General features: G+C 35.6%; 2 non-coding genes across 2 annotated transcripts; one reads left to right on the top strand and one right to left on the bottom strand.

The window, feature by feature from the left end:
- The first annotated feature begins 33,567 nt into the window (after positions 1-33,567).
- Positions 33,568-33,674, top strand: LOC128039468 (small nucleolar RNA R71). Its single transcript, XR_008193972.1, has one exon. It is a non-coding gene; the product is annotated as a small nucleolar RNA R71 (small nucleolar RNA).
- Positions 33,675-59,963: 26,289 nt separating this feature from the next.
- LOC128039465 (small nucleolar RNA R71) lies at positions 59,964-60,067 on the bottom strand. The gene has a single exon (XR_008193969.1). It is a non-coding gene; the product is annotated as a small nucleolar RNA R71 (small nucleolar RNA).
- Positions 60,068-72,089: the final 12,022 nt, after the last annotated feature.

Raw genomic sequence — 72,089 nt, 5'->3', positions numbered from 1 at the left:
GATAGACTCAAGCTTCAACCCCGCCACCAAGACAATTCTCAAGATCTCGGACATCTTGTTCCCGCCGGATACATAGTATAGGGACTACCATGCGCCTCTCTCAGAATCGACTGCCTTAAATCCTTATCATTCAGCACACAAATTCCACCGTGGAAACAAAGTACCCCATTACTGTTTATCCCAAAATCAGTATTGTCACCATTCTTAACCTAACGAAAACGCAACCTGAGAGACTTATCCCCCAACTGTTTACCTCGAATCTGTTCAATCCATGTCGATTTGACCTGAAGTTCTGCAAACAGACTTCCATTGTCGAATAGCTAAGTCGAGAAAACATCACTCTTAGATCAGTTATAGCCCTACAACTCAACACATCGGCCACAATATTGGCCTTGTCGGGATGGCACTCAATGGTACAATCATAATCCTTAAGCAGCTCAACCCATCTATGTTGCCTAAGATTTAACTGCTTTTAAGTGAGGAGATACTTGAGGCTCTTATGATTAGTGTAGATAATACACTTCACCGCATGATAATGCCTCCAAATTTTAATGCAAAGACTAAAGCGACCAACTCCAAATCGTGCATCTGATAGTTTGCCTTGTGTGTATTAAGCTGACAAGACACATATGCAACCACCTTACCATCCTGCATCAACACACATCCCAAACCGACATGTGATACATCACTATAAACCGTAAACTCCTTTCCAGGTTCAGGCTGTACCAAAACAGGAGCCTTAGTTAGTACAGGCTTAAGCTTCGCAAAGATCTCTTACTGCGCATTAGTCCAGTCAAATGGTACACCTTTACGTAACAGCTTAGTCAATGGTGCTACGATCAGTGAAAATCCTTCCACAAACCGTCGGTAATAACCTGCTAGCCCTAAAAAACTGCGAATCTCAAACACATTCTTAGGTTGCTTCCAATCCAATACAACCTCAATTTTTTTGAGGATCGACTCGAATCCCCTCAGCAGACACCATATGACCCAGAAATGTTACTTCATGTAACCAGAACTCGCACTTGCTGAACATAGCATAGAGTTGCTTTTCCCTCAAAATTCGAAGAACAAACCTAAGGTGCTTGTCATGCTCATCCTCAGTCCTCGAATAAACCAATATGTCATCGATGAACACCACTACAAATCAATCTATGTAGGGCTGAAACACTCGATTCATTATATCCATGAAAGTTGCATTAGTCAGTCTAAATAGAATCTAGAAACTCGTAGTGACCATAACGAGTCCTAAATGTCGTCTTATGAACATTAACCTCCTTAACCCTTAATTGATGATATCCAGATTGGAGGTTAATTTTGGAGAAAATCGAAACTCTTGAAAATTGGTCAAACAGATCATCTATCCTCAGTAGGGGGTACTTTTTCTTAATGGTCATCTTGTTCAGTTGTCGGTAGTCGATGCACATACACATGGATCCATCCTTCTTCTTTACAAACAGTACCGGTGCTCCCCACAAAGACATACTAGGGCGGATGAACCCACGATACAATAACTCCTAAATCTAAGCCTTAGGCTCTATAAGCTCCTTCGGTGCCATTCGGTAGGGGGCGATAGACACCGAGTCTGCACTGAAAGGAGCTCTATCCCACACTCCACTTCACGATTCGGAGGTAAACTCTCAGATCTCTTTAGGAAAGATGTCCAAACATCCTTTACCATTCGATATCCTTAATCAGAGTCCTCGTAATCCAAACACTTACATAGGCCAAGAATGCCTCACATCCCTGACGAACCAACTTCTCTGCCACCAGTGCAGAGATCACATTAGGTAAGTAGTTCTGATGTTCTCCAATCATGACTACCTCTATATCCTCCTCAGCGATTTTCACCTTCTTAACTAGGGTAGAAGGATCTCACCTCTATGGGGCTATCGAACTCTCAAATTATCTCGAGGCTATTCTTAAACGGACTCATCACTTATACTCAGATGCCACCATACCTCACGATAGTGACTTAGTATTAGAAAGTCACCTCAAACTCGCCATCGATCGATCCCCTGTGTAAGATTCAAACTCCATCCCACGCTCATCCACATAACTAGCTCCGATATATTTCCCTAGAAGGTGGTCTTAAAGAACTCCTGTGTCGACGCTCAGCCGAAAGTGCCCTTCTTAACTGGCCACCACCACTTATAAGCCTCATCTCGCATCAATGACCGCACCTTTAATTTCGCTATGGTGCAATCTAAATCATCCATGATCCTCTCTGTGGCCTCAATCCAAGATTTCACCACATTAGGGGAGACCTTAGTGACACACCAAGAGCTCACTCCATTGGACCAAAGATGTTACGTAACCAACTCTCGACCCCAAATCTAGTATTGGGCATAGCGACCTCTCCAAAATCCTTAGCATAGCTCGTGACAATGCATCATCCCTACCATGTGATCTTAAGACCGGCCTCAAGATGGCACACACGGTGTCTCACTCAGATCCAAATTTGGCAAAGCTACGATGACGAGGACTCACTGAGCCTCTCTACTACCTTTACCTTGGCCTCTAGTATCCTATCATCGACACCTCGTGTGCTCATATCTAATTGAATTTATCCGGTATTATAATTTTTATGAATCGCATAGCTTCTAGTGTTTATTAACAAATGTTTTATGTAAAACAAGACGCTTATTTAGAGTTCGTTTTCATAAATCGCAGCCTTACTACAATTTCAGCTTTCTATAATTTTCAAGATACACTAACTAAAGTGTTTTAAGTACGCTTACTACCTATAGTAGTTTTAGAATATACTATCATAATAGCTTCATTTTAAAACAAATCACAGCTCGTATACATACAGATCGGGCAGAGACTCGGTCTACCACTTACTCAATAAAAACATTTCAAACCATTTGGAAATCAATCAATTTTTCAAAAGCCCAATTTTATAAAACACATAATCCATAAATGGGTTTTGCAACTTGACTCGATACCACTAAATGTAACACCCCAAACCCTACTTAGACATTATGGTTGAATCTGCGATGTCACATGGAAAGGGATTCAAGACAAGATTGTCGAGTTTAAAAACTGTTATAATAAGTGTAATGTACCGATTTTGGGCCTAATGGACAAAGGGTTTCGGACCACAACTGACGAGGAAAATTTATTTTTATTATATTTTATGGTCTAAAGTTTCACGGAATGATTTTGTGAAAATTTCATTCAAAAATTTTGACTTTTGAACACTCAATTTAGCCAAAAGGACTAAATTGTAAAAAGTGCAAAAGTTGAGTTCTACATGTTAGAAGTGTCCAATTGTTATGAAATTTTAAATTGGAGGTCCTTAAATGGTAATTAGACCATTGGTTACATTGTGGACAAAATGGACATGAGATAAGTGAAATAGAAAATTTTTAAGTTAGGGGTATTTTGGTAATTTGGTAATTAAAATGTATTAAAAGACAAAATAGGCCAAAATCATCATCTTCAAGCCTTGGCCGAATTTCACAAGGGGAAGTCATTGATAGGGTTTTCAAGCTTCCAAGCTCCATAGCAAGTGATTCCAAGCCCGCTTTTGAATATTCTTTACGCTTTTGAAGTCCCAGAACTTATTTTAGCTATTTCTAGTAATAATTTAACCTAGGGTTTATATTTGGAAAAATACCTGTAGGTGAAATGTGTTTATTTTGATGTTTTATTGTAGAATATGAAGCTTCAAATTATGTTAAACAACTTTTGCTAAGCGGTTTTAAGTGAAAACGAGTAAAACGATAATCCAGAAAAATACCTAATGTTCATAAGTGTTAGAGTGGGAATTGATGTTGCCATAGAAGGAAAAATGTTCAGCATGTCATAATACATAAGAATAAGGGATGAAGTTTAATTTACGAGCTTTGTGGAAAAATCATAATTTTGTGAATTTTTGGGGCAAAATTACATTTTGCCATAGTGTGATTTTAGGACTAGATTGAATAATGTGAGTGTTAAATAAGTTAAATGTGTTACTATAAACCAAGAAAGTTGAGGAATTGACCTTGAAAGCATGATGGTAAGTTTGTATGTGAGTAATACATTGTTTTAATTTTATTTAATATATTGTTGAGATATGATTGAATATAGAATAAATATTTGATGTAGATTACAAAATGTGAATAAATTGGAAAAGTTGGTAAAATGTTGTGAAGTAAGTTTCCCGATTGAACACTCGGATTTGACCGGGATACTTTAAATGTAAGGGGTTGCTAAGTGCAGATTCCCCGAATCATTGATCAAAAAGGGGTTGCTATGTGTTGATTCCCCGTATCATTGATTATAAGGGGGTTGCTAAGTGCTGATTCCACCGTATCCTTGATTGTGAAAGAGGTTGCTATGTGCTGATTCCCCGTATCATTGATTATAAGGTGGTTGCTAAGTGCTGATTCTACCGTATCCTTGATTGTGAAAGGGCTTGCTATGTGTTGATTCTCCGTATAATTGATTATAAGGTGGTTGGTAAGTGCTGATTCCACCATATGATTGATTGTGAAAGGGGTTGCTATGTGCTGATTCCCCGTATCATTGATTATAAGGTGGTTGCTAAGTGTTGATTCCACCGGGATCCTTTGAACATGAGGTGGTTGCTAAGTGTTGATTCCACCGTGTAACGGTTAATATTCCGAAGTGTTCATCTGGGAAATTAGATAAGTGAAAATATATGTGAATCAAATAAGGTTACGTGATTAATATTGGGTTCGATATTTAATTGACCCTTGAGTAAGATGAAAAGAAGTAATGAAATTATGAAAAGTAAAATGTGCAACAAAACAGCTTTTGGACAAAGGATGAGTGTAAATTTGAAAAATCACCAAATGGTGGAAATTGAATTAGAGAGTGAATGAGATATGAAATGAAATATTAAGGAGTCTATTTTACATAAAAGAAACAGAGAAAAAATAGTTATACATTTTGATATATTTGAATTTTAGAGAGGCAGGTTCGGATTGATTTAAGAATCCCCTATTCTGACTTTGGAAAATAATTAAAAATTGTAAAAAAATAATTTCAAGTTATAATTTATATGCCTAGAATTCCAAATGAGTCTACTTTCAAAGGAAATAAACAGAAATATCATCCGAATTCTGTAAAATGAGATAATTCATTTTTAGTGAAGAGAGGTTAGAGATGTTGAGTAGTGAAACAGGGGTGACTTTAAAGAATAAAATGTACTAATTGGATAAGCCAAAAATTCTGAAAATTTTATGGTAAGAAGAAATGTGAGTATAGTTTCTGAGAAAATTAACGGATCTTAATTTAGATCTTTGAAGATTTGGATAAAAATGATTAGTGACTCTGACTCAAATAGACAGCTTTGAATTTAAATATAAGTGAATAGTGAAATTATGTATAATGCTATTTAAGCATGTTTTATACATAAAGGATGTAAAATGGAGAGGAGGAGGAAAATTAATTATATATATGAATGATTTGTATATAATTGGTTATATGCTCGATTATAATCGATAAACGTTAAAATAGAAATGATGTTACATTTATGTATTATTGATCATGATTTAAGCTCATATGGGAAAATAAAGTTTCATAGTATGTGAGTGTGGTATATTTGGTATATGATTTGGTATGAAGTAAGGCCATGACTGGTTTATGGATTAACTCAAGTTGGTAAGTTTGATACATGAATAAATGTTGAACTCGCCATACTTATAATGCTTACGCTATATGTTTATTTGGCTAACATGTGTATTGTACACGCTAAGCTTTGGCCAAGTGGTCGCTGAATTATGCCACGTTAAATTTATAAGTTATGCATTGAAATGGTAAGTGCCTAGATGGGAATATGCTTGTGATCATGGAAAGGGTGGTACTGCTTAAATTATGTAAACTTACTTGAAATGGTTTATCATGTGGTTAATTCCAAAAGAATTATGTTTAAATGTACTAGCTTGTGACTATGGTTGAATGATATGTTATTATTTTGTGTGATATTCGAGGAAATGGGTGTGGAAAGGAAATGAAATACTAAGTTCATACTTGAAGAATAAAATGACGAAAAATGGGATGATGAGTTGATTTGATGTTGTTATTTAAGCTTAAGTGATGTTTTCATTGTAATACTAAGAATTTTATAAATGTGTTAATGAATGGTATAATCGATAAACGTTGAGTTAAATGGTGAATACGTATTAGTATTGAACATAACGATATTGAAGTGTACATGAATTAAATGGAAGTTTCTAGTGATATGATTTGAATTAAAAGAATTATTGTGGTATTGAAATATATATATTGGATTGAGAAATTGATTTGAATTGTGAATATGAAAGATTGTGAATTGAATAAAATAGAAATGAAGCATTGAATTACATAAGTAAGTATCGGTCTCAGAGGCCCTATTTCTTATGAATATAATATTTTGAGGATATGTTGTAAAGAATTATAAAAACATGTTAAAAATTTGAAGAGTTTAAATTTGAATGAAATTTTGTAACTCGGTTTAATACATTTACATGTGTAAGTGTTCTAGTAATGCCTCATACCCTATTCCGAGTTGACTACGGATAAGGGTGTTATAGTAAGTTAGCTTTTATTTAATTCAAAAAGAACTAGTTGATTTGCTTTAAAGCTTGTCTCTTAGCGAAGCTTTTGTAAACAAATTAATTTAGGAAAGTCATATCTATTTATGAAAACCTTAGTTTTTAGAAAAACCGTGTTTTGTGGAGTTGTAGTTTTTTAAAAAAATTCATAAAAATAGTATAAAGTCCCAAATTTAAAGCCAACCAGTATATAGTTCGGAACATACATTAAAAACCCCAAATAAGTAATAAATTCTAGGCATTAACGGAAAATAGTCTAAAATTTACGTGTGGCCACCGTCGAGTCCTCCACTACACCGACGTGTCAAGTTTGGGGATTACCTGCATGATTAAATAGAGAAAGGGTGAGTTTTGCAAACTTATTGTGTAATTCCCACGTAAAACATGAATATAGATAATCAATGAATTTAGTTAGATACATTCTGAGCCCGTGCCCATCACACAATCGGCTTTGGGCCTTAGCCCATTCAGACACAGCCTCAGAATAAATTAGGCCTTGGCCCATAATGATATGTAATCAGATATAGTAAATTAGAGTCCCACCGACCAGCCTCCACACACCATCTCCGTCCAACCCTACACACCATGTGGGATTAAATCAACCCACGATCCCTACACACCATGCAGCATCAAATACGGACATAATCGAAGGTTGAGTGAGTGCCAGATAACAAGCATAATAGTCTTTCGTGCACTTCCTCTAAATATCATCAACCCACCCCGATGCAATGCAACATACAAAATATGTCATGCCATTATACAATTAATAGTAAATACATTCAGATATCATAAGTCATGCTCAGATAGTAATCAAACGCATGATCACACATATAGGGTTTAAGTAAAGCTTACCGACCCTACAAAGAGGTCTACAATCGACTTGGGCGACCTGCAACCTTACAGAACTTTTAGAAAAATGGGCTCACACGCCCATGTGGCCCACTCTACCAAATTGGCCTTGGCCATGTGATCCATTTTGAATGTAACCCGTGCTCATATATGTTTTCACTATTTACTTATATGTTCCTTCAAAGTCGTCTACTTGAGTCACAATTACTAAATTATTTATATCTTGAGCTAAAGAATTTTGAATTAAGATCCGCTTGATGTCTTTGAAACTAGATTGAAATAAATTTCTACCATAAAATTTTCATAATTTTTGGTTCAGCAAATAAGTACAATAAAATCTTCAAACTTACCCCTGTTCTGTTGTCTGACATCTTCATCCCTTCTTTGCTAAGAATTAATTATCTCTTAGTACAAAATTTGTATGATTTTTCCATTTGTTCTATTGAAAATAGACTCGTTAATAATTTAAACATGTAAATTTTAAGCCCTAATTATTTTTCTCAAATTTTTGATGATTTTCCAAAGTTAAAACATGGGAATCCAAATTCAATCTGACTTTGTCTCACAAAGTTTATTTTACCTAATGATTTACAATTCCATTACTTACACCATTTCTTTTATGAGAAACTAGACTCAATAAGCTTTAATTCCATATTTTTTTAATTCTCTAATTCAATTTCCACAATTTATGGCGATTTTTCTAAATTAACCTACTGTTGTTGTCCAAACAACAAGCAATTTCTTTTGCCATTTAATCCTTTTTTATGCTTTGCACACACTTGGTTTTGTTTGATGCTAAAATAGTCCCTGAGCACCCCGAAGCCTATAATCAAGATACTCAACATCAATTTAACGGATTTACAAGCAAATTGACAACCAATAATGAACTTACCACCAACGATAACCCTCTGCTTAACTATTGTTAAGACGAGAACACCGAATTCACCACCGAGCCTCCCCTACACCCAAGTCGAGAGAAAAACATTACAACTTCAATCGTTAAGAGATTCATGATAGAAACGAAGAAAACACTTACCAAAACTAAGCGAGCACTAACCTCGTAAAAAAGGAAGGGAAATAAATGGATTAGGGAAACATCAAGAAGAAGAAAAGAAGAGAAAGATGGAAAACTCAAAGAATTTCTAAAGAGGAGAGGGAGAAGAATAGACAATAGACTTTTTTTTGGAAAAGAGAGTCAAAATTTGGTTATGGGAAAAAATAAAATAAAATCTTGATAACCCCAAAATTCCTTAATCTTCTCCCCTAATTCCCACTACACCTCAACTACTAAGAATCACCCTATTACACAACTCTATCCCAAATTTGAGCAAAAATAATACCCTTGCCTACATAGGGATTTGAACACAAGATCTCCATCATAATAACACACCATTTAACCACTGCATCAAGAGGGTCATTCTCGATATAATTTACCCAACAATCAAATAAAAGCCCACTAAATAAGAGTAAGGCCTAATTCATTCAAAATACCAAAATTTTCCCAAGTGGAGGCTTGACCTTGGGACCTCCCAAACACTCCCTGAACACATAACCACTAAAGATGACAAATATTTGTGTCATCACAATAATGAATTTAAAATTTTGGGCGAATAAAATTATTATTTGCTATTAATTTATTAAGATAAAACTTATCGAATAAAATATGATTAAATTAAAACTAATCCTAACTCTAAATAAAGTCGATAATAATTAATATTTATTATAATGGATGATACGAGTCACAAAGGCCTTAGATGCGTACAAAACAAAGAGAAAATCAAGATTCATTTTTTTGTTTTCAAGAAAATCAAGAAACCGAATCTTGGCCCAATTTTGCTGTTTGGAGCGATTTCAAGAATCAAGAAAATCAAGATTTCAAATCTTGGAAATCTTGGTCCAAGAAACCGAATCTTGCAGACCAAAGTGCATAGGATCTCCGCATTACGAGCATCAACGAGCCAATTTCGTAGGAGATGGACTACAAGCCCAAGTTCTTAAGGCAAGGCCCAATAAGAGGATTCCAAGCCCAACCAAGAAGTCAAACTATACTTAGTTGAAAATCAGGCCAAATTGTTAAAGTGACCCAATTTGTAAAAATTTTAATTTTTTTAATTTAATTTTTAGACTTTAGGAGTATTATATGTAAAAATTCGGCCCAAATAGCCCATTAAAATGACTTGGCCGAATTTCCCTCTTAAATTTGTTAATTAGGTTTTTTTTAAGTTTCCCTAATGAGATTAGGAAATAGTTATAAGGCCTATTTATAGGCATGGCCGGCCACCCTTGTTAGACACATTACAATACATTAAAATTTCAGATTTTTGCTGAGTAAAAATTCTCTTAGAGTTTTCTCCAAGAATTCTCTCTTGAGTTTCTTTAGAAGTAGTTTTAACAATCTTTCTGATTGTGGGAGCCATCTTCAGCCTTCTTCTTGCCATTGTTCTTCTTTGGAGGGGAGATTAGAGCCGTTTGAAGGGAGTTGGGAAATCTTTCTCATTTCAAGGCTTCTTAGGACTTTATCTTTATTTTCTTGTGTTCAATCTCTTTTAAATTTTCTCGCTTGTCTCGATTCTTATTAGCTAATTTGTTTGATGTTCTTGTTATGCTTTCACCTTTCTAAAACTCTAAGATCTGATTCGGCACTTCCTTGGACATAAAGAAACATTTTTGATTTCACAAAACCCTCTTTTCTTGTCATTCAATCCCTAGAATTAGTTTCAATTGATTTCGTAATCTGCTTTAATTTATTTGTTGTTTTCGTTCTTTGATAAATTGCCCCGATTGGAAGTTAATCTTGGGGCTTAATTTCGTGTTCTTGGCTTCCAAGAACATCTATTCATAAGTGTTTTTATTCTTGGTCGTTCTTTATTGATTTGGGGATTTTTTAGTTTCCAGATCTAATTGATTCTAATTAAGTTTTGCTTGTTTCGCTTCAGATCCAAACGCTTAGAGTTTTCGTTGGAGTCAAGAAACTACTAAGTCAATTCTAGAGACTTAAACTTTCATGCATGCCTACCTTTCTTAAGGAACTAAAAATTTTATGGTACGATTTGCATGCTTTATTAAAAATACACTTATATCATTATTCAGCTAACATAACAATTTATTGAAATAATAGAACTTTATTTATACTGAAGTTTAGCATACTTAACAAAATTTCAAATTGTTGAACAAAATATATCCTAATCATAATTAAAAGAACTATTTATTCTGAGTGGAAATAATTTCAATTTTCGATCCCCCTACTTAAAATTAACAATGTCCTCATTTTTTAAAGTGAATATACACCAGGTAGGATTCTAGAAAATATGAGGTGAGTCAATTTGATTGCTTAATTACCAAGCTCTTTCTAAATCCAATCCTAGACATGTATATATATTGTCACACTTTATACTTCGCGACTTGTTCAATTTTATTAATGATTTTCATCTCTTGTTTTATTATGCAAAAATTCCTAATTAACTTTATCCTAAAATAACCTAAGAACATAAATAAAATAAAGTCAAGATCCCCTATTTATTTATTTGCATATCCTTCCGAATTTGACTCATCTTTTGCTCCATCATTATTGTTTTTGCGTGAATCGCTTTGCTCCTTTTTCGATAATGGGCTCCATGGTTCAAATATGTAATCTGGAAACTCAGACACAAAAATAAATGGGTCACTGTAAATTTTCGTAAGAGCACTTCTCATCGAGTCATCCCTTAGTTTTGAGTATTTCCAGTAAGCTTGTTGCTACCACTACATATGTTGCATTATGTCCATTAACTTTGACAGCTCATCTCGAAGATCTTGGCGAGGCGGTTGAGCTCTGAACATTGAAGTCTCGATATCAGGTTCAGCTTTTGGTTCCATTGGTTCCACCTTACCAGGGACTTTAGCCGATTACACTGGCTCGATCTCTGTAGGATCTTCTTCTTCTTCTTTTTTGGGATCCTCACTTTCTTCAACTCGTCGCTGTAGAATAGAGTCTCCAGCTATTCGATAGAGGTCCCAATTTGTGATTGTGCCCTGGCTATAGCCTGTCTTCTTTACATTTGTAAGAATTTTAGCTTTCAAGCATAGAATTGTTATGGTAAAGGGAAAGTAAGCTAGGCCAGAACGTGAATGTGTAACGTCACAATTATGCATTTCCCTGAGGATAATTTTTCCCACATCAATGGTCTTCCCAGTTAAAATCGATTATAATAAGACCATTCCCTCTAATGAGATTGTAGTCCCCTGTGAGCTAAGCATAAGGCTGAATCAAATGAAGTAGAACCATACCTTTGCGAGTGGTGTCAAATATTCTCTTCGACAAGTGTGGGTTCCTTGCTTTGACACAGTCCACTTAGAACCTAAAACTATAAGTTCCTCGAGAATTTCTTGCAAATTTTTAGACTCTATATTGCTCATCAAGGAGGAATATTCGTCATTTTTGAAATCAGGCAATTCAAAGAACTCATTAATAGCGTTTGAAGTTATTGGTACCTTGATTTCGTGAACTGGAACTTCTGTCAACTCGCTTGAGGTTAAATTCGCATAGAATTCACGTACTAACTCCTCATCCACACTAGGTTTCTTCTCACAAAACAAATCCCAATTGAGAGTTTCAGCAACCTGATGAATACGTGCCATAAAACCAATATAGTTGCTTTCTTTCAATGTGAAACCTTTCTCTGGATGCATCTGTAGATTCTTGAAGATACTCTCGTATCTTGCTTTGGCTTCTTCACAGTGGAACTTGTTTTGTGATTCGTCAATTTGGGCAGATGCACGAGTTCTCTTGCGAGGCATGATTAACCTGATCATAAGATGGTAACAATTATTTTCTCAAAATTTTAATTAATATAAAATATTAATAATTTAATAAATATAAAAATTAGATAAGTAAATTAAAATGTAGGAGAAAAACCTTTTCTTGTAAAAATTAAGAGCTCTTAAGAAAAATAATTTTGAATCAAAAGATGACAAATTAAAAAAACTTGAGGGGTTTTTGGCTAAGGATGGGTGAAAGGGTGATGTGCCACTCGGGTATGCAAGGCAACAATGCACAGCAGGGGATGGATGTGAGCAGCGTGTGGATCATTTAGCAGGCCTGGTGTGGGCGCGCGTGGGGTGCTACTGACCGATCAGTTAGGCAATGCTATGGCTCGGGAATTGTTAGGAGGTTTCGGCACTTAAGGGTTTCGGTGTTTTTGGAGAGAATGGTGTATGAAAGAAAAAAAATAGAATAGATGGGCGGAATTTATAGTGAAAGGAGTATGAGTTAGAGTAGAATTCTTAAAAATTCTAAGTTCTAATTAAACTCGAAGTAAATAACAATTAATAATTAATATAATGCATATTAAATTTGTAACACCCCAAACCCGGCCTAGATGATATGGCTAAATTTGGCAATGTTATATGAAAAGGGATTTGAAGACAAGATTGTTGAGTTTAAAAATCGTTACAGTAAGTTAGCTTTTATTTAATTTGAAAAAAACTAGTTGATTTGCTTTAAAACTTGTCTCTTAGCGGAAGCTTTTGTAACCAATTAATTTAGGGAAAATCGTTTCTATTTATGAAAAACCTTAGTTTTTAGAAAAAATCGTGTTTTGTGGAGTTGTAGTTTTTAAAAAAAAATCCATATAAAACAATATAAAGTCTGAAATTTAAAGCCAACCAGTCCGTAGTCCAGAAGATACATCAAAAACCCTAAATAAGTAATAAATTCTAGGCATGAATGGAAAACAGTCTAAAATTTACGTGTGGCCACCGTCGAGTCCTCTGCTGCATCGACCCCTCAAGTCTGGGGATTACTTATACAGATTAAACAAAGAAAGGGTGAGTTTTCGCAAACTTAGTGTGTAATCCCCACAGAAAACATGCATATAGATAACCAACAGAATTCAGTTAGATACAGTCTGGGGCCCGTGCCCATCACAGAATCAGTTCGGGCCTTAGCCCATTCAGATACAGTCTCAAAAATACATTAGGGCCTTGGCCCATATCAGATACAGAATGCAAATACAGTAAATCAGAATCCTACCTACCAGCCTCTACACACCATCTCCGTCCAACCCTACACACCATGTGGGGATTAAATTAACCCACCCATCCCTACACACCATGTTGTACCAAAATGCGGCACATAATTAGAAGGTTACAGCTGAGCTGCCAGATAACAGGCTTAATAGCCTTTCAGACACTTTCTCTAAATATCATCAACCCACCCCGATGCAATGCAACATACAAAATATGTCGTGCTATTATGCAATTAATTGTACATACATTCAGATATCATAAGTCATGCTTAGTATAGAAATCAGACAAATAGATCACACATATAGGGGTCTAAGTAAAGCTTACCGACCCTACAGTAGGTCCACAGTCGACTTGGGCAACCCATGCAACCTTACAGAACTTTTCAAAAAAATGGGCTCACACGACCATGTGGCCCACTTGGCCCAACTTGGCCTTGGCCACGTGATCCATTTTTAATGTAACTCGTGCTAGTTAATTATTCATATATGTTTTCACTATTTACTTATATGTTCCTTCAAAGCTGTCTACTTGAGTCACTGTTACTAAATTATTTATATCTTGAGCTACAAAATTTTCATAATTTTTGGTTTAGCCAATAAGTACAGTAAAATATTCAAACTTACCCCTGTTCTGCTGTCTGACAGTTTCATCCCTTCTCTGCTAAAAATTAATTATCTCTTAGTACAAAATTTGGATGATGTTTCCATTTATTTCTATTGAAAATAGACTCATTAATAATTTAAACATGTAAATTTTAAGCCCTAATTATTTTTCTCCAATTTATGATGATTTTCCAAAGTCATAACAAGGGAACCCAAATTCAATCTGACCTTATCTCACAAAGTTTATTATACCTCATAATTTACAATTCCATTACTTACATCATTTCTTCTATGAGAAACTAGATTCAATAAGCTTTAATTACATATTTTTTCATCCTCTAATTCAATTTCCACAGTTTATTGTGATTTTTTAAAGTTAGCCTACTGCTACTGTCCAAATAGCAAGCAATTTAACGGATGCTAAAATACTCCCCGAGCACTCCAAAGCCTATAATCAAGATACTCAACATCAATTTAACGGATTTACAAGTGAATTGACAACCAAGAATGAATAGAAACCCAATGTACCACTAATGGCAACCATCCATTTAACTATTGTTAAGACGAGAACACTGAATTCACCAGTCCGAGCCTCCCCCTAAGCCCAAATCGTAGAGAAAAAACATTACCACTTCAGTCGTTAAGAGATTCATGACAAAAATGAAGAGAAACACTTACAAAAACTAAGTGAGCACTAACCGCGTGCGAAAACGAAAGAAAATAAATGGATTAAGGAAAAATCAAGAAGAAAAAAAAGAGAAAGATGGAAAAACTCAGAGAATTTCGGCAAAAGGAGAGGGAGAAGAATAGACGGTATAATTTTTTTTGGAAAAGAGAGTCAAAATTCGGTTATGGGAAAAAATAAAATAAAATCCCGATAACCCGCGAAATCCCTTAATCTTCTCCCCTAATTCCCACTACACCTCCACTACTCAGAATCCTCTTATTAAACAACTCTATCCCAAAATCTCAACAAAAAATAATACCCTTTCTTGCATAGGGATTCAAAGACAAGACCTTCACCATAATAACACATCATTTAACCACTAGACAAGTAGGCCCATTCTGATATAATTTACCCAACAATCAAATAAAAGCCTACTAAACAAGAGTAAGGCCTAATTCATTCAAAATACCAAAGTTTGCCCAAGCAAAGGCTTGAACTTGGGACCTCCCAAACACTCCCAGAACACATAACACTAAAGCTGACAAATATTTGTGTCATATTTTCACAATAATGAAATTATAAATTTTGGGGCGTTACAACTTTACCCCCTAAAAGGAAATTCCTCCCTCGAAATTTTACCTGATCAGAACAGATGAGGATATTGTTGATGCATCGCATCCTCAGGCTCCCACTTGGCCTCCTCAGTGCTATGATTACACCACAGAACATTCACTAAGGGAATAGAATTTTTCTGAAGCACCTTTACATCACGCTCCAGAATCTAAACCGGCTCCTCCTCGAAGATCAAGTCTGGCCTAACCTCAATCTCCTCAACAAAAACAACATGAGTGGGATCAGAGCGGTAGTGCCTCAACATCGAGACGTGAGAAACATCATGAATGCAGTCTAACTCTAGAGGTAACTCCAACTAATAAGCGATAGGTCCCATACGTTTTAGAATACGGTAAGGTCCAATAACCTGAGGGCTCAGCTTGCCCTTGCAACCGAACCTCAGAACCTTTTTCCATGATGAGACCCTGAGAAAAACTAAGTCCCCCACAGAATACTCGATCTCATACCTATTCAAATTTGTATATGATTTTTGTCTATCAGAAGCCGCTTTCAAACGATTCCGAATCAATCTAACCTCATCCTCTATCTCAGAGACCAACTCTGGACCCAGAACACGTCGCTCGCCCAACTTAGTCCAACGCGAAGGAGTGCGACACTTACAACCGTACAGTGCCTCGTAAGGTGCCATCTGGATGCTAGACTGGAAGCTATTATTCTAGGCAAACTCCGCTAATGACAAGTACTCCCAACTACCTCAGAAATCAATAACATAACTCCTCAACATGTCCTCCAGTATCTGAATCATCCTCTCTAACTGACCATCTGTTTGAGGATGAAAAGCAGTACTGAATTCTAATCTTGAACCCCGAGCCTCATGAAGCTTCTTCTAGAACCGAGACGTGAAACAAGGATCTTGATCACAAATGATCGAGATAGGTACCCCTTTTAGTCTCACTATTTTCGATATGTAGAGCTTAGCTAATTTTTGAAGAGAAAAGTCTGTCCTTACCAGAATGAAGTGAGCAGACTTGGTCAATCAATCCACGATGACCCAGACAAAATCCTTCTTACTGGGTGTTAGAGGCAACCCACTAACGAAGTCCATCGTTACTCGCTCCCATTTCCAGAACGATATCTTAATCGGCTGCAGCAAACTCGAAGGTAACTAATGCTCAGTCTTAACTTACTGACAAGTCAAACATCGAGCAACGAAGTCGATAGACTCAAGCTTCAACCCTGGCCACCAGTACAATTCTCGAAGATCTCGGTACATCTTGTTCCCGCCGGGATACATAGTATAGGGACTACCATGCGCCTCTCTCAGAATCGACTGCCTTAAATCCTTATCATTCAGCACACAAATTCCACCGTGGAAACAAAGTACCCCATTACTGTTTATCCCAAAATCAGTATTGTCACCATTCTTAACCTAACAAAAATGCAACCTGAGAGACTTATCCCCCAACTGTTTACCTCGAATCTGTTCAATCCATGTCGATTTGACCTGAAGTTCTGCAAACAGACTTCCATTGTTGAATAGCTAAGTCGAGAAAACATCGCTCTTAGATCAGTTATAGCCCTACGACTCAACACATCGGCCACAATATTGGCCTTGTCGGGATGGCACTCAATGGTACAATCATAATCCTTAAGCAGCTCAACCCATCTATGTTGCCTAAGATTTAACTCCTTTTAAGTGAGGAGATACTTGAGGCTCTTATGATTAGTGTAGATAATACACTTCTCACCATACAGATAATGCCTCCAAATTTTTAATGCAAAGACTAAAGCGACCAACTCCAAATCGTGCATCTGATAGTTTGCCTTGTGTGTATTAAGCTGACAAGACACATATGCAACCACCTTACCATCCTGCATCAACACACATCCCAAACCGACATGTGATACATCACTATAAACCGTAAACTCCTTTCCAGGTTCAGGCTGTACCAAAACAGGAGCCTTAGTTAGTACAGGCTTAAGCTTCGCAAAGATCTCTTACTGCGCATTAGTCCAGTCAAATGGTACACCTTTACGTAACAGCTTAGTCAATGGTGCTACGATCAGTGAAAATCCTTCCACAAACCGTCGGTAATAACCTGCTAGCCCTAAAAAACTGGGAATCTCAAACACATTCTTAGGTTGCTTCCAATCCAATACAACCTTAATTTTTTTGAGGATCGACTGGAATCCCCTCAGCAGACACCACATGACCCAGAAATGTTACTTCATGTAACCAGAACTCGCACTTGCTGAACATAGCATAGAGTTGCTTTTCCCTCAAAATTCGAAGAACAAACCTAAGGTGCTTGTCATGCTCATCCTCAGTCCTCGAATAAACCAATATGTCATCGATGAACACCACTACAAATCAATCTATGTAGGGCTGAAACACTCGATTCATTAGATCCATGAAAGTTGCATTAGTCAGTCTAAATGGAATCTAGAAACTCGTAGTGACCATAACGAGTCCTAAATATCGTCTTATGAACATTAACCTCCTTAACCCTTAATTGATGATATCCAGATTGGAGGTTAATTTTGGAGAAAATCGAAACTCTTGAAAATTGGTCAAACAGATCATCTATCCTCAGTAGGGGGTACTTTTTCTTAATGGTCATCTTGTTCAGTTGTCGGTAGTCGATGCACATCCACATGGATCCATCCTTCTTCTTTACAAACAGTACCGGTGCTCCCCACAAAGACATACTAGGGCGGATGAACCCATGATACAATAACTCCTAAATCTAAGCCTTAGGCTCATAAGCTCCTTCGGTGCCATTCGGTAGGGGGCGATAGACACCGGAGCTGTACCAGAAAGGAGCTCTATCCCAAACTCCACTTCACGATTCGGAGGTAAACTCGGTATCTCTTTAGGAAAGATGTCTGAAACATCCTTTACCATTCTGATATCCTTAACTGTAGAGTCCTCAGAATCCGAAACACTTACATAGGCCAAGAATGCCTCACATCCCTGACGAACCAACTTCTCTGCCACCAGTGCAGAGATCACATTAGGTAAGTAGTTCTGATGTTCTCCAATCATGACTACCTCTATATCCTCCTCAGCGATTTTCACCTTCTTAACTAGGGTAGAAGGATCTCACTCCCTCTATGGGGCTATCAGAACTCTCAAATTATCTCTGAGGCTATTCTTAAAACGGACTCATCACTTATACTCAGATGCCACCATACCTCACGCATAGTGAGTTAGTATTAGAAAGTCAGCCTCAAACTCTGCCACTGATCGATCCCCTTGTGTAAGATTCAGAAACTCCATCCTACGTTCATCCACATAACTAGCTCCGATATATTTCCCCTAGAAGGTGGTCTTAAAGAACTCCCAGGTCAGACGTTCAGGCTGAGTGCCCTTCTTAACGGTCAGCCACCACTTATAAGCCTCATCTCGCATCAGCGAGACTGCACCCTTTAATTTCTGCTTAAGGGTGCAATCTAAATCATCCATGATCCTCTCTGTGGCCTCAATCCAGTACTCGACCACATTAGGGGAGACCTTAGTGACACCCTGAAGAGCTCACTCCATTGGACCAAAGATGTTACGTAACCAACTCTCGACCCCCAAATCTAGTATTGGGCATAGCGACCCTCTCCAAAATCCTTAGCATAGCCTGTGACAATGCATCATCCCCGGCCATGTGATCTTAAGACCAGTCTCAGTAGCGGGCGACACTGGTGTCTCACTCGTATCCAAATTTGGCAGGCTACCTGATGACGAGGACTCAGCTCGAGCCTCTCTACGACCTTTACCTTGGCCTCTAGTATCCTATCATCAGATACCTCTTGTGCTCATATCTAATTGAATTTATCTGGTATTATAATTTTTATGAATCAGTTACAGTTCTAGTGTTTATTAACAAATGTTTTATGTAAAACAGTATCAGTTATTTAGAGTTCGTTTTCATAAATCGCAGTCTTACTACAATTTCCAGTTTCTCTATAATTTTCAGTATACACTAACTAAAGTGTTTTAAGTACAGTTTACTACCTATAGTAGTTTTAGAATATACTATCATAACAGTTTCATTTTAAAACAAATCACAGTTCAGAATACATACAGGATCGGTGCAGGAGACTCGGTCTACCACTTACTCAATAAAAACATTTCAAACCATTTGGAAATCAATCAATTTTTGAAAGCCCAATTTTTATAAAACACATAATCCACAGCTGGGTTTTGCAACTTGACTCTGATACCACTAAATGTAACACCCCAAACCCGGCCTAGACATTATGGTTGAATCTGGCGATGTCACATGGAAAGGGATTCGAAGACAAGATTGTCGAGTTTAAAAACTGTTACAATAAGTGTAACAGCCCGATTTTGGGCCTAGTCGGGACAGTGGTTTCGGGACCACAAATCTGACGAGGAAAAATTTATTTTTTATTATATTTTTATGGTCTAAAGTTTCACGGAATGATTTTGTGAAAATTTCATTCAAAAATTTTGACTTTTGAACACTCAATTTAGCCAAAAGGACTAAATTGTAAAAAGTGCAAAAGTTGAGTTCTACATGTTAGAAGTGTCCAATTGTTATGAAATTTTAAATTGGAGGTCCTTAAATGGTAATTAGACCATTGGTTACATTGTGGACAAAAATGGACATGAGATAAGTGAAATAGAAAATTTTTAAGTTAGGGGTATTTTGGTAATTTGGTAATTAAAATGTATTAAAAAGACAAAATAGGCCAAAAATCATCATCTTCAAGCCTTGGCCGAATTTCACAAGGGGGAAGTCATTGCTAGGGTTTTCAAGCTTCCAAGCTCCATAGCAAGTGATTCCAAGCCCAGTTTTGAATATTCTTTACGTTTTTGAAGTCCCGGTAACTTATTTTAGCTATTTCTAGTAATAATTTAACCTAGGGTTTATATTTGGAAAAATACCTGTAGGTGAAATGTGTTTATTTTGATGTTTTATTGTAGAATATGAAGCTTCAAATTATGTTAAACAACTTTTGCTAAGCGGTTTTAAGTGAAAACGAGTAAAACGACAATCGGTAAAAATACCTAATGTTCATAAGTGTTAGAGTGGGAATTCGATGTTGCCATAGAAGGGAAAAATGTTCAGCATGTCATAATACATAAGAATAAGGGATGAAGTTTAATTTACGAGCTTTGTGGAAAAATCATAATTTTGTGAAACTTTTGGGGCAAAAATTACATTTTTGCCATAGTGTGATTTTAGGACTAGATTGAATAATGTGAGTGTTAAATAAGTTAAATGTGTTACTATAAACCAAGAAAGTTGAGGAATTGACCTTGAAAGCATGATGGTAAGTTTGTATGTGAGTAATACATTGTTTTAATTTTATTTAATATATTGTTGAGATATGATTGAATATAGAATAAATATTTGATGTAGATTACAAAATGTGAATAAATTGGAAAAGTTGGTAAAATGTTGTGAAGTAAGTTTCCCGATTGAACACTCGGATTTGACCGGGATTCTTTAAATGTAAGGGGTTGCTAAGTGCAGATTCCCTGAATCATTGATCAAAAAGGGGTTGCTATGTGTTGATTCCCCGTATCATTGATTATAAGGGGGTTGCTAAGTGCTGATTCCACCGTATCCTTGATTGTGAAAGAGGTTGCTATGTGCTGATTCCACGTATCATTGATTATAAGGTGGTTGCTAAGTGCTGATTCTACCGTATCCTTGATTGTGAAAGGGCTTGCTATGTGTTGATTCTCCGTATAATTGATTATAAGGTGGTTGGTAAGTGCTGATTCCACCATATGATTGATTGTGAAAGGGGTTGCTATGTGCTGATTCCCCGTATCATTGATTATAAGGTGGTTGCTAAGTGTTGATTCCACCGGGATCCTTTGAACATGAGGTGGTTGCTAAGTGTTGATTCCACCGTGTAACGGTTAATATTCCGAAGTGTTCATCTGGGAAATTGGATAAGTGAAAATATATGTGAATCAAATAAGGTTACGTGATTAATATTGGGTTCGATATTTAATTGACCCTTGAGTAAGATGAAAAGAAGTAATGAAATTATGAAAAAGTAAAATGTGCAACAAAACAGTTTTGGACAGTGACAGTAGTGTAAATTTGAAAAATCACCCGAAATGGTGGAAATTGAATTAGAGAGTGAATGAGATATGAAATGAAATATTAAGGAGTCTATTTTTACATAAAAGAAACAGAGAAAAAAATAGTTATACATTTTGATATATTTGAATTTTAGAGAGGCAGGGTTGGATTGATTTAAGAATCCCCTATTCTGACTTTGGAAAATAATTAAAAATTGTAAAAAAATAATTTCAAGTTATAATTTATATGCCTAGAATTCCAAATGAGTCTACTTTCAAAGGAAATAAATGAAATATCATCCGATTACGTAAAATGAGATAATTCATTTTAGTGAAGAGAGGTTAGAGATGTTGAGTAGTGAAACAGGGTGACTTTAAAGAATAAAATGTACTAATTGGATAAGCCAAAAATTCTGAAAATTTTATGGTAAGAAGAAATGTGAGTATAGTTTCTGAGAAAATTAACGGATCTTAATTTAGATCTTTGAAGATTTGGATAAAAATGATTAGTGACTCGACTCAAATAGACGACTTTGAATTTAAATATAAGTGAATAGTGAAATTATGTATAATGCTATTTAAGCATGTTTTATACATAAAGGATGTAAAATGGAGAGGAGGAGGAAAATTAATTATATATATGAATGATTTGTATATAATTGGTTATATGCTCGATTATAATCGATAAACGTTAAAATAGAAATGATGTTACATTTGCGTATTATTGATCATGATTTAAGCTCATATGGGAAAATAAAGTTTCATAGTATGTGAGTGTGGTATATTTGGTATATGATTTGGTATGAAGTAAGGCCATGACTGGTTTATGGATTAACTCAAGTTGGTAAGTTTGATACATGAATAAATGTTGAACTCGGCCATACTTATAATGCTTAAGCTATATGTTTATTTGGCTAACATGTGTATTGTACACGCTTAAGCTTTGGCCAAGTGGTCGCTGAATTATGCCACGTTAAATTTATAAGTTATGCATTGAAATGGTAAGTGCCTAGATGGGAATATGCTTGTGATCATGGAAAGGGTGGTACTGTTTAAATTATGTAAACTTACTTGAAATGGTTTATCATGTGGTTAATTCCAAAAAGAATTATGTTTAAATGTACTAGCTTGTGACTATGGTTGAATGATATGTTATTATTTTGTGTGATATTCGTAGGAAATGGGTGTGGAAAGGAAATGAAATACTAAGTTCATACTTGAAGAATAAAATGACGAAAAATGGGATGATGAGTTGATTTGATGTTGTTATTTAAGCTTAAGTGATGTTTTCATTGTAATACTAAGAATTTTATAAATGTGTTAATGAATGGTATAATCGATAAACGTTGAGTTAAATGGTGAATACGTATTAGTATTGAACATAACGATATTGAAGTGTACATGAATTAAATGGAAGTTTCTAGTGATATGATTTGAATTAAAAGAATTATTGTGGTATTGAAATATATATATTGGATTGAGAAATTGATTTGAATTGTGAATATGAAAGATTGTGAATTGAATAAAATAGAAATGAAGCATTGAATTACATAAGTAAGTATCGGGTCTCGTAGGCCCTATTTCTTATGAATATAATATTTTGAGGATATGTTGTAAAGAATTATAAAAACATGTTAAAAATTTGAAGAGTTTAAATTTGAATGAAATTTTGTAACTCGGTTTAATACGTTTACATGTGTAAGTGTTCTAGTAATGCCTCATACCCTATTCCGAGTTGACTACGGATAAGGGGTGTTATAGTAAGTTAGCTTTTATTTAATTCGAAAAAAGAACTAGTTGATTTGCTTTAAAGCTTGTCTCTTAGCGGAAGCTTTTGTAAACAAATTAATTTAGGGAAAGTCATATCTATTTATGAAAAACCTTAGTTTTTAGAAAAAACCGTGTTTTGTGGAGTTGTAGTTTTTTAAAAAAATTCATAAAAATAGTATAAAGTCCCAAATTTAAAGCCAACCAGTATATAGTTCGGAACATACATTAAAAACCCCAAATAAGTAATAAATTCTAGGCATTAACGGAAAATAGTCTAAAATTTACGTGTGGCCATCGTCGAGTCCTCCACTACACCGACGTGTCAAGTTTGGGGATTACCTGTACAGATTAAATAGAGAAAGGGTGAGTTTTTGCAAACTCATTGTGTAATTCCCACAGAAAACATGAATATAGATAATCAACAGAATTTAGTTAGATACATTCTGGGCCCGTGCCCATCACACAATCAGTTTGGGCCTTAGCCCATTCAGATACAGTCTCAGAAATAAATTAGGGCCTTGGCCCATAACAGATACAGAATGCAGATATAGTAAATTAGAATCCTACCGACCAGCCTCCACACACCATCTCCGTCCAACCCTACACACCATGTGGGGATTAAATCAACCCACGCATCCCTACACACCATGCGGTACCGAAATACGGCACATAATCAGAAGGTTGAGCTGAGCTGCCAGATAACAAGCATAATAGTCTTTCAGGCACTTCCTCTAAATATCATCAACCCACCCCGATGCAATGCAACATACAAAATATGTCATGCCATTATACAATTAATAGTAAATACATTCAGATATCATAAGTCATGCTCGGTATAGTAATCAAACAGACAGATCACACATATAGGGGTTTAAGTAAAGCTTACCGACCCTACAGTAGGTCTACAATCGACTTGGGCGACCCGTGCAACCTTACAGAACTTTTTAGAAAAATGGGCTCACACGCCCATGTGGCCCACTCGGCCCAAATTGGCCTTGGCCACGTGATCCATTTTGAATGTAACCCGTGCTCATATATGTTTTCACTATTTACTTATATGTTCCTTCAAAGCTGTCTACTTGAGTCACAATTACTAAATTATTTATATCTTGAGCTAAAGAATTTTGAATTAAGATCCGCTTGATGTCTTTGAAACTAGATTGAAATAACTTTCTACCATAAAATTTTCATAATTTTTGGTTCAGCAAATAAGTACAATAAAATCTTCAAACTTACCCCTGTTCTGTTGTCTGACATCTTCATCCCTTCTTTGCTAAGAATTAATTATCTCTTAGTACAAAATTTGTATGATTTTTCCATTTGTTCTATTGAAAATAGACTCGTTAATAATTTAAACATGTAAATTTTAAGCCCTAATTATTTTTCTCAAATTTTTGATGATTTTCCAAAGTTAAAACAGGGGAATCCAAATTCAATCTGACTTTGTCTCACAAAGTTTATTTTACCTAATGATTTACAATTCCATTACTTACACCATTTCTTTTATGAGAAACTAGACTCAATAAGCTTTAATTCCATATTTTTTTAATTCTCTAATTCAATTTCCACAATTTATGGCGATTTTTCTAAGTTAACCTACTGTTGTTGTCCAAACAACAAGCAATTTCGGCTTTTCGCCGAATCCCTTTTTTTGCGTTTCGGGTACACACTTGGTTTTGTTTGATGCTAAAATAGTCCCTGAGCACTCCGAAGCCTATAATCAAGATACTTAACATCAATTTAACAGATTTACAAGCAAATTGACAACCAATAATGAACTTACCACCAATGATAACCCTCTGTTTAACTATTGTTAAGACGAGAACACTGAATTCACCAGTCCGAGCCTCCCCCTACACCCAAGTCGTAGAGAAAAAACATTACAACTTCAATCGTTAAGAGATTCATGATAGAAACGAAGAAAAACACTTACCAAAACTAAGCGAGCACTAACCTCGTGCGAAAAGGAAGGGAAATAAATGGATTAGGGAAACATCAAGAAGAAGAAAAAGAAGAGAAAGATGGAAAAACTCAAAGAATTTCGGCAAGAGGAGAGGGAGAAGAATAGACAATAGACTTTTTTTTTTGGAAAAGAGAGTCAAAATTTGGTTATGGGAAAAAAAATAAAATAAAATCTTGATAACCCCCAAAATTCCTTAATCTTCTCCCCTAATTCCCACTACACCTCAACTACTAAGAATCACCCTATTACACAACTCTATCCCGAAATTTGAGCAAAAAATAATACCCTTGCCTACATAGGGATTTGAACACAAGATCTCCATCATAATAACACACCATTTAACCACCAGACCAGTAGGGCCATTCTGATATAATTTACCCAACAATCAAATAAAAGCCCACTAAATAAGAGTAAGGCCTAATTCATTCAAAATACCAAAATTTTCCCAAGTGGAGGCTTGACCTTGGGACCTCCCAAACACTCCCAGAACACATAACCACTAAAGATGACAAATATTTGTGTCATCACAATAATGAATTTAAAAATTTTGGGGCGTAACAAAATTATTATTTGCTATTAATTTATTAAGATAAAAACTTATCGAATAAAATATGATTAAATTAAAACTAATCCTAACTCTAAATGAAGCTGATAATAATTAATATTTATTATAATGGATGATACGAGTCACAAAGGCCTTAGATGCGTACACGAAACAAAGAGAAAATCAAGATTCATTTTTTTTTGTTTTCAAGAAAATCAAGAAACCGAATCTTGGCCCAATTTTGCTGTTTGGAGCGATTTCAAGAATCAAGAAAATCAAGATTTCAAATCTTGGAAATCTTGGTCCAAGAAACCGAATCTTGCAGCCAAAGTGCATAGGATCTCCGTTACGAGCATCAACGAGCCAATTTCGGTAGGAGATGGACTACAAGCCCAAGTTCTTTAAGGCAAGGCCCAATAAGAGGATTCCAAGCCCAACCAAGAAGTCAAACTATACTTAGTTGAAAATCAGGCCAAATTGTTAAAGTGACCCAATTTGTAAAAATTTTAATTTTTTTAATTTAATTTTTAGACTTTAGGAGTATTATATGTAAAAATTCGGCCCAAATAGCCCATTAAAATGACTTGGCCGAATTTCCCTCTTAAATTTGTTAATTAGGTTTTTTTTAAGTTTCCCTAATGAGATTAGGAAATAGTTATAAGGCCTATTTATAGGCATGGCCGGCCACCCTTGTTAGACACATTACAATACATTAAAATTTCAGATTTTTGCTGAGTAAAAATTCTCTTAGAGTTTTCTCCAAGAATTCTCTCTTGAGTTTCTTTAGAAGTAGTTTTAACAATCTTTCTGATTGTGGGAGCCATCTTCAGCCTTCTTCTTGCCATTGTTCTTCTTTGGAGGGGAGATTAGAGCCGTTTGAAGGGAGTTGGGAAATCTTTCTCGATTTCAAGGCTTCTTAGGACTTTATCTTTATTTTCTTGCTGTTCAATCTCTTTTAAATTTTCTGCTTGTCTCGATTCTTATTAGCTAATTTGTTTGATGTTCTTGTTGCGTTTCAGCCTTTCTAAAACTCTAAGATCTGATTCGGCACTTCCTTGGACATAAAGAAACATTTTTGATTTCACAAAAACCCCTCTTTTCTTTAATTCTCTAATTCAATTTCCACAATTTATGGCGATTTTTCTAAATTAACCCATCGTTGTTGTCCAAACAACAAGCAATTTCGCCAAATCCCTTTTTTATGCTTTCGCACACACTTGGTTTTGTTTGATGCTAAAATAGTCCCCGAGCACTCAAGCCTATAATCAAGATACTCAACATCAATTTAACGGATTTACAAGCAAATTGACAACCAATAATGAACTTACCACCAACGATAACCTCTGCTTAACTATTGTTAAGACGAGAACACCGAATTCACCAAATCGAGCCTCCCCTACACCCAAGTCGAGAAAAAACATTACAACTTCAATCGTTAAGAGATTCATGATAGAAACGAAGAAAAACACTTACCAAAACTAAGCGAGCACTAACCTCGTGCGAAAAGGAAGGAAATAAATGGATTAGGGAAACATCAAGAAGAAGAAAAGAAGAGAAAGATGGAAAACTCGAGAATTTCGGCAAGAGGAGAGGGAGAAGAATAGACAATAGACTTTTTTTTTTTGGAAAAGAGAGTCAAAATTTGGTTATGGGAAAAAAAATAAAATAAAATCTTGATAACCCCCAAAATTCCTTAATCTTCTCCCCTAATTCCCACTACACCTCAACTACTAAGAATCACCCTATTACACAACTCTATCCCGAAATTTGAGCAAAAAATAATACCCTTGCCTACATAGGGATTTGAACACAAGATCTCCATCATAATAACACACCATTTAACCACCAGACCAGTAGGGTCATTCTGATATAATTTACCCAACAATCAAATAAAAGCCCACTAAATAAGAGTAAGGCCTAATTCATTCAAAATACCAAAATTTTCCCAAGTGGAGGCTTGACCTTGGGACCTCCCAAACACTCCCAGAACACATAACCACTAAAGCTGACAAATATTTGTGTCATCACAATAATGAATTTAAAAATTTTGGGGCGTAAATTATTATTTGCTATTAATTTATTAAGATAAAAACTTATCGAATAAAATATGATTAAATTAAAACTAATCCTAACTCTAAATAAAGCTGATAATAATTAATATTTATTATAATGGATGATACGAGTCACAAAGGCCTTAGATGCGTACACAAAACAAAGAGAAAATCAAGATTCATTTTTTTTGTTTTCAAGAAAATCAAGAAACCGAATCTTGGCCCAATTTTGCTGTTTGGAGCGATTTCAAGAATCAAGAAAATCAAGATTTCAAATCTTGGAAATCTTGGTCCAAGAAACCGAATCTTGCAGCCAAAGTGCATAGGATCTCCGTTACGAGCATCAACGAGCCAATTTCGGTAGGAGATGGACTACAAGCCCAAGTTCTTTAAGGCAAGGCCCAATAAGAGGATTCCAAGCCCAACCAAGAAGTCAAACTATACTTAGTTGAAAATCAGGCCAAATTGTTAAAGTGACCCAATTTGTAAAAATTTTAATTTTTTTAATTTAATTTTTAGACTTTAGGAGTATTATATGTAAAAATTCGGCCCAAATAGCCCATTAAAATGACTTGGCCGAATTTCCCTCTTAAATTTGTTAATTAGGTTTTTTTTAAGTTTCCCTAATGAGATTAGGAAATAGTTATAAGGCCTATTTATAGGCATGGCTTACCACCCTTGTTAGACACATTACAATACATTAAAATTTCAGATTTTTTGAGTAAAATTCTCTTAGAGTTTTCTCCAAGAATTCTCTCTTGAGTTTCTTTAGAAGTAGTTTTAACAATCTTTCCGATTGTGGGAGCCATCTTCACCTTCTTCTTGCCATTGTTCTTCTTTGGAGGGAGATTAGAGCCGCTTGAAGGAGTTGGGAAATCTTTCTCGATTTCAAGGCTTCTTAGGACTTTATCTTTATTTTCTTGTGTTCAATCTCTTTTAAATTTTCTCGCTTGTCTCGATTCTTATTAGCTAATTTGTTTGATGTTCTTGTTATGCTTTCAGCCTTTCTAAAACTCTAAGATCTGATTCGGCACTTCCTTGGACATAAAGAAACATTTTGATTTCACAAAACCCCTCTTTTCTTGTCATCCAATCCCTAGAATTAGTTTCAATTGATTTCGTAATCTGTTTTAATTTATTTGTTGTTTTCTGTTCTTTGATAAATTCGTCTGATTGGAAGTTAATCTTGGGGCTTAATTTCGTGTTCTTGGCTTCCAAGAACATCTATTCATAAGTGTTTTTATTCTTGGCTGTTCTTTATTGATTTGGGGATTTTTTTAGTTTCCAGATCTAATTGATTCTAATTAAGTTTTGCTGTTTCGTTTCAGATCCAAACGTTTAGAGTTTTCGTTGGAGTTTCCCGTGACTTGAAAACTCGATCTTGGTCCGTGCGTAACCCTCTATCAATGTATACAATTATATATTAATAATTATCATCTTTTCTTTTTTTTCTTTTTTTTATTGAACTAAAAACATTTATTCTAGATGCTTTTCAAAATATTTACAAAATGAGGCATCTAATTTTTAATATTTACAAAAAGAGCAACCAAATTTTTAAAATAATTCAATTAAGTTCCTAGACTTAATGAAAATTCAAAATTGAGTTGCAACATAAAACTTGGATCAAAATTTACCTTTTATTTGAAAAACTAAAATTTATCTTGTCATTTAGGGAATAATTTCTTAGGAAATTATGTTAAAATTAATTCTGTGAAAGATTGGAGAGGTCACAAGCGGTCCTACTTAAGGTCTAATCTCCTAGAAAAAATTTATTTAAACATACTAATCCCGAAAATATACCCTAAATCATTTATTCAAACAGAATAATAAGAAAAATTAAATATCTTATAAAATGAACGAGATTTGATTCTACTCAATTTTATCTCTCCAGTAATGTTTCAAGCATTGAGCATTAACTCGAAAATTACCTCCCTTACCTTGAAGTTCAACAACTCCATATGGATAGACTCAATGAATCATAAATGGACCGGACCAACGTGATTTTAACTTACTTGGAAAGAACCTTAATCTGGAATTGAATAACAAGACTTGCTGACTTGCTTCAAATTCTTAAACTCAAATGTGCTTGTCATGCCATTTCTTGAGTCTCTCCTTAAGTAATTTGGCATTCTCGTATGAAGACATTTGGAATTCTTCTAACTCTTTAAGTTGAAGCATCCATTTCTCTTTGGCACTTTTAAGATCCAAGTTGAGTCGTTGGAGAGCCTAGTAAGCTTTGTGTTTTAACTCCAAGGGTAGATGGCAGGCTTTCTCAAAGACTAACCTATAGGGTGACATCCCTAAAGGTGTCTTGTATGTTGTCATGTAAGCCCATAAAGCATCACCCAGTCTTTTGGACCAATCTCGTCGGTTCGGGCAAACTACCTTCTCAAGTATGCCTTTGATCTCCTTGTTTGCCAGTTCAGCTTACCCATTCGTTTGTAGATGGTAAGTTGTAGCGACCTTGTGTTTCACTCTATGTTTATCTAATAACGATTTTAACCACTTGTTCACAAAATGGGACCCTTCATCACTGATGATAACTCTTGGGGTTCCAAACCTTGTGAACACATGTTTCTGCAAAAATTTTATTACAACCTTAGCATCGTTTTCGGAGATGCCTCTGCCTCAACCCACTTAGAAACATAGTCTAATACTACTAATATGTACTTGTGACCAAAAGACGGAGGGAAAGGACCAAGAAAGTCAATACCCCAAACATCGAATAATTTAACCTCAATAATGTTTGTTCGAGGCATCTCATTTCTGTTGGTGACACTTTCGACCCTTTGACATCGATCACAACTCTTCATGTAAGCATATGCATCTTTGAATAGCGTTGGCCAAAAGAATCTGACTTGCAATACCTTGGCTGCAGTATGTGTACCTCCGAAGTGTCCCCCGATCGGAGCTGAGTGACAATGGTATAAAATCTTATGTACTTCATCTTCTGCCATGCATCTCTTGATCATTTGATCTGCACACTTTTTAAACAAATACAGTTCTTCCCAGAAATAGTACTTCACATCGTGAAGAAACTTTTTCTTTTGATGATACATCTTACCAATCGGCATCAAACCACAAGCTAAAAAGTTAGCAATATCAGCAAACCAAGGGGTATTATGGACATGATTTACCTTCAGTATGTGTTCATCTAGAAACATCTCTCAAATTGGTATAAGAGGAGAGTTCCCTTCTTGCGGCTCCAATCTAGACAAGTGGTCTGCTACTTGGTTTTCTACTCCCTTTTGATCTTGAATTTCTAGATCGAACTCTTGAAGTAGAAGTACCCATCGGATCAGTCTCAGCTTAGTGTTTTTCTTAGCAAGTAAATACTTAATTGCTGAGTAGCCCATATAAATAGTCACTTTGGTACCTTCTCGTACCATGAAATGGCACTTTTCCCAGTTAAGTACAAGGTTTGTTTCTTCGCATCGCCTTAGTACCTTGGCTAGATTGGCTAGGCAATCATCATATGTATCTCTGAATACTGAAAAATCATCCATAAAAACTTGCAAATATTTCTCAACATGTCATTAAAAATAGACATCATACATCTTTGAAATGTAGCAGGTGCATTACATAAACCAAATGGCATGCGCCTAAATGCAAATGTACCGTACGGGCAGCTGAATGTTGTCTTGTGCTAATCTTCAGGTGCTATCTGAGATGAGGTAAATTATACCCGTATCTAACCACTTGATGATTTCTTTCTTGACTACGTCCTTCATGATGGGGTTCAGTCTTCGTTGTCCATCAATCGTCCCTTTTTGTCCATCTTCTAAGATAATCTTGTGCATGCATACAGATGGACTAATTCTGAAAATATCAGCTATGGTCCATCTGATAGTCTTCTTGAATTGTTTCAACACCAGGATGAGTTTCTCTTCTTGCTCAGTGGCTAATTTTGCTGAAACAATCCCAGGATGAGTTTCTCTTCTTGCTCAGTGGCTAATTTTGCTGAAACAATCACTGGCATAGTAGAAGAGTTACCTAAATAAACATATTTCGAATGTGAGGGAAGTACCTTCAGTTCTAATTTAGGTGGATCCTCGATTGATGCTTTTGGTTGGGTATAATCCCTTTTCTCTAACTCCAAAGATTCAAAGCAGGATTGTGGATTAAATCCCCTTTGATTAGCTTCTAACAAAGCTAAGTATTCATCCTCCTCTTAATCATTTGGAGGATCTGATGTCAAAATTTGTTCCAATGGGTCCTCAACATAATTGAGTTCCTTTTCCACGAATAAATCCTCTAAATTAGGCACTACAGAATAATCATCAATTGTGTCAGGGAATCGCATGGACTTAAAAACGTTAAATGTTACTTGATCATCCTGAACATGCATAGTAACCTCGCCCTTCTGCACATCAATAAGGGCCCTTTCGGTTGCTAAGAATGGTCTTCCTAAGATGATTGACACCTCTTTGTCTGCTTCAAAGTCTAGAATCACAAAGTCAGTAGGAAAGATATATTTGTCTACACGTACCAATACATCATCGATTTTTCCTTCTGGATTTGCTAAGGATCGATCTGCTAATTGAAGTGTAATTGTAGTAAGTCTGACTTCACCTATCCCCAACTTCCTAAATATTGACATGGGCATCAAGTTGATACTCACACCTAAGTCACATAGTGCCTTACCACAATATGTTGCTCCAATATTGCAAGGTATGGTAAAACATTCAAGATCCTTCAATTTTAGGGGTAGTTTGTCTTGAAGAAATACACTGCATACCTTCGTTAGGGCTACCGTCTCAAATTGTCCAAGCCTTCATTTTTTAGACAGGATATCCTTCATGAATTTGACGTAGTTTGGCATTTGTGCAAGTGCTTCAACCAATGAGATGTTGATATGAAGTTTCTTGAGTATGTCTAAGAACTTCTTAAATTGAATTTCCTACCTCTGCTTCTGAAGTCTTCGAGGGTAGGGTGGTGGAGGTTTCTTTACTGGAACTGGTTGATTCATTTTTTGTGGCAATTTTGCATCTAACGGAGTTATTAATTGATCAAAATTATCTTGTTCAGAAGTTACCTTGTCAGATTTTGCAGATTCAATTTTCCGTGAAACTAGAATTTCAACACTCTGTTGAACTTCCTCTGAGTCTTGAGCGTCAGCTGGCTCCTTCTCAACTTCGACGGAATTGGGCTCTAAAGTCTTTCTCCTCCTTAATGTTAACGCTTTACAATGCTCCTTCCCTGGATTCCTCAGATTCTCCGTATCTCGAGGTAAAGCACCTTGTGGTCTGTTTCTGAGTTTAGTTGTAAGCTGGCCCACTTGATTCTCCAAATTCCGTAGAGAGGCATCATATTTCGCCATGTATGCCTTCAATAGATTCTATAGGCTATTCGATGGTTCAGCTTGGGTTGGTTTCTGAGCTTGTTGGGAAAAACTAGGTGGCTAAGTCGATCTAGGTTGGACATAATTGTTACTGGTTCCTGCCCTTTGGTTACTCCAGGAAAAATTCGGGTGGTTTTGCCATGATGGGTTATAGAAATTGGATTGTAGCCCTTGCCTTCCTCAATTTTGGTTCTGGTTACCCATGTAATACATAGATTCTAGGTTCGATGGACATTCTTCAAACAAATGTCCTTCCCCAGAATAAACACAGGCTACATTTTCAAATTCATTCAATGGCTGTGCTGCAAAACTATTACACCCATTAGTAGTAAGATTTTTTAACATTGAGGATATTGATGATACTTGAGATGCGAGTGAAGTAAGAACATCTACTTCATGTATTCTAGTGACTCGTCTTCCTGATGCTGCTCGATTGGTTCGCCATTGATAATTGTTGTTGGCAATCCTCTCAATGATCTCATAAGCCTCATTATAAGACTTAGAAAAGAGAGCACCATTAGCAGAAGCGTCCACTACCATCCTCGTGTGAGAATTGAGACCATTATAAAATGTCTCAAGTTGTATGCAATGTGGGATTCTGTGATGAGGGTACTTTTGTAATAATTCTTTGTACCTTTCCAATGCCTTATACAGTGACTCATCATCCATTTGTTAAAGAGCAGTGATCTCATTCCTCAACTTAGCATTCTTGCTAGGCGAGAAATACTTCATAAGGAATTTTTCTGCTATCTCTTGCCATGTTGAAATTGAGTTTGGTGGTTATGAGTTCAACCAAGATCGAGCTTTGTCCCTTAGTGAATATGGGAACAACTTAAATCATAATGAATCTTCGGGTACTCCGGCTAACTTGAAAGAATCGCTCACCTCCATAAACAGTCTTAACTGTAGGTGAGGATTTTCGGTAGGTATTCCACTGAATTGGCCCACTGTCTGAAGCATCTGGAACATGACTGGCTTCAACTTGAACTGTTTTGCCTCAATTTTGGGTCTTCTAATACCTGGATTAAGATCATGAAATACTGGCACGGCATACTGTCTCAAAGCACTATCCCTATCATTAACAAAAAGGATAGGCTTTTGAGCAAGGTTTGCTCTGTTTCCTTGATTTAGATATTCAAAGTTCATCTCTTCAGTCCTTCTCTGACTTGCTTGTATTCTTCGCTGTCAAAAAGTTCGTTCAATCTCAGGGTCTACAGGGAGTAAATCAATGATTCAGTCAATACCCAAAAACACCTGAAATAATCACAGAAAAATTAACTAAGTTAAAATTTGAACAGAAAAATAAACCAAAATGAAAAACTAACAACTTCACAAATAATGACTTTTTTAAACACACACGTAAGAATCACGCCAAAAACTTAAAATGACAGAAAGGTGCAAGTGTACACAATTGCAACAAGTAATAAACTGACAAGTAAATGTCGAGTTATCGTACCCACGGAGACTGTGAAAGAATTATTTATTAATGCTATTTAAAACACTTTGGTGAAAAAAATATTTTGTTTGAACTGGGTGAAAAAGTAAGATTTTAAACTAAGTAAACTAAATAAATAAATCTCAAATGCATTATTTCAAAATACGATTTTAATAAAGATGACATAATTGTGTTAGATTAATTACATTTCTTAACTTAGAATTATTAAACTCATGTTTATATTGTTACAAATAAGTTCATGGCAACTCGATAGTTTGCTAACTTATGAACATACTCACCTACCAAAATCCATTTATCTCTTGACTATATCCCTATGTCAATTCAATCGATTAAACAAATCTTAATAGGCAAATATGTTATTGCACATACATACTCATTAAATCGAAATAATCTCTTGTACATATCCTTATGTCAATTCAAACAATTAACTCGATTTAATAAGCACATAAAAGAATATGTGAGTTAACAAAATATCCTTACCTTGAAACAGTTTAATCACAATAATCTTACAAGTTATGCAAGGCAAATGTATCGTCAGATACCGTTGCTAATCTAACCCTCAGCTACCTTATTTAAACATGCACTGATTAAGTATTGTGTCCATTAATTACAATTTCAATCCGTTTAAATATTTAATTCATTAGGTACCTAACAATTGTAATGCAAGAATTACTTAGTCATGATTTTACTTAATGAAGCATCTTACCGAGGCCTATAACAACATAAACACAATTTCAATAATTTTAACAAAAAAAATGCAATCAACCTAACACGAATTAAATTTAAGCTAAATTGATTAAATTAACCATTCCAACAACATAAATATTCATAGATATGTTCAGCATAACAACAATAGAAATTAAAGAGATAGGAAACAAGAATCAAATTCGGTGCTTTTTCGTGGCTTGACTAGCTGCTCCATTCTTCCTTCTCTGTTGTCCTTATCGACCAAGGCTACTATGAACACTTAATTGCTACTCCAAATAGTTGATGAATGCCTTTTTCCCAAGAGGAGAAATCGGCAAGAGAGCAAGCGAATTTCGGAATGGAAAAGAAGAGAGAAAATGGAGAGAAGAGAGGAAAGATGTGAATGCTTAAGGTGTGTTTTTCAAATGACTAGCCTAAGGGGGTTTTTATACCTGAGGAGGGCTGCTAAAAATAGCTAAATTTATCAGCCAAAGAGCCCACCCTTGGCCGGGCACACATGTGGCAAGCTTGATAGTTTCAACATTGCTAATTTAGGCATTAGGGAAATCTATAAAGCCACCAATTGTGGAGGGGTTTGAATGCAACTTGAACAAGTCTTCAAAGGCCTCTTTGCAAGCTTAAATAATCAACTAATAAGCTAATTTTGGTTAGCTCTTGGGACGGTTTTTAGGCTGTCCATTTCTTGGTCAGTTTAGTTCAACTGGACCACTTTTTCATAGTTAATTAATAATAATTTATTAACCCAAATTACATTGGATAGAAAGTAAAATTAATTATATTATTAATTAATACATATAATTTTGTACTCTCTTAGGCTAAAATTTAGTTCGCCTCGATACTTCAAATTGCTTCTCAGTTTTGTGCTTCTAGCAGTGTTTGCCGAGCCATTTTCACCCTTTGCGCAAATCTATCGAAAATAACCAAAATTCATCAAAATTAATTATAAAATTAACTTAAATTCAACATGTTCATATTTTAAGTGCACTTTAATTATTTTGTAAAAATTAATTATTTTTTTGAGAAGAATTTTATCGAAACTGTATGATTTTAAGTTAAAAAGGGTATGTAAAAATGTGTAAATTTTCGTGTTTCCAGGTAACCCTGGTAAATCTTTTGGAAACACATCTGAATACTCACAAACCACTAGAACCGATTCTAGCTTCAATTCTAAAACACTGAAATAAACTATATAAGCGACATATGCTTCATAGCCCTTTTTAACATATTTTAGTACCATCATAGCTGAGATTATATTAGATGTACCATCCAATCTATTTGACTCAATTCAGATCCGTTTACCATCCTGACATTTTAAAACAATATGTTTTCTTCTACAATTCACAATAGAATCATGCAGAGTCAACCAATCCATACCCAGAATCAAATCAAACTCATCAAATGGTAACAACATCAAACTAGCAGGGAAATCATAACCCTTAATTTTTAGTGGACACGATCGACATAACTGATTAACTAGAACACACTGACCCAGGGGATTTGTAACTTTGACAGTATATTTAGTGAATTCAACAGGTATTTTCTTTTTGTCTACTAATGTAGTGCATATATATGAATGAGTTAATCCAGGATCAATCAATGCATATACATTAATATCAAAGAGAGAGAAAGTACCAGCAATAACATCTGGAGTAGTAGCTTCCTCTCGAGCTCGGATTGCATAGGCCCTAGTTGATGTTCTTTCTTCAGATCGTTGTACTTTTCTAGACTAAAAGTAGTATTTTTAACGTTTCTAGATCATCTACCTCTCTGAGAAGTTGCTTCCAGCTTATTTGATTGATTTATGAAACTATTTTGCTTCTTCAGACAGTTACGAAGAAAATGGTCAATAGACTTACAACGGAAACAGGCTCCCGATTTTGATTGAAACTCACCAAAATGTCTTTTATTGTAGTCATCACACACAGAAATGGTTCTCTCAACATTTCTTACACTTCCAACACTAGCCATTAGAGAATTAACTGACTGTAAATTACTTTGCCTCAAATTCTCTCTACCTACGAACTCTGAAGGAGCATCTGATCAACTTGTTTCATTTCTAAATTTCTTCAATAGAGATGCTTGAGCAGGCTTGAATGACCCTATTTGTTATAGTCTCAAAATTTTGAATCTGACTATCGTTTGCTTTTACAAATTTCTTCAACTTTCTGAGCCCGCTCTGAAAGTTCTACAAATTCCTATAACTTTAATGCTGCTATAGCCACACGGATATCAACATTCAACCCATCTTCAAATATAATACTCATTTCCTCCTCATTTGATACGATGTTACGAGCATACTTGCTTCACTGCACAAATTCACTTTTATACTCAGCTACAATTTGGTTTCCTTATTTTAACTTGAGAAACTCTTTCTTTTTTCGAGCAATGAACAGCCAGCTAACATACTTTTTCCCAAATTCATTCTGAAAGAAGTCTTAATTAACATGATTATTCGATTTCATCGTGCTCAAAGTATCCCACCTTAAATACGCCTCATCTTTCAATAAGGATACTGCACACCTCAAACAATCTTTAAGGGTGCACAACAATTTTGTAAAATCTCTCTTTGTATTCATTAGCAAATACTCGGCTTTTGAAGGTTCATCATCTATCGTACCTCTAAACTCATCCGCTCACATTTCTAATTTTTTTCTACTGATCCACGAGTAACCATCATAGGTACAGGATTTGGAGTATTTAGGGGTGCCGGAGGAGGCACAACAGGGGATAGAGGTAGCGGAGTTGCAAGATTTGCTTGCTTAAACTCGTTGAACCATTGGTTCATCATTCCAAGAAATACATTTTTCATCTCGTCACCAACGAATTGTGGAATAGACGCAATATTACTTGCTTCGAGATTCGAAGGTTGAATATTACTTTCAGCTTCATTAATTATAGCTCAGTTCGAGTTAGCTGACTTCTTGAATCTATAAGAAAATAAAATGTTGGAACAGATCAAAAGCATCACACTATCATAGGGTATATGTGGAATGTATATACTAAACTTTATTAGGCTATGTTAGTCCTAGAATCGACTAAACCGTAGCTCTGAAACCACTAAATATAACACCCCTAACCTGTATCCATCATTGGATTAGGATTACGAAGTATTACCGTACAAACGAAACATTAATATGTTCATTTCATACATCAACGCAAACATAATCCAAATACATTCAATCACATACATAACGTCCCTTCATCAAGCCCTTGAGGCCTTTGAAACAATTTGGGACCAAATTGGAATCAATCGGTGAGTACAAGAAAAAGTTAGAAAAATTGGACTGCAGGGGGTTATACGGTCATGTGCAACATATGGTTAAGACATACACTCGTGTCTCAGGCCATGTAACAATCGAAATAGGGACACACAGTCATGTCCTAGCCCGTGTTCACACCAGTGTAACTCTCTGAGTTGGGTCACATGACCAAGACACATGCTCGTGTGCTAGGTCGTGTAACTCTCGAAATATCCCCACATGCCCGTGTGTCAGGCTGTGTGCTAGGCCGTGTAACTACCTGAATTGTGTGCATTAAAACCTATAGGGGACACATGGCTATGTCGCCAGGCTGTGTGTCACACACGGCTGAGTCGCACGCCCGTGTCTCAGTCCGTGTGGACATGAATTTGCCCAATTTCAAGCCATTTCCAACACCAAAGCATGCATACACCTAGAGACATTTTGTACACACAAACAAGGCCTCCAAATATGACCAAAACCTACATAAAATGACCAATTCAATAGTTCAAGATCATTCAACCAATATGCCATAAAATGTAACACCCCTAACCTGTTTCTGTCGCCAGAACAGGGTTACAAAGCATTACCAGAGTTTACGTATCAAACAGACAAAAATTTCAACATTTCAAAACATATAAATATTCATATCAAAAACCAAAAAAAATCATTCATATTGCCCCATATACGAGCCCTCGAGGACCAAAATACACATTAAAAACAAGTCAGGACTAAATAGGAAATTCAGAGAATTTTTCAAAAAAACATTGGAAATTCTCAAAGCTGTAGGGGTCACGGCTGTATGGTCAGGCCGTGCGACTCATATGGTCAGGAAATATTCCCATGTCTTAGGCCGTGTAGGCATTCAAAATAGGGACACACGATCGTGTCCCAGCCCGTGTCCATGCTCGTGTAACTCTCTGATTTGTTCACACGGCCAAGCCACACATCCGTGTGCTAGGCCGTGTACCTTTCGAAGTAACCTCACATGCCTGTGTGCCAGGTCGAGTGCTAGGCCATGTAATAGCCTAACTTGAAACCCTTTGAAAACTATAGGGGACACACAACCATGTCACCTAGTTGTGTGTCACACACGGCTAAGAAACACACCCATGTCTCTGCCTGTGTAGATGAAAATAGAGCATTCTACAAGCCACACTTCTCACCCAATTTGGCATCCACCTACACTCAACATTGTGCATATAAACAAGCCATATTAAGGCATCCAAAATAAGCATCCATATTAAGCCTTATTAAACATGTAATATATTAACATACAACCAATAAGCCCTTAGGCACCTCAAATGATAATTATAAACATGTTTAACCATGTATTCAATATAACCAAATGTTCAACTAAATTATATGCATAATTGCATCATTACATATCATGTAGACCACTTGACCAAAACATACCAATTGATGTTAAACATGTCCTTCAATTTCTAATATAATTAGACATATATGTCTCATACAACAAGGTACCAATTCATAACCGATTCATCAACTCACAAAACACTTATACAAAATACACATATACTATCATTTTATCTTTCATCATTCAACCACCAATCAAGCCACACATCAACCAAATTATGGCCACATACATACATACCAAAATATACCAAAACACAAGCCAACTCACATGGCTATAATCACAACAAAACATATAGGCCAACATTAACCAAAATAACCTATACATGCCATTATAACCAAACTTAAACCAACCGAAAATACCACAAGAGCCGATGGATAGTGTGATACAACTCTGACAAGCTTCCGACCCGAACGAGCTTCTGATTCACTAAAAACATGGAAAGTACACAAAGTAAGCATTTAAGCTTAGTAAGTTTGTATAATATAGAATTTAACTTACTATTTATTCACATATAAGGTAAGTAAACAAAGCATATCCCAACATATATTGGTAAAATGCCTCTGGTTCGCAAATAATAACTACCATTCAATTGTGGATACACAACAAGTTCTTGTAGTTGGAATCTACCTTCGGCTGTTGGTTCGCAACAATAAGTGCTACAAATGAAGCTTAATTTTGGCTATATCTTTTACAACATAAACTTACAGTTGGAATCTACCTTTGGCTGTGGATACACAACAGTACCTGCAGATAGAATCTGCCTTCGGTTGTGGGTGCATAGGAAAAATTATTATTGTAGATAAAATGCGAGACTTCCTTTGATCACATCGTCCCATCCCCTGCAATGTAATGCAACATGTTTAATACAAATCACATATGGTAGCGTTTAATGTACTAAAACATAGCAAATTAGTAGAAAAATCATGGTTTTCAAGTATTCAAATTAACAATAGTATAGGGCATTTCGTTTATACGATCGCAAGTATATAGATAAAATAGTCATATATACTATTCATAGTTCATTCATTTATATATATTATATTAATTTAATCAATCAAGGTATGTATTCCAACATGTTTCATATTATCAGGGACTTACTTGCACAAATTACATATTAAAACAGTTCAGTCATCAAACAAGGACTAATCTGAATAAATTACAAAAATTCTAGGTTAAAATTGTAAATTTTGAGTACACAGTCATCAAACAAGGACTAATCTGAACAAATTACAAAAATTTTGGGGCAAAATTATAAACTTTGAGTACACAGTCATCAAACAAGGACCGTGTGATCGGACTGTGTGGAGGGGGTACATGGTTTTACAGGTAGTCCGTGTGAGAGATTCTGGCCATGTAGCATTTGAAATTTCAACCTACAATAGAGACACGACCATGTCGCAAGCGTTGTGGAGGGTACTAGGCCATGTGAGAAGTGAAAATCCTAGGGTTTCAGGGGGACACAACCGTGTAAGAGGATCGTGTAGTCCACACGGGTGGCCCACACACCTGTGTAGCTAGATGTGTGGTCTATTCTAGGCTTGATTTTTCCTTGATTTTCTCATAAAAGAACACACACCTTTCTCCTAGATCTCAAATGTCATTCCTCGTGCCTAAGTCTGATCCAGGGTACCTAAATCGGGTTCTTCAACAGAGAAATGCGCAAGAATTAATATTGGTTTTCAAGATTTATAAATATTATCAGGAAAAAAGTATTTGCAAGATTCATAAAAAGATCATTTAATCGATCTTAAATTCCAATGGAATTCCTTTTTGTGTTAATTCAAGATTGAAACATCGGGTTTGGAAAGTTCTTAGCAAATCTTGGCCTTGCTAAAGATGAAATTGATGATGATTCAATTCTGGTAAGAAAATGGGTTAATGTCGAAGATGAAATTTGATTCGAGTTGCATAAAGAAGGATAATTTCAATAATGGAAGGAAAATAATTTTAAAGATGAGAATCAAAAAGTAAAGGGGAAGAAATAAGGAGAAAGTAGGAGAATTTTTAGTTTTAGTAGAAAAAGAAACTAGAGTTCATTTGTGCTTAGAAAATAGGATTAAATAGTTAGGGTTTTAAAATTTTAAAGGGTTGATTGGGTAAATAACCCTTCTTGTTGTCCAAAAAAATGAAATGATGAGAGAAAGTGGCGTGGCTTAAACCTCGGAAGAAAAGGGGGAAATTAAAAGACCTTAACATTTGAGCTGTTGCTTACACTCAGCATGTTTCTACCACATTTAATATATATTCTAGTTTGATTTTGTTCCTTAGTTGCTGTAAAATAATAGAGGAAAATGACCATCAAGACTAAGCCATTTCTTGGTGATTTATTAATTCTAACACTATATTTTTTGGGTGTTACAATTCTCCTCTCCTTAAATAAATTTCGTCCTTGAAATTTACCTGGTTCGAATGGATGGGGATATTGCTTTTGGAATGCGTCTTTTATTTCCTATGTGGCCTCCTCAATTCCATGGTTTTGCTATAGAACCTTGACAAGAGGGATTCACTTCCTTCTCAAAACATTTACATCACGTTCTAGAATTTGCGCAGGTTCCTCTTGAAAGAATAAATCTGGCTGTACCTCAATCTCTTCGATCAAAACAATGTAGGAAAGGTCGGAACAGTAACGTCTCCACATAGAGACATGGAAAACATCATGGATTTGATCCAGTTTGGGAGGTAATTCATGTTGGTATGCAACTAGACTGATTCTCCTAAAGATTTGGTCAGGTCCTATGAATCTCAGACTTAACTTACTGATACGAGTCATAAAGGCCTAATCCAAGTTCAAGAACGTGATGGGCTCAAATTGCCACAAGGCCCACTAACAAGATCAAAGGCCCGACAAATGCGGTCCAAACTAAATGGGACCATTCAAGAGCTTGTTAGCAAGGCCTTAGATGCATACACGAGAGAACAAGAAAATCAAGATTCACTTTCTTGTTTTCAAGAAAATCAAGAAACCGAATCTTGGCCCAATTTTGCTGTTCGAAGAGATTTCAAGAATCAAGAAAATCAAGATTTCAAATCTTGGAAATCTTGGTCCAAGAAACCAAATCTTGCAGCCAAAACGCATTGGATCTCCATTACGAGCGTCAACGACCCAATTTTGGTAGGAGATGGATCACGAGCCCAAATTCTTGAAGGCGAGGTCCAATAACCAAAATTTAGCCCAATCAAGAATTTTCTTCATACTTAGTTGAAAAATCAGGCCAAAATGTCAAAGGGCCCAATTTGTAAACATCTTACTTGTTTAATTTAATTTTTTAATCTTTAGGAGCATTACATGTAAAATTCGCCCAAAACAACCCATATAAGTGCATGGCCAAATTTACCTTGTTATTTTATTAATTAGGTTTAATTTTTATTAGTTACTTGTGAGATTAGGATTTGTTGGAGGCCTATATAAGCATTGGCCAGCCACCCTTTGTAAAAATCATCTTATTATTATTTTTCTATCAAATTTCAGATTTGTTGAGTGCAGAATTTTCTTTGGGGTTTTCTCAAGAATTCTCTCTTGAGTTTTCTTTAGAAGTTGTTTTAACAATCTTTTGATTGTGGGAGCCATCTTCAACCTTCTTCTTGCCATCGATATTCTTTGGAGGGAGATTAGAGCCGCTTGAAGGAATTTGTGAATTCTTTCGGAATTCAAGGGTTCTTAGGACTTTTCTTTAATTCCTTGCTGTTCAATTTATTTTCTTTATTATTGCTTGTGCCGATTCTTCTTCTAATTTTCTTTGCTGTTTTTGTTTGTGTTTCAGCCTTGATTAAACTCCAAGAACTCTTCGTTTAATCGATCCCTTTTATTGGCAGCAACTATTCGATCCAAAAATCCCCAAAATTTAGGGTTCTTGCCATTCTTTTTTATTTCTTCTTGTTGGGTGAAATTAGGCTGCTGGAATTTGGGCATTCTTGGCCGATTCAATTTTCTATCTTTCTTTTCTTTTGTCGCCCAAATCCCTAATTTTCTATTAAAGATCTGATTGATTTAATTCGTTGCTGTTTAGTGTTCTTGAACAGATTCGGCTTGTGGAGAATTGATCTTGGAGTTCGATTTTGTCTTCTTGAACTACTAAAACATCTATTCATTCGTTCTTTGTGTCTTTCTGTTCATTTAATTGAATTTGGGGATTTAATTCCAGATCTGATTAGTTTAATCTTGTTCTTTGTTTTAATTTCAGATCTGTTCGCTTAGAGCTTTCGAGGAGTTTCTCGTGACTTGGCAACTCGATCTTGGTCCGCTGCCACCCCGTATCATTTGGTATCAGATTTTGGGCGTTTTGGGTGTTCTTGGTTGATTTCTAAACTGATCTCTATTTTTAAAGCACAAACAGCAGTTTTACCCAGAAAAATTGTTCAAAAAAATCATTTGGGTGGGTAAACGTTGTCCGATTGATCTGAAATTTTACATACATATTTGTGGCACTGTGATTGAATATAAAAAATTATTCCGCAAAAAATCAGTCAAAAAGTCAAAAATCAAAAAAGACGAAATTCTATAAAAAATTAAAAAAAAGATTCAGCGGGTTGAATTTGGTGCCCAAAACTTCCAGATCAAAAATTCAATATTTAAGGACATTCCAGATTTAATTTCGTGATTTTTAGAGATCGGGAACACCTCGAACGGTTGTCAAGTTACTCCGCAGTTTTTCGGGTTTTCTGGTTTTAGCAATTTTTATTGATTCTTAGCTGTAGGTTTTCATTTGTTTGCTTTTTATTCTTCTGTTATGTTATCTAACACCTTCTTGTTTCTTGTGTTAGTAGGATTTACACGTGTGCACAACTTCTTCCTCGGTGCAACACGAATCAATTGGTGTCTCGTCAGTTTTTTGGCATCCTAGTGCAAATTAGGATTCTTTGGTAGTTTGGTTCATACTCTCTAATTGGTTGATATAAACTCTGATAAAGAACTCACAAGATTGAATTCTACCTCATTGAGAATTTTAATTTTCTTTTTGAGTGACTAACGGTGAGGTTTGCTAACTTTTATTTTTGAGTGTTGAGTGTTTATTTTGCAGCTTTTTGGGAAGATGTCTAAAGATGACCATAATGATACACTTATGGAAGTCCAACAACAGTTAGAAGGACACGCTGCTGCAATCACACAAATAAATGCTACCCTTCAAGCATTGAATACTACTTTGAATGAGGTACGAATGAATCAAGAACTTCAATATCGAGATCCAATCAGGAAGATAGGAATAATCAGCCCCATAGGCGCGGCCCTCGACGTGTCCCTAGATTGGATGATGATTTTCATGATCGTGGACAACCTTCTTTGGCAAAACCGAAATTCACAATTCCCCAATTTCGTGGTAAGAATGATCCTGACGCTTATTGTGAATGGGAATCTAAGATTGAACTCATGTTTCGGTATTATAAATGTCCGGATGATGAAAAGGTAGCGTTAGCAACACCGAATTTTCTCGATTATGCATTAAGTTGGTGGACTCAACTTGGGGTAAACCGCCATCGGAATTATGAAGGTGAGATTTCGACATGGGATGAGTTGAAACAGATTATGCGTAAAAGGTTTATTCCACCTCACTACTATAGAGAAATTAAAACAAAGTTGAGAAGACTTATCCAAGGTAGTAGGACGGTGGATGAATATTTTAAAGAGATGGAGATGCTCATTCAGAGAGCTAATGTGGAGGAAGATGAAGAAACAACTATGGTTCGATTCATTGATGGTTTGAACAGGCCGATAGCTAATACATTAAGGCTACAAACTTACATTGATTTGGAAGAAGCAGTTCACAAAGCCATTGAGATCGAGCAACAATTAAAGGAACAAAGGTTTGGGTCCTTCTCTACTTCACAATATTATCGAGGTAACAATTCAAATTCTGATTTTAAGAGTTCAAAACCACCTTTTGTTACTAACAAGTCTTCTTTGAGTAATGGAAGTAAACAATCGATTGAAGAAAGGGCTCCTGCTAAAACGCAAACACCTTCTAAGCAGCCCAATTTAGGTGATTCGAAAAGCGAAGAGGACTCGTGAGATTGAATGCTTTAAGTGCAAAGGGCGTGGTCATTATAGTAGAGAATGCCCTAACACGAGATTACTTCTTCTAAAAGATAACGGTGAGTACACGTCCACTCGATAATACAGATCCGGATATGCCGTAACTTGTGGATGATGGTGATAATGGCGACGAGTTGGTCGAACCACCAAAGGAAGGGGACTTTGCTAACTTTCAATGCCTTGTAGTTCGTCGAACCCTTAACATTCAGATGAAAGATGATGATAGCCAAAGGGCCAATATTTTCCATTCTCGGTGTTTTATTAAAGGTAACTTATGTTCACTCATTATTGATAGTGGTAGTTGCTCAAATGTGGTGAGTAGCTATTTGGTTGATTCTTTAAAGTTACCTTGCACCAAACACCCTAAGCCATATCACCTTCAGTGGCTTAATGAATGTTCCGAAGTTAAAGTTACGAAACAGTCCTTGGTCACTTTTAAACTCGGCAATTATGAGGATGAAGTATGGTGTGATGTAGTCCCAATGCATGCGCACACTTGCTCCTTGGACGACCTTGGCAATTTGATCGTGATGTTACACACCAAGGTAAACTTAATCGATACTCCCTTGTATTTAAAGGTAAGAAATTCACTTTTGCTCCTTTAAATCCTACTGATGTATATAAAGATCAATTGAGGATGATAAAATTTTGTGAGGGGGTAAGGGAGAAAGAGCAAGTTCAAAAGACAGAGAGAAAAGAGGCTAATAGTAGTGGAAAAAGTCAAAATTTAAAAAGCCCAAAGGTGAGTGAACCCTCTAGTGGTAAAATGAGCGGAAAAAATCTTTTGGCAACAAAAAAAGATGTGAAGAGAGCCTTACTTAATAAACAGCCTTGTATCCTTGTGAGGTTTAGGCAAAATTATTTATCTTTATCTAACATTAACGAAAATCTGCCTAGTATGTTTCAATCTCTTTTGCAGGATTATGAGGATGTTTTTAGTGAGGCCCCTAAAGGTTTACCACCTTTACGAGGGATAGAACATCAAATTGACTTAGTACCCGGAGCTTCGATTCCTAATCGACCAGCCTATAGATGCAATCCCGAGGAGACAAAGGAATTGCAAAGGCAAGTTGAAGAGTTACTAGACAAAGGGTACATTCGTGAAAGCCTAAGCCCTTGTGCTGTTCCTGTCCTATTGGTACCAAAGAAAGATGTTAGTGCTCAAGGTATTCATGTCGACGAGGACAAAGTCAAGGCAATTAAGGAGTGGCCGACTCCTAAATCGGTAACTGAGGTGAGATCTTTCCATGGTTTAGCTAGTTTTTATAGACGATTTGTGAAAGATTTCTCTACTATTGCTGCCCCATTGACAGAGGTTATAAAGAAATCGTGGTTTCAAATGGGTGAAACCCAAGAAAAGGCCTTTCAAACTCTAAAAGCTAAGTTATGTTCTGCTCCTTTGCTTAAATTACCGATTTTGCTAAAACTTTTGAACTTGAGTGTGATGCTTCAGAATTGAATCGGCATGTTTTAATGCAAGATAAGCAACCTATTGCTTATTTTAGTGAGAAATTGAACGGTGCACGCTTAAATTACTCGACTTATGACAAAGAACTATTGGCATTAGTTCGTGCACTTCAAGTATGGCAACATTATTTGCTGCCTAATGAGTTTGTCATACATACGATCATGAGTCTCTTAAATGGTTAAAGGGACAAGGTAAGTTGAGTAAAAGACATGCCCGATGGGTAGAATTCATTGAAACATTTCCTTATGTGATACAATATAAAACAGTAAAGATAATGTAGTTGCAGATGCTTTGTCTCGACGATATGCTTTAATGACTACATTGAATGCTAAAGTCTTAGGGTTTGAACACATTAAAGAATTATATGATGCTGATACGATTTCGCCATATCTATAAGAATTGTGGACATACTACTTTTGAAAAATTTTATCTTGTAGATGGCTTTCTTTTTCGATGAACAAAGTTATGCATACCAAAGTGTTCCATGAGAGACTTATTGATTCATGAAGCCCACAAAGGAGGTTTAATGAGACATTTTGGAGTGGCCAAGACACTAGATATCTTGCACGAACACTTTCATTGGCCACATATGAAGAAGGATGTGGAAAAGGTATGGTCCAAGTGCATTACATGCAAACAAGCAAAATCTAAGGTAATGCCTCATGGCCTTTACACTCCTCTACCGATTCCTACTTCACCTTGGGTAGATTTATCCATGGATTTTATTTTAGGTTTGCCTCGAACAAAAAAGGAAGAGATAGTATATTTGTTGTTGTTGATGTGTTTTCAAAGATGTCACATTTTATTCCTTGTCACAAAATGATGATGCTACACATGTGGCGACTTATTCTTTAAAGAAGTGGTAAGACTTCATGGCATCCCTAAAACAATTGTTTCGATAGAGATGTCAAATTCCTTAGCCACTTTTGGAAGGTATTGTGGGTAAGCTTGGTACTAAATTGCTTTATTCTACTACATGTCACCCCCAAACCGATGGTCAAACCAAGTAGTTAATCTAATCTTAGGGACTCTATTACGAGCTATGGTGGGAAAGAACATTAGAAATTGGGAAGAATGCCTACCATTCGTTGAATTTGCATATAATAGATCTATTCATTCTACAACCGGTTATTCCCCATTTGAACTTGTTTATGGTTTTAACCCACTAACAAGATTTGATCTTGCGCCATTACCTCTTGAACATGTTACTAATTTAGATGGCGAATGAAAGTCGAGTTGGTGAAATCCTTACATGAGAAGGCTAGACAAATGAATAGCCAAAACAAATGACGCCAACACCAACAAAGCAAACAAGGGCAAAACGGGTTGTACTAGAACCCGGAGATTGGGTTTGGGTCCATTTGAGGAAAGAACGATTTCCTACAAAAGGAAGACTAAGTTGGACCCAAGGGGCGATGGGCCTTTCCAAGTACTCGAGCGGATCAACGATAATGCCTATAAAATTGATCTACCTGGTGAGTACAATGTAAGTTCTACTTTTAATGTGGCTGACTTGTCCCCATTTGATTTTTCAGATTCGAGGACGAATCTTTTTGAGGAAGGGGAATGATACGAGTCATAAAGGCCTAATCCAAGTTCAAGAACGTGATGGGCTCAAATTGCCACAAGGCCCACTAACAAGATCAAAGGCCCGACAAATGCGGTCCAAACTAAATGAGACCATTCAAGAGCTTGTTAGCAAGGCCTTAGATGCATACACGAGAGAACAAGAAAATCAAGATTCACTTTCTTGTTTTCAAGAAAATCAAGAAACCGAATCTTGGCCCAATTTTGCTGTTCGAAGAGATTTCAAGAATCAAGAAAATCAAGATTTCAAATCTTGGAAATCTTGGTCCAAGAAACCAAATCTTGCAGCCAAAACGCATTGGATCTCCATTACGAAAGCCAACGACCCAATTTTGGTAGGAGATGGATCACGAGCCCAAATTCTTGAAGGCGAGGTCCAATAACCAAAATTTAGCCCAATCAAGAATTTTCTTCATACTTAGTTGAAAAATCAGGCCAAAATGTCAAAGGGCCCAATTTGTAAACATCTTACTTGTTTAATTTAATTTTTTAATCTTTAGGAGCATTACATGTAAAATTCGGCCCAAAACAACCCATATAAGTGCATGGCCGAATTTACCTTGTTATTTTATTAATTAGGTTTAATTTTTATTAGTTACTTGTGAGATTAGGATTTGTTGGAGGCCTATATAAGCATTGGCCAGCCACCCTTTGTAAAAATCATCTTATTATTATTTTTCTATCAAATTTCAGATTTGTTGAGTGCAGAATTTTCTTTGGGGTTTTCTCCAAGAATTCTCTCTTGAGTTTTCTTTAGAAGTTGTTTTAACAATCTTTTGATTGTGGGAGCCATCTTCAACCTTCTTCTTGCCATCGATATTCTTTGGAGGGAGATTAGAGCCGCTTTGAAGGAATTTGTGAATTCTTTCGGAATTCAAGGGTTCTTAGGACTTTTCTTTAATTCCTTGCTGTTCAATTTATTTTCTTTATTATTGCTTGTGCCGATTCTTCTTCTAATTTTCTTTGCTGTTTTTGTTTGTGTTTCAGCCTTGATTAAACTCCAAGAACTCTTCGTTTAATCGATCCCTTTTATTGGCAGCAACTATTCGATCCAAAAATCCCCAAAATTTAGGGTTCTTGCCATTCTTTTTTATTTCTTCTTGTTGGGTGAAATTAGGCTGCTGGAATTTGGGCATTCTTGGCCGATTCAATTTTCTATCTTTCTTTTCTTTTGTCGCCCAAATCCCTAATTTTCTATTAAAGATCTGATTGATTTAATTCGTTGCTGTTTAGTGTTCTTGAACAGATTCGGCTTGTGGAGAATTGATCTTGGAGTTCGATTTTGTCTTCTTGAACTACGAAAACATCTATTCATTCGTTCTTTGTGTCTTTCTGTTCATTTAATTGAATTTGGGGATTTAATTCCAGATCTGATTAGTTTAATCTTGTTCTTTGTTTTAATTTCAGATCTGTTCGTTTAGAGCTTTCGTAGGAGTTTCTCGTGACTTGGCAACTCGATCTTGGTCCGCTACCACCCCGTATCATTTGGTATCAGATTTTGGGCGTTTTGGGTGTTCTTGGTTGATTTCTAAACTGATCTCTATTTTTTAAAGCACAAACAGCAGTTTTACCCAGAAAAATTGTTCAAAAAAAAATCATTTGGGTGGGTAAACGTTGTCCGATTGATCTGAAATTTTACATACATATTTGTGGCACTGTGATTGAATATAAAAAAATTATTCCCGCAAAAAAATCAGTCAAAAAAGTCAAAAAATCAAAAAAGACGAAATTCAATAAAAAATTAAAAAAAAGATTCAGCGGGTTGAATTTGGTGCCCAAAACTTCCAGATCAAAAATTCAATATTTAAGGACATTCCAGATTTAATTTCGTGATTTTTAGAGATCGGGAACACCTCGAACGAAGTTGTCAAGTTACTCCGCAGTTTTTCGGGTTTTCTGGTTTTAGCAATTTTTATTGATTCTTAGCTGTAGGTTTTCATTTGTTTGCTTTTTATTCTTCTGTTATGTTATCTAACACCTTCTTGTTTCTTGTGTTAGTAGGATTTACACGTGCACAACTTCTTCCTCGGTGCAACACGAATCAATTGGTGTCTCGTCAGTTTTTGGCATCCTAGTGCAAATTAGGATTCTTTGGTAGTTTGGTTCATACTCTAATTGGTTGATATAAACTCTGATAAAGAACTCACAAGATTGAATTCTACCTCATTGAGAATTTTAATTTTCTTTTTGAGTGACTAACGGTGAGGTTTGCTAACTTTTATTTTTGAGTGTTGAGTGTTTATTTTTGCAGCTTTTTTGGGAAGATGTCTAAAGATGACCATAATGATACACTTATGGAAGTCCAACAACAGTTAGAAGGACACGCTGCTGCAATCACACAAATAAATGCTACCCTTCAAGCATTGAATACTACTTTGAATGAGGTACGAATGAATCAAGAACTTCAATATCGAGATCCAATCAGGAAGATAGGAATAATCAGCCCCATAGGCGCGCCCTCGACGTGTCCCTAGATTGGATGATGATTTTCATGATCGTGGACAACCTTCTTTGGCAAAACCGAAATTCACAATTCCCCAATTTCGTGGTAAGAATGATCCCGACGCTTATTGTGAATGGGAATCTAAGATTGAACTCATGTTTCGTATTATAAATGTCCGGATGATGAAAAGGTAGCGTTAGCAACACCGAATTTTCTCGATTATGCATTAAGTTGGTGGACTCAACTTGGGGTAAACCGCCATCGAATTATGAAGGTGAGATTTCGACATGGGATGAGTTGAAACAGATTATGCGTAAAGGTTTATTCCACCTCACTACTATAGAGAAATTAAAACAAAGTTGAGAAGACTTATCCAAGGTAGTAGGACGGTGGATGAATATTTTAAAGAGATGGAGATGCTCATTCGAGAGCTAATGTGGAGGAAGATGAAGAAACAACTATGGTTCGATTCATTGATGGTTTGAACAGCCGATAGCTAATACATTAAGGCTACAAACTTACATTGATTTGGAAGAAGCAGTTCACAAAGCCATTGAGATCGAGCAACAATTAAAGGAACAAAGGTTTGGGTCCTTCTCTACTTCACAATATTATCGAGGTAACAATTCAAATTCTGATTTTAAGAGTTCAAAACCACCTTTGTTACTAACAAGTCTTCTTTGAGTAATGGAAGTAAACAATCGATTGGAAGAAAGGGCTCTGCTAAAACGCAAACACCTTCTAAGCATTTCAATTTAGGTGATTCGAAAGCGAAGAGGACTCGTGAGATTGAATGCTTTATGCAAAGGGCGTGGTCATTATAGTAGAGAATGCCCTAACACGAGATTACTTCTTCTAAAAGATAACGGTGAGTACACGTCCGACTCGATAATACAGATCCGATATGCCGTAACTTGTGGATGACAAAGTGATAATGGCGACGAGTTGGTCGAACCACCAAAGGAAGGGACTTTGCTAACTTTCAATGCCTTGTAGTTCGTCAACCCTTAACATTCGGATGAAAGATGATGATAGCCAAAGGGCCAATATTTTCCATTCTCGGTGTTTTATTAAAGGTAACTTATGTTCACTCATTATTGATAGTGGTAGTTGCTCAAATGTGGTGAGTAGCTATTTGGTTGATTCTTTAAAGTTACCTTGCACCAAACACCCTAAGCCATATCACCTTCAAGGGCTTAATGAATGTTCCAAGTTAAAGTTACGAAACAGTCCTTGGTCACTTTTAAACTCGGCAATTATGAGGATGAAGTATGGTGTGATGTAGTCCCAATGCATGCGGCACACTTGCTCCTTGGACGACCTTGGCAATTTGATCGTGATGTTACACACCAAGGTAAACTTAATCGATACTCCCTTGTATTTAAAGGTAAGAAATTCACTTTTGCTCCTTTAAATCCTACCGATGTATATAAAGATCAATTGAGGATGATAAAATTTTGTGAGGGGTAAGGAGAAAGAGCAAGTTCAAAAGACAGAGAGAAAAGAGGCTAATAGTAGTGGAAAAGTCAAAATTTAAAAAGCCCAAAGGTGAGTGAACCTCTAGTGGTAAAATGAGCGGAAAAAATCTTTTGGCAACAAAAAAGATGTGAAGAGAGCCTTACTTAATAAACACCTTTGTATCCTTGTGAGGTTTAGGCAAAATTATTTATCTTTATCTAACATTAACGAAAATCGCCTAGTATGTTTCAATCTCTTTGCGTGATTATGAGGATGTTTTAGTGAGGCCCCAAAGGTTTACCACCTTTACGAGGATAGAACATCAAATTGACTTAGTACCCGAGCTTCGATTCCTAATCGACCAGCCTATAGATGCAATCCCGAGGAGACAAAGGAATTGCAAAGGCAAGTTGAAGAGTTACTAGACAAAGGGTACATTCGTGAAAGCCTAAGCCCTTGTGCTGTTCTCTGCCCTATTGGTACCAAAGAAAGATGTTAGTGCTCAAGGTATTCATGTCGACGAGGACAAAGTCAAGGCAATTAAGGAGTGGCCGACTCCTAAATCCAGAATCGAGGTGAGATCTTTCCATGGTTTAGCTAGTTTTTATAGACGATTTGTGAAAGATTTCTCTACTATTGTCTGCCCCATTGACAGAGAGGTTATAAAGAAATCGTTGGGTTTCAAATGGGTGAAACCCAAGAAAAGGCCTTTCAAACTCTAAAAGCTAAGTTATGTTCTCGCTCCTTTGCTTAAATTACCCGATTTTGCTAAAACTTTTGAACTTGAGTGTGATGCTTCAGAATTGGAATCGCGCTGCTTTAATGCAAGATAAGCAACCTATTGCTTATTTTAGTGAGAAATTGAACGGTGCACAGTTAAATTACTCGACTTATGACAAAGAACTATTGGCATTAGTTCGTGCACTTCAAGTATGGCAACATTATTTGCTGCCTAATGAGTTTGTCATACATACAGATCATGAGTCTCTTAAATGGTTAAAGGGACAAGGTAAGTTGAGTAAAAGACATGCCCGATGGGTAGAATTCATTGAAACATTTCCTTATGTGATACAATATAAAACAGGTAAAGATAATGTAGTTGCAGATGCTTTGTCTCGACGATATGCTTTAATGACTACATTGAATGCTAAAGTCTTAGGGTTTGAACACATTAAAGAATTATATGATGCTGATACTGATTTCGGCCATATCTATAAGAATTGTGGACATACTACTTTTGAAAAATTTTATCTTGTAGATGGCTTTCTTTTTCAGATGAACAGTTATGCATACCAAAGTGTTCCATGAGAGACTTATTGATTCATGAAGCCCACAAAGGAGGTTTAATGAGACATTTTGGAGTGGCCAAGACACTAGATATCTTGCACTAACACTTTCATTGGCCACATATGAAGAAGGATGTGGAAAAGGTATGGTCCAAGTGCATTACATGCAAACAAGCAAAATCTAAGGTAATGCCTCATGGCCTTTACACTCCTCTACCGATTCCTACTTCACCTTGGGTAGATTTATCCATGGATTTTATTTTAGGTTTGCCTCGAACAAAAAAGGAAGAGATAGTATATTTGTTGTTGTTGATGTGTTTTCAAAGATGTCACATTTTATTCCTTGTCACAAAATGATGATGCTACACATGTGGCGACTTATTCTTTAAAGAAGTGGTAAGACTTCATGGCATCCCTAAAACAATTGTTTCGATAGAGATGTCAAATTCCTTAGCCACTTTTGGAAGGTATTGTGGGGTAAGCTTGGTACTAAATTGCTTTATTCTACTACATGTCACCCCAAACCGATGGTCAAACCAAGTAGTTAATCGAATCTTAGGGACTCTATTACGAGCTATGGTGGGAAAGAACATTAGAAATTGGGAAGAATGCCTACCATTCGTTGAATTTGCATATAATAGATCTATTCATTCTACAACCTGGTTATTCCCATTTGAACTTGTTTATGGTTTTAACCCACTAACAAGATTTTGATCTTGCGCCATTACCTCTTGAACATGTTACTTAATTTAGATGGCGAATGAAAAGTCGAGTTGGTGAAATCCTTACATGAGAAGGCTAGACAGCGAATAGCCAAAACAAATGACGCCAACACCAACAAAGCAAACAAGGGGCGCAAACGGGTTGTACTAGAACCCGGAGATTGGGTTTGGGTCCATTTGAGGAAAGAACGATTTCCTACAAAAAGGAAGACTAAGTTGGACCCAAGGGGCGATGGGCCTTTCCAAGTACTCGAGCGGATCAACGATAATGCCTATAAAATTGATCTACCTGGTGAGTACAATGTAAGTTCTACTTTTAATGTGGCTGACTTGTCCCCATTTGATTTTTCAGATTCGAGGACGAATCTTTTTGAGGAAGGGGGGAATGATACGAGTCATAAAGGCCTAATCCAAGTTCAAGAACGTGATGGGCTCAAATTGCCACAAGGCCCACTAACAAGATCAAAGGCCCGACAAATGCGGTCCAAACTAAATGAGACCATTCAAGAGCTTGTTAGCAAGGCCTTAGATGCATACACGAGAGAACAAGAAAATCAAGATTCACTTTCTTGTTTTCAAGAAAATCAAGAAACCGAATCTTGGCCCAATTTTGTCTGTTCAAGAGATTTCAAGAATCAAGAAAATCAAGATTTCAAATCTTGGAAATCTTGGTCCAAGAAACCAAATCTTGCAGCCAAAACGCATTGGATCTCCATTACGAGCGTCAACGACCCAATTTTGGTAGGAGATGGATAACGAGCCCAAATTCTTGAAGGCGAGGTCCAATAACCAAAATTTAGCCCAATCAAGAATTTTCTTCATACTTAGTTGAAAAATCAGGCCAAAATGTCAAAGGGCCCAATTTGTAAACATCTTACTTGTTTAATTTAATTTTTTTAATCTTTAGGAGCATTACATGTAAAATTCGGCCCAAAACAACCCATATAAGTGCATGGCCAAATTTACCTTGTTATTTTATTAATTAGGTTTAATTTTTATTAGTTACTTGTGAGATTAGGATTTGTTGGAGGCCTATATAAGCATTGGCCAGCCACCCTTTGTAAAAATCATCTTATTATTATTTTTCTATCAAATTTCGATTTGTTGAGTGCGAATTTTCTTTGGGGTTTTCTCCAAGAATTCTCTCTTGAGTTTTCTTTAGAAGTTGTTTTAACAATCTTTTGATTGTGGGAGCCATCTTCAACCTTCTTCTTGCCATCGATATTCTTTGGAGGGAGATTAGAGCCGTTTGAAGGAATTTGTGAATTCTTTCGGAATTCAAGGGTTCTTAGGACTTTTCTTTAATTCCTTGCTGTTCAATTTATTTTCTTTATTATTGCTTGTGCCGATTCTTCTTCTAATTTTCTTTGCTGTTTTTGTTTGTGTTTCACCTTGATTAAACTCCAAGAACTCTTCGCTTAATCGATCCCTTTTATTGGCAGAACTATTCGATCCAAAATCCCCAAAATTTAGGGTTCTTGCCATTCTTTTTATTTCTTCTTGTTGGGTGAAATTAGGTCACTGGAATTTGGGCATTCTTGGCCGATTCAATTTTCTATCTTTCTTTTCTTTTGTCGCCCAAATCCCTAATTTTCTATTAAAGATCCGATTGATTTAATTCGTTGTCGTTTAGTGTTCTTGAACAGATTCTACTTGTGGAGAATTGATCTTGGAGTTCGATTTTGTCTTCTTGAACTACGAAAACATCTATTCATTCGTTCTTTGTGTCTTTCTGTTCATTTAATTGAATTTGGGGATTTAATTCCAGATCTGATTAGTTTAATCTTGTTCTTTGTTTTAATTTCAGATCTGTTCGTTTAGAGCTTTCGTAGGAGTTTCTCGTGACTTGGCAACTCGATCTTGGTCCGCGCGCCACCCCGTATCACTTACCCTTTCGACCGAACCTGAGCACCTTTCGCCATAAGGACACACCTTTGGGAAGACTTGATCCCCGACACTTTATTCAATGTCTTTTCTCTTTAAATCCACATACAACTTTTGTTTATCTGATGCCACTTTTAGTCTTTCTTCAATCAGCCTTATTTTCCTATCGGATTCTTGCACTAACTTGGGACCCAAAACTTTCCTTTCACCTAGTTCATTCAACATAAAGGAGTTTGACATTTACGACCATATAGGGCCTTATAAGGTGTCACTTGGATGATCGATTGGAAGCTATTTTTGTAGGCAAATTTGACTAAAGGTAAATGTTCCTCCCAACTGACCCAGAATTGGATAATACAACCTCTTAACATATCTTCCAATATTTGAAGCACTCATTTGTATTGCTTGTCAGATTGTGGATGGAAAGCAGTGCTAAAAATCAAATGAGTCCCCAATGAATCTTGCAACTTCTTCCAAAGTCAAGATGTAAAATAGGGATCTCGATCTGAAATAATCGATATGGGCACCCCATGCGACCTTACTATATTTGCAATGTATAACTTAGCAAGCTTCTATGATGAATAATCATTGTGAACATATAAGAAGTGTGCTGACTTCGTTAATCGATCTACTATTAATCAAATTGAATCTTTCTTAGTGGGTGTCAATAGTAACCCACTAACAAAGTCCATCGTTATTTTCTCACATTTCCACTACGGTATTTTAATTGGATGCAATAACCTAGAAAGGAACTGATGTTCAACTTTTACTTGCTGAAACGTTATACCATATCTTAACCATTAGTACTTCAATATAAACTTACCATTTGAGCCATACCATTCATGCATCACAAGTACTGAAATGACATAATTCAACCAACATCAAATGGTACCGAAACAACTTATACATGCCAAAATCATCACTAACATTCAAATAGATACCAACACAAGTCTACCTATACATGCCATTATTACCTTGGCCAAAACATCAAAATCTACTAATATTTCTGCTGGACAGTGTGATTGATCTCCAACGAGCTTCCAAACCGATCGAGCTTCCGATTATCTATAAAATATAGGAAAGAAAACTACGTAAGCACATAATGCTTAGTAAGTTCGTAAAACAAGAAACATAACTTACCATTTCATTAATAAACATTAAGAATAAGCATAATATAATCCAAACTCAAGCTTGGCACAAGCCTAAGCACCATCAACAACACATGTTAGTGTATTCAAACATAATTCACTTGAATTTAACATAAGGTAAGACATTATACATGAACATACTTAATCTGACTTTCATCATTGTCATTAACATAAGCATACTTCCATTGAAGTTTACCATTTCAATCCTTTTCGTAATAACATGATATAGTTCATTTGAACACTTACCAGTCCTTTCCTTTTCATGCGCGTTGAACCACTCAAAATATCATCAGACAATCGGGAAAGTTCACATGAAGTGTGCTTAAACATATAATTGTAACATTTCCTTTACATCATTGCTCACACGAGTTGTGAAATGAGCCTGCTCACACGAGCTATGGGCCGGAAAGTAAGCTACACAATGCTGCTTACATGAGCTATGGATTATCTGCAACAAATGCAAGACCTCAGCCATCGGTAGGACATTCAAGACCAACACCAGAAACATGAAATCCTTAACGACATGTCGTTTGTATCCTATGAATTCCTAAGGTTCGACCTAGACTCGATAATCGTCATGGCATTATTGGATATTTATCATTCAATTACATAACAACTAACATAATAGCATGGAATTCGAAATAACATTAAAACGATATTTATTCATACGAACTTACCACATCAATTAGAGCGTAAAAACGTAATCAATTAATTCGAGGCTTTAGTTTTTCCTAATCTAAGTCCGCACGTGGTCTATCTTGATCTAAATATACAAATTCAATCCATTCAATACTTTTATTATTTAATCCAGTCTATATTTCATATTTTTGCAAAATTATAGTTTTCCCCTAACATTTTAACTTTTCATAATTTAGTCCTTAACCTCATAAGTTGAAATCTAAGCATTTTCATCATTATCTCATTCTAACTGAATTCATTAGGGGCCAATATAAACTCATACAAACCACCATTTCATGAATTTAACTTAAACTTTTACTACTTTTACAAATAAGTCCCTAAATAAAATTTTCATCAAAATCACATTTCAAAACTTGTATATTAATTAACAAGAACTCATAATCTTTAACTAAAATTTAAGAATCATGCAAAAACATTCATGAAAAAACCCTAATTTTTTAACATTTTTGCAAAGTGATCCCCGGGCTACCTAGGTTAAGCTACAACGATTCTAAAAACATAAAAATCATTAAAAACAGGACAAAATTACACTTACATGCACGGTGAGAAGTCAACCGAATGCTCAAGCTTAACGTCTATGATGATTTTTGGTGATAGATTGAAATGAGGAAGAAGATGAGTTGAATTTATTATGTTATTTTCACATTATTTATCAAATTTTCTATTTTAACCTTTAAAATCATTAATAATTTCATCAAACCATGCCATGCACATCCACTGGTTTCATTAATGGTCTAATCACCACCCAAGCCCTTTACTTTAAAAAATCCATAGCCATTAGACCCCTTTTACTAATAGAACTCAACTTTTACACTTTTCACAATTTAGTCCTTTTTACTTAATTAAACATGCAAACGTCAAACTTTCTTAATAAAATTTTAATACAACATGAATAACATCCCATAGACATTAAAAGAATAAAATAATAATAATGTACTCATCAAATTTGTGGTCCTGAAACCACCGTTCTGATTTCACTAAAAACTGGTCGTTACAGAATGCCTCGTAGTAAGGGCACACCTATTGTAGCAGCCACAAATCTAGAGAGAATAGTCCAAAAAAATCACTGACAATAATAGCACCACAACTTTCTGTACACATACATATGGCTCAGAACAAAAGAACTTTAAGGGATTATCACTTACCCAATTTGGACATGGTTCAAGAAAGTATAGCAAGGCCAACAATTACAACTAATAATTTCGAGCTAAAATCAGCTATGATTCAAATGATCCATAACAATTTGCTGTTCAGGGGGACTATGTCAAAGGTCCCTAATCAACATTTAAAATAGTTCCTTCAACTCTGTGATACTTTTAAGTATGATGAGGTCACTGATGATTCTATTCATCTTCGGTTGTTTCCCTTCTCCTTAATTGATAATGCTTTTTCTTGGTTAGACTCACAGGCACCAGGGTCTATCATGACATGGGATGAACTCGCTGGAAAATTCTTACAGAAGTTTTTCCCAATTAACAAAGTAGTGCAATTAAGAAGAGAAATAGTTGTCTTTAGACAGATGGAGGGAGAGTTTTTCTGAGGTATGGGAATGGTTTAAAATGTTGATTCAAAAATGCCCGCACCATGGATTTCTAGAGTGGATGCAACTACAGGTGTTTTATAATGGGTTGGATTCAAATGCACAATCTAGATTAGACAGAGTAGCAGCAGGAGCCCTCATGAATAGAACGTACGAGGATGCGTACAAGATTATCGAGAATATGGCACTAAACTCCTGCCAGTGGCCAATCGAATGATTCACATATGGTCCAAAACACGCTACGGTAAAAGATATCCAAGAGGATGATAAGTATCAACAGTTAGTGGATAGACTCAACCGTATTGAATTGGCTGCTATACCATTTATGCATGCGGTAGACAACCCACTCTTCCACTATATCAACAACCCGAATAAGGATGTCTGTAATAGCCCTTGCCCGTGTCCAACGTCGGGACAGGATACGAGGCGTTATCGGTCTTAAATACAAGCAACCATACAATGCTCAAATCGATGCCAATAGCCCAGCTATGGTCTTACACAAAATCTCACCTTAGAAGTCCTAATATCATGACATCAATATCCAATACATTTATTAGGGCTCATTCGGAGCTTTTGACTTCGTAATTAAATCAATTCATGCACGAAATCAATCATCCAATGCTCAAATCAATTCGACAATATATATCCATATACGAATCAAATTCGAAAATTTATATCTACATGCAAATCAATGTATATCCATATACAAACAAATTCGGCAATTTATAACCATATACAAATCAAATTTGGCAATGTATATCTATAAACAATTCAAATTCGGCAATGTATATCTTTATAAAAATCAAATTCGACAATGTATAAAACATATACATTTAAATTTAAAAACATTTATTTACTTATGAACTTACCGCGTACGGAAACGAATGGATCGGATCAACTACTCATCAACTTTCGATTTCCCCTGATCTAAATCTGATTTCTTTCTTTCTTTATCTATATGAATTCAAATTTAACTCATTTAATCACCTATTCATTCAATTTCATCCAAAAAACCATTGTTCCAACTAGACCCAAAATCAGGCTGTTACAATGTCAATTATGTCGAAAATAGAGGTGAAAACCCTTATTCGAATACATATAATCCTAGCTGGAGAGACCACCCGAATATGAGATGGGGGAATGAAGGAGCAGGTAATAATTTAAATCAAGTTAAAAACACTAATTACCAACCTCTTTATTTGCACAAACCCCAGGATAGGGTCAACCCAAATGACCATACTGTATGTGGTCAATGGTTGGACAGAATTGAGAGAGAAATGCAGTCAATGAGAACTGATGTCAAACAAGTGTATTCTGAATGCACCAACTCAACAAGAACATTACTAAAATTGAGGATCAAATGAGCCAATTAATGAGCATGATGGGTGACATCGAAAGACAAATTGGCACAGTTATTCCCAGTAACAAGGAAGATAATCCATGGAGAGAAGGTAAGGAGCATGTCAAAGAAATTGCACTCTGATCGGGAAAGTATTGAGTAGTCGAGAAACCATTACTCTGAAAACAATAGTGGAGAATAATGACGATCCTCAAGAGGTATCCCTAGAAGCATAAAATGAGCCAAAGTTAAAGGAGATAATCACACAGGTAAAAAAGACAGAGAAGGAAGTAACTAAAGGTTCTGCTTATACAAAAATCCCATTCTCTTTGAGACTAAAAGAAAAGCAAAGGCGGGATGAGGATGAATTTGTAAGTTTCCTAAACCTGTTTAAAACATTAAATGTTAACCTACCTTTAATTGTGTTAATTGAAAAAGTTCCAAAGTACTCTAAATTTTTAAAGGAGATGATGGTTAGGCGTAAGAAAATTAAGGTAGGAGAACAAGTTACTTTAAATGCTTCTTAGAGCGTGATTATTTCAAGATAGGTACCTCAAAAATTGAAATAACAGAGGAGCTTTACTATTCCCATAGAGATAGGAAGCATTCACTTTAATAGAGCTTTATGCGATCTAGGAGCTAGTTTTAATTAATGCCTCTACCGATTTTTGAAAAACTCAATTTAGGGGATATGAAAACTACTCAAATAACATTACAATTGGCTGATAGGTCTTTGGTACATCCAAAAAGAGTATTGGAAGATATGTTAGTCAAAGTGCGAAGTTTTATTATCCCTGCAAATTTTGTGGTACTTGATTTTGAAGAAGATCAGGAGATACCGATCTTATTACGAAGACCTTTTTTAGCCACTTTGAGATCCACCATTGATTTAGAAAAGAAGGAATTAACTATTAAAATTAATGGTGAGACTGAAAATTTTAAATGTGGCCATCAATCAAGCGATGAAGATAAGAGGAACTTAGGGGAACAATGTAAAAAAAAATTTATTTATTTCTAATGTCCCAGAGTCAAGGGACACACTTCCTTTTATGCATACAGAATGAATAAATAGGTTTAAGGAAATGACCAAATAGGAACAAGTGGAATGGCACAATTGAAGATGGACCAATATTGAGAGAATAGGGAAATCCTCCATCGACGAATTGGTGACACTATTGGATGAATCCGGCAGTAAAACATAGAAATTAGTTGAATTGTTGTTTAACTTTTGTAAATTATTGTATATGAAACTAATCACCTAGTTTAGATTTTGACTTTTATTTTATGTAGGTTTCTCTCTAAATAAAAACATCCTTAAAGCTGGAAGTTTTTAGCTGAAACAGAGTCAGTGTCATGACATTGCCCTAGGGAGTTGTGACATAGCAGACAGTTTCCTTCAGACATCCAAACTATAGGATGTGCCGTGACATTGAACGTCGGTGTCACGAAAAAGGTAGTCTTCTAGGGAGTTACGACACGGAACCCTGTGTCATGACATCGTTGTAATTTTTTGCAAGGTCGACCCGACCTATTCGCAAAACCCGGAAGAATAATATTCATTTAACCCGATTTTTAACCCTTGAAAATCCTATTTTCTAACCTAAAACCATACTTACTTGTACTTAAAACACCTCTTAACCCCTAATTACCCGAACTCTCTCAAATCATTCAAAACCACTTAAACCTAAACCCCTAATTTCTTACACATTCTATTTATTTTTTGCAAACCTACAACCATATTCGGGGTAACAAGGAACTAAAACATTACAAGAAAGTAAGGAATTCAAATGAACTTTGATTATATATTAAAGTGTTACTCTATGCTATTTTACAGAAAAACTAGGTATGTATCGGTAAATGGATTCATCATAACATGAGGATATGCATTGGTAGCCTGAAGGTGGAAGTCTTCTTTCCCCACTTAGTGACGAAATTATGCAGAGAGGTGGGTGTACCTATGACATCCATTGAGCAATCGCTAAAACCGTCCAAAAGTATTATTAGCGACATCTTGTTCCAGCAGTACACAGAATTACGAGCCAAACAAATGAAGAATTGGAACAAGCAACAACAGGAAGCGATGACTACACTGACTCCATCACAAAGGTTGACACGAGCTCAACAAGATGTCAGTGAAAGTAGTCATCCAAAGCTTGATTGGATGATATAGTGGATGCAAGAGTCGCGACCAATACTCCAAGAAATTGCTAGGAAAAATAACATACGGGTCCCAGTTACACACCTGACACGTTTAAGCCGACGAATGTAGAACAACAAGAAGAAGTGCACGAAAGCGAGATAGAAGGAGAAGACGAGGAGAATGATGGGAGTGAGGAGATGGATGAAGAGGACGATTGAACTATTTTAATTTTATAAAGACTTTTATTAATTATTAGATGATTTTAATTTAGACTTTGTAGGAGTAGGAATAATAAATAGATTTTTCATTTTCTTGCACTTCTTTAAATTTTCTATGTAAGAACCTAAAACGAAGGAGGCACAAACAATTCGAGCTAACACGACCAAAAGAGGAAGCACCCACCATTAGCAATTGGAGCAACCACAATCAATCGGGTAACTTCCTTCCTTATCTATTTATAGGCTACACATTCAGGACAATATGTCAACTAAAGTGTGGGGGTAACATAGAAAATTTATTTCAAATTTTTACATTTTCTTTTATTTTTCTTGTCTTTTGGGTGCTTAGGCTTGTAGAAATAGAAGTGATTCGTTAGAAGCATGTACATAGGTTGCTTGTGTTTATGAATAAAATTGGCATGATGATAGTTGATTTTAAACTTTTGATTATTAAACTACTAAGTACTATATGTTACACTATAAATAAGTATTAAGTATTCAACTATACCAAGTGAAATAGAAAATACAAGGAAACAAGCATGCTAGTACGAATGATAAATAGTTGAATTTGTATTTGTTTGGTTGATTAAATTTGTACATGTTGAGATATTTAGGGATGACCTAAAGCATTGTTACACATTCAGAGCCAAAAAGTTGTCCTAATTATATTTCACCTTTAGTACCAATTTTTGAGCCTGTTCACACTTCTTGATGAACCACATTACAAGTCTCGGGCCTGAAAATGTCAATTTGTATTTGCCCTTGTTCTTTGGTCATGCACTGCATGGCTATAGACGTCTGGCCATACATATTAAGGGTTAAGTAGATACATCATGGCGGAGTTTGTAAAAATAGAGTGAAAAAGGAAATATTAGTGTGGTATGGGAATTATAGGTTAGCCTGAAAGCACAAAACAAGAAGAAAAATCCAAAAAACAAAATCCATATGAGTAGAAAAAGTACCTAAAAAGCCAAAAAACATTATTAAGTGAGAAAAATTGAAAGAGAAAAGTGACAAAGTCACAAAAGAAAGACAAACTTGTTGATTAGTGCACAAAAAAACTCGTAGGCTAGCCGTAGTTACTATGTCATGCTATGATTTCCTATGTGGAGAGATAAGGAAGGTGAAAGAAGGAGAAATAAATAGGGATCAATTAAATGTGCCAAACTATTTTCGTGTTTGTAACCCTTTTGATGCTTACTATTTTTTGAATTCCATACCTCTCCTAAGCTTCAGAACGTTACAAGCTAAAAAGTCCTATGCGACCTAAATATCCTTATACATGAATGGACATCATACTAGATATTTGCATAAATGACTATTTGTATTCTACTCGGATAATCAAAGTACTTGTATGATTTGTTGACGGATTCCTATAGGAGAGACCCTTAATACTTGTATATTTTATAACATATTGAACTTAGATGTTTGAAATAAAAGGTGGAAAGTTAACTATTCATCATGTTGAAATTGTTAGTAAACATGAAATGCCTAAGTCACATGCTCCAAAGTAAATACTTGTATCATACTTTCTTAAAGATTGTCATGTTTATTTGTCATCTTTGTTTATGTTGCTTGAGGACAAGTAATGACTTAAGTGTGGGGGAGTTTGATATGTCGAAATTCGATGTAGTAGATTAAACTAGTTAAGTTTCTTTAGTTTTACTTACATTCAATAAAATGTACAAATTGAGTCTTTTATTGACCTTAAGGCTCGAATGAGGCCTAAGGGAGAGCTAACATACTTTGTGAGTGTGCAGGTGATGCGATCCCGGTCGCATCATGTTACGACACAACTCGATGCTACCGAGATTGGTCCAAACTCGAGGGGCCCAAGTGCAAAATGAAGTTTTTAATTTTAGTTTGTCAATTTGGCTGCTGGAAAAAAGGACTTTGATTCATTAATTTTAGTTATTTTAGTTTGTGTTTTTAATTATGTCATAGTTTGCACATCATTAATATGTGTTCTCGCATTTAATAAAGTCATGCATTATGTAACTTTCATGTTAGTTAAGTTTGCATCATTAAATTAAGTCAAGTTAGTTTAATTATGTAACTTTCATGTTAGTTAAATTTGCATTTCAAAACCATGCATTTTAGCTTCTTAGTTTAATAAATGAGTTGCTGGACATTTATTCAACTCATCTTAGTTTTAATTAATAAGTGTTTTTGTTGAACTTTATTTAATAAGTGTTGTTCTTAATTGATCTAGTTCCTAGGATTATTTATTGATGCATAAATTAAGTTTTTAAATTATGCTTCTTTAATTAAACTAGTTGCTAGAATAATTATTGCATATATGTTTTAGTTCATATATTTAAGTAAGTTTAATGTTTGTTATGATAAATAAGTGTTTTCATTTGTTTAATAAACTCATTTTAATGTGTTTATTGCAGGTGACTTTTAGCTTATAGTGGTTGCAATTCAAGGTCATTACACATTTAATTAAGTGGTCGTTCAAGTTCTTTTGAGTTACAATTAAAGGGCTGTTATAAAGGGAGCTTAAAAATCATTAAAGGAGTTTTAAAGAGCATTTTATGCCCTTTAAAATTCAGCAGCAACTCTTCCACTTCCAAATTGCTTTTGAAGCTTTCAAGAGAAATTAATCAAGCCTTTGAATGTCATTAAGGAGCAGGTTAAGAGATGGTGACTATTCGACTAGCCAAGGACAACTCAAGAGTCATTTTCTAAGCCATTAAAGACATTCAAATCAGCTGAATTAAAGTGATTTTATGGAAGGAGTTATTTGGTTCAAAGAATAAGAAAAGACATCGCTTTTTATGGCACATTAAGTGGATGTTTTTGACCATTCGGTTACCTTGTTCTAGCATTATAAATAGATGTAATCAGCCATAGAGGGGAGAAACTTTTTGCTGAATATAGATGAAATATTTGAATTGTGAGCTATCCAATTCTCTTTGTTCTTTCGGAATTGATTTGACTTATCAAGCATAGCTTGTGGCGTCCATCTATTCTTTGTTGCTGAACTTATCACCTTTGGTGTGGCGTTCAATATACCTTTGGTTCCTATCATAGTTGATAGTGGGTCAAGGTTCCTTTCCTGTTTCCTTTAACCGAAAAACACCTAAAGACCATTTTGAGATTCGGGTCAACAATTCATTATTGTTGGTTCATTTTCGGTCTTAGCCAATTAATTTGTTATTGTTTCGTCTTTATTTTGTTTATTACCTTTGTTTGAAGCCATTATCTCTATTTTGTTTCATTTTAAAACCAAAACGAATCCATCCTTACTCAATTCACGATTGGGCAACACATACGACTCAAAACATCACGAGACGAGTTCGTATCAGCAGGAGACCATTAGAAGGCATTTTAGGACGATATTGGATGATATGTCACAACACGGGAGGACTAATGTCGCAACATAGGGAACAAAATGAAGAAAATTCAAGTTTACCTTCAATGTCGTGACATAGACTGAGGGTGTCACGACATACCCCTGAAGATGGCTACAGAGGATCATACTGGTTGCTATGTCGCGACACAAGTCCTAGTGTGTCATGTCATTGACTCTGGGATGGAAATTAAACTCGATGCAAGGGCATTTTGGTCTGCACAATTGAAATTAAAGCTCAGGAATGTCAGCTAACCAAGGGTTAAGGATGACGACCACCTGAAGGCTATAAATAGGCTCCTTTGGCACATGTTAAAGACACATTTTAATTAACCTAGATTCATCATTTATATTTAGTTTCATTTTCTTTCTTAGGTTTCTGTAGTTTAGTTTATTTGTTTGTTTTTTTCTTTCAACTCTGTGGATTTATGCTTAATATCAATATAATCGGGCTATTTCATTTACTCTATCTTCTCGATTTAATTAGCATGCTTTCTCTTTACATCAATTAATATTGATTATGAATGCCATGAGGAACTAATCTTTCTATGGGGGATTAGCGAGTGGAGGTATGATCTGTTAACTATTTTGTAGGGTTACTCAATAGATAAGCTGTTTGGGAAAGGGAGAACGTGAAAAAAACCCTAAGCCTGACAACTCCGGGAAGTCATCAAGGTGGGAATTAACCCAAAATTGGTATTACCCATTCATGAACACCTTAACCCCAAATCAGCCTGGACTGTGAGCTTGGAAGATAAGTAGTTCTTGCTAACTCGTTATGTTAGTGGAAGATTGGAAGATCCTTCTAGGGTAGTGACTAGTTGATTGATGAGGAACTGAAAGTGTCAGTTGATGGAGATTACCGAAGCGAGCTAATCACCCATAATAAAATAAGATTTATTCTTCCTTTTTAATCTCTTAAATTTTATCTTTTTATGTTGTTTTATTTTTATCATTATAAAAACCCAAAAAAATCCTTTATTTTATATTATTCATACTATAACTGAATCTAAAGTACTAATTAGATCTTTTAGTCTTTAGGTTAGAATTAATCTAGTGCTCCCCTCCCTTAGGTACGATCCTCGGAGTATTCACCCACTCCACTGTAAAACTATATTACAACTATACCCGTATACTTACAGATACCGCCTCGTAATTCTATATTTTATTATAGTATTCACACTCTGGGCGTTAGTACGTCCAGAGGCGATCAATACTCTAACATTGATAACATCAATTTTTGGTTTGTCCACTTCCAAACCTTTTCTTAATATTTGATGTCCTAAATCCAACCCTTCTTTTACCATAAAATGAAATTATTCCAAGTTAAAGCACAAGATTGGTTTCTTTGAATCTTTTCAAAACTTTCTCAAGGTTATCTATGCTAATTGTATCTAGTGGAAGTGCATCTAACCAAGCTCTCACTTATCCATCAAGAGCGAATGGGATTAACAATAGTTTGACAGTCTCTGCTGACACACTAGTGTGTGTGACAGTACTGCATATATGTTCAAACTGCCTGAGAAAAACTATTGGATCCTTTCTTTTGTAATCATCAAATCTGAGATTCAAAGAAATCGACGTTAATAATAAAGGACAAGTAATACTAGGTCATAACTAATTCATGTCAAAGCACATTTTTCCTAGCACCTGCTTCATTTTGTTAGAGGTTACTTAATCAAATCACATAAATGTTATTTCATCAACTTCACTTGATCGTTCTTCCTGTTGATGATTGTAGCGAGTTATTCCCTCTAAATTGGTGGCTGGCTCTATAGGTGTTCCCTTATTACGAGTCATACACTAAAACCAAAAAAAACAAAGGTTAGTACAAATAAGAAAATAAAAATTGTATCTATAATTTATAAATTTCTTAATTATTTTATTAAAACGTAAAATTTAAAATTGACTTAGTAGTGTTGCCTCTATGGCAACAACACCAACAACTTGATCACCTTCAGACATACTAGCGTCCGGAGTATGAATATTGCAACAAAAAGATACTAAATCTAGGCAGTGTCCACAAGCATACAGGTCAGTTTGTAATATAGTTACAATGGAGTGGGTGAGCACTCCAATGATCGTACCCAATGGAGGTGAGTTACTAGAATAATTCAAATTTAAATGCAAGTAGATCTAATTAGTATTTTAAAGAAACTATATTACGAATAAACATAAATAAGGGTTTTTTGGTTTTTATAAGTAAGAGAAATAAAAAATAACCAAAACATAAATAAAAAGGACCTTGGAAAACTAACTTATAAACCTAATCAATTTTAGGCATGGGTGATTAGCTCGCTTCGTTGGCCATAACTAATTACTATTCCAGGTTTCTACTCAATCAACTAGTCATTACCCTAGTAGGATCTCTCGATCTTCCACTAAACTAATTAGTAGGTAATAACTACTTATCTCTCAACCTCACTATTTAGACTAGTTTGGGGATAAGGTATTCACGAATAGGTCATACCAAATTTTGGTTAATTCCCACCTAAATGACTTCCTTGGGTCATCAAGCCTAGGATTTAAGTTCTTCCTTTCCCAAACAACTGATCTGCTAAAAAAACCTAGCATAGTAATTAGTTAATCACACCTCACTCACTAATTCCCCATAAGAGGATTAGTTCCTCATGGATCTCATGAACACAATAAACTTGACGATCAAGATAAACATAAATAGCAAATATAAACAAAGGTTTAAGAGAATCTTGAATTGTATAGATTGAAGCGCAGAATCCATAGTAGTTTGATCACGTTTATAACTCATGTTTTTTGAAAATAACAAATAGAAAAGAACTGAAATAAACCTAAAGCCTAAAAGGAAAAAAAACTTAAAACTAAATTTACAAAGAAAAACTTAAAATGTAAAAGCTCCCCTCCACAAGTGCTAAATGGGACTCTTTATAGAATTTGGGTAGCTATCATCCTCAACCTTTGATTAGTTGACATTCTCGTGTTTAATTTCCATTTTATGGACCAAAATGCCCCTGGCTCATAATTATTCTCGTACAGGACCAGTGTTGCGACACCCTAGTGCCTTTGTCACGACATTGAAGGCAGTATGCCCAGGTCCATAGGATATCACGGAAAGGAATTGAAGTGGACAGAGCAAAGATTGAAGTGATAGAAAAATTATCACCTCCCACCAGTGTTAGGGGTATTAGAAGTTTTTTAGGTCATGCAGATTTTTATAGAAGATTTATTAAGGATTTTTCGAAGATATCTAAACGTGCACTTTGTTGGAGGAAAATAGACTTTTCAATTTTGATGAACATTGCTTGGTAGCCTTTAAGTATTTAAAGAAAAAACTTATAGTAGCACCAATTGTAGTAGCTCTGGAATGGACACTGCGTTTTGAAGTCATGTGTGACACCAGCGATTATGCTGTGGGAGCCATGTTGGGTAAAGGAAAGACAAAATACTACGAGAAATATATTATGCTAGTAGAACTTTATTAGAAGCATATCCTCATGGAGTTGTTAATATCAATGACTTGAAAACGGTGATCACATTTAAAGTTAATGGGCAACGCTTAAAGCACTACTAAGGTTCCCATGTGGATCGAGACAAGCACTCCATTGATCTCTGAGATGTTTGAGCTAACGATTTCTTTTATCTTTCTTTTCTTTAATTATTTTACTTTAATTTTATTTTTTTACTTATTTAATATTGATTCCTTTTCTTTTTTTTAATAGTTTTCTATGATTTCCAGAGACAGAATAAAGAATTTGAACTGAGTAGTTGCGGTATTAAAAGATTATTTTCGTAGTATTGCAACAAACTGGGTAATGGATAATGTGAGGATGACCGAGTAGATAATTCTGAGATATTTGTTTTTCTAGATGGGCCAATTATGTTACTAGGCAAGCCCATAGAAGGGAAGTTAAACAATTTGTTTAAAGATTGGGGCATTTCACAGTGCGCCCCCCCCAAAAATATATTTTTAATTTTCTTCTTTCCTCCTCCACGTCATACAATTTCCCTAGAACATTTCATTTTTGTTGAATTCTAACATCCCAAAAATTGGGGTTTAGTATAATTGGATTTATGAATCAAGAGAGAGTGGTGATGCCTTAATTTTTGAGATTATCTATGCATTTTTAGGAAATAAGTGAGGTATTGGTTTGTTGGATAAGTGTTAGTGAAACATTTCTTGAAACCCTAGTTCAAATCCCTTCTCTCGAATCATTTTTATTATTTTGCAAATTTTGACTTAAACCCTAGTATGTGAGATGCCTTGTTTTTTAAAATAAATATTTTAAATTATATCAAGAATGAGTTATTGGTTTGATGGTTAAACATTAGTGAATTTATCCTTGAGTTCCTAACTTCAATTCTCTTCTTATGCAAACGTTCTTGATCGATTGGCCATTTGGATCCCACAAATCGTGAAGTGTAAGTGCAATTAAGGGTAACTAGTTTGTTATTTCGACATAGTTGTTAGGAAAAGGTTATGAATTGATTAAACGAAGAAATTTAGTCATTAATTAGCTACTAATTTTCTAGTATATTATTGAATTAAGTGCTGAACCAAATGCCCCAAATCATTTGTAAAGGTGAAGAACGATTATACGTACAGTTCACATCAATACAGTGTAAGTAATCTAACTAGTTTGGATTCATAAAATAGTTATAATTTCAACGATTGGTTTGAACTAATAAGTGAGTTTTTGGGGGCTAGTTTAATGGTAAATTTATTTTATTTATATTGAATTTTGGTTTAGTTTCGTTTAAGGAATTATTAAGGAAAATTGGAAGTTTCGTAAGTGTGTTGCGAGGAAATGGGAAATAAGGTGTGGGTCCTAAACTCATAAAATTGTTTGAAACTATTAAATATCATGTTATATATGATAAATTATCTTGCTGATTGGATTGTCTTGATAGCCAAATTATTGATTTTGTGAGTGGTCGAACTAGGTATGTTTGGAGCATTAAAAGATTGACATGTTAGCAAAATTGCTAGTTAGATAGTATGGATGTTTGATTGAGTTTTTAATTACATATTTGAATTATGAGATATG

Source organism: Gossypium raimondii, chromosome 2 (genome assembly GCF_025698545.1).
Source record: "Gossypium raimondii isolate GPD5lz chromosome 2, ASM2569854v1, whole genome shotgun sequence".
Lineage (NCBI taxonomy): Eukaryota > Viridiplantae > Streptophyta > Magnoliopsida > Malvales > Malvaceae > Gossypium > Gossypium raimondii.
The sequence above is the reverse complement of the archived record's forward strand: the minus strand, read 5'-3'. Positions and strand labels throughout refer to the sequence as shown.